Below are 70,878 nucleotides of genomic sequence, written 5' to 3' on the forward strand. Positions count from 1 at the left end.
CCTTGACCTGCTCCTTCTCATTGCCTCCCACCTGCTTTCTGCTGTCTGCTGCTTGTTGCCTAGCTGAGAGCCATGTCACCCTATGGGAACAGAACCCTGTCAGTGGTGCCTCTGCAGAAGTTTGTGCTGGACGGGTTCGGGGGTGGCCCACAGACCCAGGCACTGCTGTTTGCTCTGTTCCTGGCCCTGTACGTGGTGGCCGTCCTGGGGAACCTCACCATGATCGTGGTCATCACCCTGGATGCCCGTCTGCACTCCCCAATGTACTTCTTCCTCAAGAACCTCTCCTTCCTGGACTTGGGCTACTCATCTGTCGTTTACCCCAAGGCCCTGTTTGACTTAATGTCATCGACCAAGGTCATCACCTTTGCAGGCTGTGCCACCCAGTTCTTCTTCTTCTCCCTGCTGGTCACCACTGAGGGTTTCCTCTTGGCCATGATGGCCTATGACCGCTTCGTGGCCATCTGCAGCCCCCTGCGCTACCCCATCTCCATGCGCCCCTTGGTCTGTGCCCGCCTGGTGCTGGGCTCCTACTGCGGGGGCTGCCTCAACTCCATCCTGCAGGCCAGCTTCACATTCAGCCTCCCGTTCTGCAGCTCCAACCACATCGACCACTTCCTCTGTGATGTCCCTCCACTGCTCAAGCTTGCCTGTGCCGACACTACCATCAGTGAGCTGGTCATGTTTGGCCTCTGTGGCCTCATCATTGTGGGCACCACCCTCGTGGTCCTCACCTCCTATGGCTACATCACAGTGACCATCCTGAGGATGCGCTCAGGAGGAGGGAGGCACAAGCTCTTCTCCACCTGCGGCTCCCACATGACAGCCGTGTCCCTCTTTTATGGGACCCTTTTGGTCATGTACGCCCGGCCGGGAGCTGTGGCGTCCATGGAGCAGGGCAAGGTGGTCTCTGTGTTCTACACCCTGGTCATCCCGATGCTCAACCCCCTCATCTACAGCCTGAGAAACAAGGATGTGAAGGATGCCCTGCGGAGACTGGGGCAGAGACACATAGCCACGTGAAGGAGGGTGACTGGAGAGACTGGTTTTCCTGAGGGCAGGATAACAGGGCTTTGGAGGAGGCACTGGGTTTAGTTTGAGCAATTAATCCCTCACTCATTTAATTTACTCTTTCATCCTATATTTTATCTAATCCTTCTTGGAAGCATATCCTAGACAAAAAAGTACTGCAAGTGTGAGATACAAAATGAGTAAGGTATTTACTTGCCAACAGAAAATTAATATCCTTCAAAGGTAAGACTCCAGTCTCAAAGTCTGGGTAACAGAGTGGGCAGAGTGGTGAGCAGAGAGTCTCTGAAATAGCATATGTGTCCGAATTCAACATCCTTCACTGAAGACATGAAACTACACAAACTCTGGTGCCTCCTCCTTCACGTCACTTCACTGAATCCATATAAATATGTGCTCTGCATTCTCCCCTCATCCACCTAGAAGGGCGGCATTGGTAGGCTCAGCCTTGCCCCTTCCTAAGCGATAACATGTGGGTCAGTTACAGGGCATTAGGAAGACCATGCTTCCCCTCAATCCTGAAGCAGGCTGTTCCTCCACCTCCCCCTTCTGTGCACTGATTCTACCACCCAACAAGACAGTAGGGAGCACCTGTGCTCCTGCTTTAGGTGCTCCTAGTGCTCCCTGTCCTGGGTTTCTCCCCTCAGGAGCCCCAGGGATGCCCGACATCCATAGTCCTACTGATCCTCCACAACCCAGCCTGGCAGGTGACAGTGTCGTGGCTAGTTAAGACCGCAGAAAATGGTGCTTTCTTAGCACAGGTATCTCTGAGTAAGGAGGAAGGTCCTGGTATCTATTGCAGAGGCAGGAGTTAGAGAGGGAAGGTGCACTTTCTTGGCAGAGAGCATAGCTCCCTGCTCTCTGTCCCACTCTCCCGAGGGTAGCCTGGACCCTCAGTCCTGACTTGCCTATTCAGAACTCCATCTTCATTGCTCCTGCACTCAACACACAGCCTGGACTCAGAGCCCAATGGCCTCCTTGTCATATCTCCCTAAGTCACCCACTCCCATGGTCACTACCAGAAGGTGGTCTCCTGGACACGGTATGGTCTGCACCCTTTATGGTCAGTGGGGTGTGCGCTGCCTCTGATTACAGCTCTACATCTCCCTGCTACCCTGCTCAGAACTGTGGGCGAGGGCTAGAACATCCAAGTCATCTGAGTGTGGATCACTATTGCTGAACGGGTAGATAATCCAAGGTCTCACTGGATTCTTGATCCCATTGTCTCATCTTCGGGCTTCAAAATTAATTGTAAGTCTTCCATAGATTACTGTATTCCTCTCACATAATGCCTTCACTCTGAAGAGTGCCTAAATTTTCCATTTTCAAATGACATGCCTCCTTATCATCTCATGTTATTGAGCTACCCTGTGTCCTAGGCCAGGGACTGTGGCTGGGAGGAGCCATCCCACGCCCGAGGCCAGGGACAGTGGCCGGGAGGAGCAATCCCACGTTGAAGGTCAGGAAGGGTGGCAGTGAGGAGATACCCCTCATCCAAGGTAAGGAGCAGCGGCTGTGCTTTGCTGGAGCAGCGGTGAAGAGATACCCCCCACCCAAGGTAAGAGAAACCCAAGTAACATAGGAGGTGTTGCAAGAGGGCATCAGAGGGCAGACACACTGAAACCATACTCGCAGAAAACTAGCCAATTTAATCCCACTAGTACCACAGCGTTGTCTAACTCAAAAACTAAGCCATGCCCGTGGGGCAATCCAAGACAGGCAGGTCATGGTGGAGACTTCTGACAGAATGTGGTTCACTGGAGAAGGGAATGGCAAAGCACTTCAGTATTCTTGCCTTGAAAACCCCATGAACAGTATGAAAAGGCAAAATGATAGGATACTCCCCAGGTCAGTAGGTACCCAATATGCTACTGGAGATCAGTGGAGAAGTAACTCCAGAAAGAATGAAGGGATGGAGCCAAAGCAAAAACAATACCCAGTTGTGGATGTGACTGGTGATAGAAGCAAGGTCCAATGCTGTAAAGTGCAATATTACATAGGAACCTGGAATGTCATGTCCATGAATCAAGGCAAATTGGAAGTGGTCAAACAAAAGATGGCAAGAGTGAACATCGACATTCTAGGAATCAGTGAACTAAAGTGGACTGGAATGGGTGAATTTAACTCAGATGACCATTATATCTACTACTGCGGGCAGGAATCCCTCAGAAGAAATGGAGTAGCCATCATGGTCAACAAAAGACTCCAAAATGCAGTACTTGGATGCAATCTCAAAAACGACAGAATGATCTCTGTTCATTTCCAAGGCAAATCATCCAATATCACAGTAATCCAAGTCTATGCCCCAACCAGTAATGCTGAAGAACCTGAAGCTGAATGGCTCTATGAAGACCTACAAGACCTTTTAGAACTAACACCTTAAAAAGATGTCCTTTTCATTATAGGGGACTGGAATGCAAAAGTAGGAAATCAAGATACACCTGGAGTAACAGGCAAATTTGGCCTTGGAATGGGGAATGAAGCCGAGCAAAGACTAATAGAGTTTTGCCAAGAAAATGCACTGGTCATAGCAAACACCCTCTCCCAACAACAGAAGAGAAGACTCTACACATGGACATCACCAGATGGTCAACACTGAAATCAGATTGATTATATTCTTTGCACCCAAAGATGGAGAAGCTCTATACAGTCAACAGAAACAAGACCAGGAGCTGACTGTGGCTCAGGTCATGAACTCCTTATTACCAAATTCAGACTCAAATTGAAGAAAGTAGGGAAAACCGTTAGACCATTCAGGAATGACCTAAATTAAATCCTTTATGATTATACAGTGGAAGTGAGAAATAGATTTAAGGGCCTAGATCTGATAGATAGAGTGCCTGATGAACTATGGACTGAGGTTCATGACATTGTACAGGAGACAGGGATCAAGACCATCCCCATGGAAAAGAAATGCAAAAAAAGCAAAATGGCTGTCTGGGAATAGCGGTGAAAAGAAGAGAGGCGAAAAGAAAAGGAGAAAATGAAAGATATAAGCATCTGAATGCAGAGTTCCAAAGAATAGCAAGAAGAGATAGGAAAGCCTTCCTCAGCAATCAATGCAAAGAAATAGAGGAAAACAACAGAATGGGGAAGACTAGAGATCTCTTCAAGAAAATTAGAGATACCAAGGGAACATTTCATGCAAAGATGGGCTCAATAAAGGACAGAAATGGTATGGACCTAACAGAAGCAGAAGATATTAGGAAGAGGTGGCAAGAATACACAGAAGAACTGTACAAAAAAGATCTTCATGACCCGGATAATCACGATGGTGTGATCACTCACCTAGAGCCAGACATCTTGGAATGTGAAGTCAAGTGGGCCTTAGAAAGCATCACTACGAACAAAGCTAGTGGAGGTGATGGAATTCCAGTGGAGCTGTTTCTAATCCTGAAAGAGGATGCTGTGAACGTGCTGGACTCAATATGCCAGCAAATTTGGAAAACTCAGCAGTAGCCACAGGACTGGAAAAGGTCAGTTTTCATTCCAATCCCAAAGAAAGCCAATGCCAAAGAATGCTCAAACTACCGCACAATTACACTCATCTCACACGCTATTAAAGTAATGCTCAAAAGTCTCCAAGCCAGGCTTCAGCAATACGTGAACTGTGAAATTCCTGATGTTCAAACTTGTTTTAGAAAAGGCAGAGGAACCAGAGATCAAATTTCCAACATCTACTGGATCATGGAAAAAGCAAGAGAGTTCCAGAAAAACATCTATTTCTGCTTTATTGACTATGCCAAAGCCTTTGACTGTGTGGATCACAATCAACTGTGGAAAATTCTGAGAGATGGGAATACCAGACCACCTGACCTGCCTCTTGAGAAATCTGTATGCAGGTCAGGAAGCAACAGTTAGAACTGGACATGGAACAACAGACTGGTTCCAAATAGGAAAAGGACTACGTCAAGGCTGTATATTGTCACCCTGCTTATTTAACTTATATGCAGAGTACATCATGAGAAATGCTGGGCTGGAAGAAACACAAGCTGGAATCAAGATTGCCAGGAGAAATATCAATAGCCTCAGATATGCAGATGACACCACCCTTATGGCAGAAAGTGAAGAGGAACTCAAAAGCCTCTTGATGAAAGTGAAAGAGGAGAGTGAAAAAGTTGGCTTAAAGCTCAACATTCAGAAAACGAAGATCATGGCATCCGGTCCCATCACCTCATGGGAAATAGATGGGGAAACAGTGGAAACAGGGTCAGACTTTATTTTTTGGGCTCCAAAATCACTGCAGATGGTGACTGCAGCCAGGAAATTAAAAGACTCTTACTCCTTGGAAGAAAAGTTATGACCAACCTAGACAGCATATTCAAAAGCAGAGATATTACTTTGCCGACTATGGTCCGTCTAGTCAAGGCTATAGTTTTTCCAGTAGTCAGGTAAGGATGTGAGAGTTGGACTGTGAAGAAGGCTGAGTGCCAAAGAATTGATGCTTTTGAACTGTGGTGTTAGAGAGGACTCTTGAGACTCCCTTGGACTGCAAGGAGATCCAACCAGTGCATTCTGAAGTAGATCAGCCCTGGGATTTCTTTGGAAGGAGAATGATGCTAAAGCTGAAACTCCAGTACTTTAGCCACCTCATGCGAAGAGTTGACTCAGTGGAGAAGACTCTGATGCTGGGAGGGATTGGGGGCAGGAGGAGAAGGGAACTACCGAGGATGAGTTGGCTGGATGGCATCACCGACTCGATGGATGTGAGTCTGAGTGAACTCTGGGAGTTGGTGATGGACAGGGAGGCCTGGTGTGCTGCAATTCATGGGGTCGCAAAGAGTCGGACACGACTGAGCGGCTGAACTGAACTGACTCTCTTTCTTCCTCTTTTTTATTCTACTCACTCTCCTCCTCTTTTCCTCATCTTTCTTCTTTCCTTCTTTATCTCTCTCTCATCTATTTTATTTTTGTCATTCCATGGAATACTTCATTTAAATTTGTAAATGAAAGAAAAGCCCAATGTGTTGTATGCAACTCTAGATTTCTCATCCTTATGTCAGTTTAATGGTACTAACAAAAAGGAATCTGTGGATCTTAGAAGATCCCTAATTCTAAATTTGACTAAATCAGGAAAGCTTGTCTGATTTTAGATTGAGTAGAACCCTACAGGTTGGCTTTACCCCTGGTCGATCTTTACACTGAAGATCACTGTACAGTGTTAGAAGTGGTTTATTTGGGCTGCTGGTACACAGTCGGTTCTTAGTTCACACCTAACCTACTGCCTGATTACAATTTGAGTTCAGTGTTAACTAGTCATTGAACCCGAAAATCTGTGTGATGCTGCTCTAGTATGTTTATTGTCCTTAAGTGGAAAATAAACCCATTATATTTCAAGACCATACTGTAGTTTTGACGTTGATTCTATACTAACTTTTATGTTTCTTCCTTTTTATAAAAAAGGCAGAAAAATAGCATGTTTGTTGTAACTAATTTTGAGAGTGCAGTTCAGTAGTGTTTAGTGTATTCATCTTGTTGTGAATCAGATCTCTGAACTTTTTGTGTCTCAGATCTCCGATCTTGCAATCCTGAAACTCCATGCCCCTGAACAATAACTCCCTCTTTCCCCACTGGCAGCCACCATTCTACTTTCTGTCTCCACAAATGTGACTTTTTCAGATGCGTGAGATGAGTAAAACCTACAGCATTTGTCTTTGGGGCTTTGGTTGTTTCACTAGCATAGTGTCCTCAAGATTTAGCCATTTTGCAGCATCTGACTGTATTTCCATCCTTTTCAAGGCTGAATAGTATTCCATCGCATGTGTATATTTTGTTTACCTCTTCATCCACCAAGGAACACTTGGGTTGCCTCCACTTTTCTATGCAGAAGAGTGTTGCTATGTAAATGGGCATGGAAATATCTCTTAGAGAGACTACCTCTTTTCTTTTCTCTTTTTTTTAAGTATCTATTCAGATATTTGATTGCATCATATAGTAATTCTTTTTCAATTTGGGGAGGAATTCTATATTACTCTTCATAGCAGATGCACCATTTTTGTTCCCATCCACAGTGCAAATCATTGCAACTTCTCCACATAACAGCCAACACATGTTCTTTTCTCTTTCATGTCAGCCATTTAATGATTGTAAAGTATTATCTCTTCATTGTTTTTATTTCACTAATGATTAGTGATTTGAGCATCTTCTTCTATGTTTGTTGGCAATTTGTAGATCATCTTTAGAGAAATGCCTTCAAGTAATATGAAAATTTTAAATATCATTATTGGCTTAACTGGAGTAATTTTCATGTATTCCAAATATTATCCTCTTATTGGACATTTGCAAACATGTTCCCCACCCCACAGGTTGCCTTTCCACACTGTTATTAATATTCAAGTCTTTAATACACACATTGTTAAGTCTGACGTCATCCCTCAAGTCTATCTTCTCTTTTGTCTCATATGCTGTTAGTGTCATGTCCAAGAGACCATGCCTAAATCTAAGATTATTAAGCTTTTCTCTTATGTTTTTTCCCATGGATTTAAGAGACTCAGGTCATCCATTTAGGTTTTTATTCCATTTTAAGGTAGTTTTTGTTCATGATGCAAGGTAAGGGACCAAGTTTATACTTGTGTACATACACAGCTAGTTTTCCAATGACATTTGATGAAGAGGCTGTGTTTTCTCCATGGGACATTTGTTGAAGGTCATTTGACTAAAACCATGAAGGTTTATTTCTGAGCTCTCTATCCTGCCCCATTGTTCAACCAGTCTGTCTTTGTGCCAATACCATACTGTTTTGATTACTGTAGCTTTTATGTTAAGAAATCAAGAAGTTTGAGACCCCCAAATTTCTTTTCAAGTTGGTTTGGGGCTTCCCTGGTGGCTCAGTGGGTAAAGGGTCTGCCTACAATGCGAGAGACCCAGGTTCGATCCTTGGGTCAGGGAAGATCCCCTGGAGAAGGAAATGGCAACCCACTCCAGTACTCTTGCCTGGAAAATCCCATGGACGGAGAAGCCTGGTGGGCTACAGTCCATGGGGTCACAAAGAGTCGGACACAACTGAGCGACTTTCCGTTTCTTCTCTTGGGTCATATAGCCTCCCTGAGACTCTATATGAATTTAAAATGTATTTTCATTTTCTAGAAAAAAATAACATTGTGATTTTGATAAGGGTTTCATTGAATCACAGAACACATTGGGTAATATTGTCATCTTCCAACTCAAGCACTTGGGATATCTTTCATTTATGTTGAATACCTTTAATTCCTTTCAGCTGTGATTTCTAGTTTTATCTCCCTAAGTCTTTTGTCCCCTTGGCTAAACTTAGTCCTTAGTATTTTATTCTTTCTGATATTTTTGTAAATGGATTGGTCTTATTAATCCCTTTTTATGTAGTTCATTAATAGTGTATATTAGTGCTTCTCATTTTAATGTATTGATTTTATATATTGACACTGCTAAATTTTGTATTTCTAACAGATTTTTCATGGATATTTAGGGTTTTGTCTATATAATATCATGTCATCTGTAAATATAGATATTTTAAAATTCTTTATCAACTTGGATCTCTTTTATATCTTTTTCATGCCTACCTGTTCTAGTCAGGACCTCCAATACTATGTTAAATAGAGGTGGCAACAGGCACTCTTATTTTGTTCCCAATCTTAGAAGAAAAGCTTTTACTAGTGAGTTTGATGTTACCTGTGGGAGTTCACACGTGGATTTCATTTATTTGAACTTTTTCTTTCATTTTCTATTTGTTTTTTAATATACAATTAAAGGGAATTGAATTTTTAAAACATTCACCTGCATTAATTAGCTGATCTTGGGATTTTCCCCCAACATCCTCTTAATGTACTGAGTTACAGTCTTTGATTTCCAAAACCTCACACGTTTTCATAGTATTTACTTATATAGTAGTCAGTAATACTATTTTCTCTTTCCTCCCCCCATATTTTTATGTATCATGCACATTAATGTTTGTTGTCATCAAAGCAGTTATTTGATAGGAAACAGAATAAATATCTTGTATCACCTTGACTCAAAGTTCACACAGAAAAAAAAGAAAAAAACCCTAACACCTTCCCCATACTCTTTACCATTCATCCTGAGCCCACGCAGATGCAGGGCTTTGCCACCTCCCATCAAGCAGTGATAAGCATTGACTGAAGGGGCCGATTGCCTCCACTTGGCCCCTTGTCAACTCACCTTCACTACCATCATCAAAGAGCATTGTTCAAGAAATAATCAAAGTACACAGACAAATTTCCACCTGGAGAGACTGATTTCAGTGAGAATAGGTTTGGCATCAGTGGCTCAGATCTGAAAACTGTCTCTCGTGGAGGAGCCAGGTCAGTGGTCTGATGAGAATGTGGTGGTTCCTCTTGTGTCAGATGTTTCCAGGGTTCCTGCCCCACCACACCAAGGCCATGGGTGACATTGTCACCAGAGATGATGATCCAGACCTCTGGCCACAGCATCCGCCTTCCCAGTCTCAGAATGGAAGACATCCAGACCTCCAGCCGCAGCATCCGCCTTCCTAATCTCAGAATGGAAGACACGAACATTTATATTTATACTAACATTATACTTACTTTACGATATACTTATATTTATACTTATGAATACTTACAATTATAACACAAATTTCATATAATATATAGAATACTAAAATAAAATCCACTTTTGGAACTTTCCATCACCCAAACACAGACAAAGAAATTTTTCTAAATCCCATTTCTTGTCCTCCAAAGTTAAATACTATCTTGACTATAAAATCAATGCCATTAATTCTTGGTAGAATATATACCACAGAACAAATTGATTCTAAAATAGGATCAGTACAGTTCAGTCACTCAGTCTGTCCAAACTTTGCAACCCCATGGACCACAGCACTCCAGGCCTCCCTGCCCATCACCAACTGCTGGAACTTACACAAACTCATGTCCATTGAGTCAGTGATGCCATCAAACCACCTCATCCACTGTCATCCCCTTCTCCTCCTGCCCCCAATCCCTCCCAGCATCAGGGTCTTTTCCAGTGAGTCAACTCTTCGCATCAGGTGGCCAAAGTACTGGAGCTTCAGCTTCAACATCAGTCCTTCCAATGAACACTCAGGACTGATCTCCTTTAGGATGGGCTGGTTGGATCTCCTTGCAGTTCAAGGGACTCTCAAGAGTCTTCTCCAACACCACAATTTAAAAGCATCAATTCTTCGGTGCTCAGCTTTCTTTATAGTCCAACTCTCACATCCATACATGACTACTGGAAAAACCATAGCCTTGACTAGATGGACCTTTGTCGGCAAAGTAATATCTCTGCTTTTTAGTATGCTATCTAGGTTAGTCATAACTTTCCTTCCAAGGAGGAAGTGTCTTTTAATTTCATGGCTGCAGTCACCATCTGCAGTGATTTTAGAGCTCAAAAACTAAAGTCTGACACTGTTTCTACTGTTTCCCCATCTATTTCCCATGAGGTGATGGGACCAGATGCCATGATCACAGTTTACCGAATGTTGAGCTTTAAGCCAACTTTTTCACTCTTCTCTTCCACTTTCATCAAGAAACTCTTTAGTTCCTCTTCACTTTCTGCCATAAGGATAGTGTCATCTGCATATCTGAGGTGATTGATATTTCTCCCAGCAATCTTGATTCCAGCTTGTGCTTCTTCCAGCCCAGCGTTTCTCATGATGTACTCTGCATATAAGTTAAATAAGCAGGGTGACAATATACAGCCTTGACGTGCTCCTTTTCCTATTTGGAACCAGTCTGTTGTTCCATGTCCAGTTCTAACTGTTGCTTCCTGACCTGCATACAGATTTCTCAAGAGGCAGGTCAGGTGCTCTGGTATTCCCATCTCTTGAGGAATTTTCCACAGTTTATTGTGATCCACACAGTCAAAGGCTTTGGCATAGTCAATAAAGCAGAAATAGATGTTTTTCGGGAACTCTCTTGCTTTTTCCATGATCCAGCAGATGTTGGCAATTTGATCTCTGGTTCCTCTGCCTTTTCTAAAACCAGCTTGAACATCTGAAAGTTCACAGTTCACATATTGCTGAAGCCTGGCTTGGAGAATTTTGAGCATTACTTTACTATCGTGTGAGATGAGTGCAATTGTGAGGTAGTTTGAGCATTCTTTGGCATTGGCTTTCTTTGGGATTGGAATGAAAACTGACCTTTTCCAGTCCTGTGGCCACTGCTGAGTTTTCCAAATTTGCTAGCATATTGAGTGCAGCACTTTCACAGCATCATATTTTAGGATTTGAAATAGCTCAACTGGAATTCCATCACCACTTCCACTAGCTTTGTTCATAGTGATACTTCTTAAGGCCCACTTGACTTCACATTCCAGGATATCTAGCTCTAGATGAGTGATCACACCATCGTGATTATCTGGGTTGTTAAGATCTTTTTTGTATAGTTCTTTGTCAAAGAATATGTAGGGGACTTTTTACAAAGAGAAAGCAAGAGGGAACATTCCTGAAAAAAAGCTAGATATGTTTTAGTGCAAACAGTTGAAACTAGTTTTGTCAAATATCTAAAAATAACAATAAGAAAGGAAACTCAAATGGCCAAAATAATTCAGAAAGTTACTAGAATTCACTGTGAATTTAGGAAACTCAAATTAAAACAAAGCAACATGTATTTAACACACCCAGAAAATGAGGGAATATGGTGAAAACAAAGACTCCCACACTGCTGATTGCAGCCCATTGGTACAATCAGTTTGAGAGAAAAGTGGTCAGATAAGTGTTAATGTAAGAAATAAGTTTATGCAATGCAGTTGCTCATCACGAAGAGCAAAATGCCAGAACGATTTATAGGAAGCATAAGTCACCCTCCTTTTGCTTTGGATGTTACGGAGGTAGACAGACCATATTTCTGGAGAACTAGAGAGAAACGAGAGATTGGCAAGGGTAACCTCTCTGCTCACCTTATTAGACAACACCATGGTCATGGAACACCTTATAGACTGCTTCAGTCCCATGGAACAAGGACCCGTTGTGTAGAGTAAGGGGATGGCAAAATGAATAAGAATAGAAGAAAAGGAGTCTCGATAATGTAAAAGTAACATGAAAATTAATGAAATTGAGAAAAAATATGTCTTTATACTCAAGAATCCTTTTCTATATATACACTTTTAGAGGGAATAAAATGTCCATTGCATAATACGCACTATTGAAAAAAAAACAAATAAAAATGAAGTAACCTAATTGTCTCTTTAAAGAAGATTCTGCTTGTATATTTTTGAGATTAGTTATTTGTCAGTTGCTTCATTTGCTATTATTTTCTCCCATTCTGAAGGCTGTCTTTTCACTTTGCTTATAGTTTCCTTTGTTGTGCAGAAGTTTTAATTTTAATTAGATCCAATTTGTTTATTTTTGCTTTTATTTCCAGTATTCTGGGAGGTGGATCATAGAGCATCCTGCTGTGATTTATGTCGGAGAGTGTTTTGCCGATGTTCCCCTCTAGGAAGTTTATAGTTTTGGTCTTACATTTAGGTCTTTAATCCATTTTGAGTTTATTTTTGTGAATGGTGTTAGAAAGTGTTCTAGTTTCATTCTTTTACAAGTGGTTGACCAGTTTTCCCAGCACCACTTGTTAAAGAGATTGTCTTTTCTCCATTGTATATTCTTGCCTCCTTTGTCGAAGATAAGGTGTCCATAGGTATGTAGATTTATCTGCGGGCTTTCTATTTTGTTCCATTGATCTATATTTCTGTCTTCGTGCCAGTACCATACTGTCTTGATGACTGTGGCTTTGTAGTAGAGCCTGAGTCAGGCAGGTTGATTCCTCCAGTTCCATTCTTCTTTCTCAAGATTGCTTTGGCTATTCGAGGATTTTTGTATTCCCATACAAATTGTGAAATTATTTGTTCTAGCTCTGTGAAAAATACTGCTGGTAGCTTGATAGGCATTGCATTGAATCTGTAGATTGCTTTGGGTAGTATACTCATTTTCACTATATTGATTCTTCCAATCCATGAACACGGTATATTTCTCCATCTATTAGTGTCCTCTTTGATTTCTTCCACCAGTGTTTTATAGTTTTCTATATATAGGTCTTTAGTTTCTTTAGGTAGATATATTCCTAAGTATTTTATTCTTTTCATTGCAAAGGTGAATGGAATTGTTTCCTTAATTTCTTTTCCTACTTTCTCATTATTAGTGTATAGGAATGCAAGCGATTTCTGTGTGTTGATTTTATATCCTGCGACTTTACTATATTCATTGATTAGCTCTAGTAATTTTCTGGTGGAGTCTTTAGCGTTTTCTATGTAGAGGATCATGTTGTCTCCAAACAGTGAGAGTTTTACTTCTTCTTTTCCAGTTTGGATTCCTTTTATTTGTTTTTCTGCTCTGATTGCTGTGGCCAAAACTTCCAGAACTATATTGAATAGTAGCAGTGCATGCAGCTCAATTCCCAAAAAATAAATGACCCAATCAAAAAATGGGCCAAAGAACTAAATAGACATTTCTCCAAAGAAGACATACAGATGGCTAACAAACACATGAAAAGATGCTCAACATCACTCATTGTCAGAGAAATGCAAATCAAGACCACAATGAGATACCATTTCACACCAGTCAAAATGGCCATGATCCAAAAGTCTATAAGCAATAAATGCTGGAGAGGGTGTGGAGAAAAGGGAACCCTCTTACACTGTTGGTGGGAATACAAACTAGTACAACCACTATGGAGAACAGTGTGGCAATTCCTTAAAAAACTGGAATTTGAACTGCTTTATGACCCAGCAATCCCACTGCTGGGCATACACACCAAGGAAACCAGAATTGAAAGAGACACGTGTACCCCAATGTTCATCACAGCACTGTTTCTAATAGCCAGGACATGGAAGCAACCTAGATGTCCATCATCAGATGAATGGATAAGAAAGCTGTGGTACATATACACAATGGAGTATTACTCAGCCATTAAAAAGAATACATTTGAGTCCATTCTAATGAGGCGGATGAAACTGGAGTCGATTATACAGAGTGAAGTAAGCCAGAAAGAAAAACACCAATACAGTATACTAACACATATATATGGAATTTAGAAAGATGGTACTGATAACCCTGTATGCAAGACAGCAAAAGAGACACAGGTGTATAGAACAGACTTTTGGACTCTGTGGGAGAGGGAGAGGGAGGGATGATTTGGGACTGAAACATGTATGCTATCATGTAAGAAACGAATTGCCAGTCTAGGTTTGATATAGGATACAGGATGCTTGGGGCTGGTGCTCTGGGATGACCCAGAGAGATGATATGAGAAGAGAGGTGGGGGGGGGGGCGGGGTTCAGGATTGAGAACTCATGTACACCCGTGGTGGATTCATGTCAATGTATGGCAAAACCAACACAGTATTGTAAAGCAAAATAAAAAATACATAAATAATTTTTAAAAAGAAGATTCTGCAAGTAATTAGGGTATGTTTTCATGTTTAAAGCAATTGAAATAAGTGAACTAGAATATAGAAAGATTGGGAAAGTTGATCAAGGTCCCTGCAGACTGCATTTTGACATAGATCTGGAGAGGTGATACACCCCTGAGATAGGAGAGTGAAAGTGTATTGCTGACCTTGCCAGGTAAAAGCAAACTCCCTCACTTATCTCTTGTGTCAGTCATCAGGGCCACTGCAACTAATTAACACAAAGTTGGCAACTTAGAGCGATAGGAACCTACTCTCTCGTGGGTCAGGAGGATAGATGTCCAAAATCAAATTTTCAGCAGTTCCTGCTGACTTTTAAATTTCTTTAAAAAAATTCTTCCCTGCCTTTTCCTAGGTTCTGGAGACTCCAGGTATCCTTGGCGCTCCTTCCCCTATTGCTGTATTGCTCTAACCTCTGCTCAGTCTTTACACGCCCTTTGTCTTTATGTCTCTGTGTCTTTATGTCTCTGAGTCCTTTCCTCCTCTTATAAGGAAATCCATCACTGGATTTACCATCCACCTAATCCAGCATGACCTCATCATAACACATTCATTTTGAAAGACCCTATTTTCAAATAAGATCAATTTCTGATTTGGGGGGTGGACTTTTTTTTTGGAGGGAGACACTATTCACCTTATCATAGCGATGTTCTCTATGCTTCAGGGGAATTTACACTCTACAGTTTCTGAGTAGAGTGTTCTATCTATACCCAATAATCTCATTTATGTAACATATTGAATCAAATCTAACATATGACTACAATTTTTCTGTTTGCTTATCAGTTACTGAGACAGTGTGATAAATCACGATTTGGATGTTTGCACTTCTTTTTAATTCTGTCAGATTTTTCTTTATATACTTAATCTTTTTCATTTTCATACAAATTTAAATTTTTCACATCATCCACTTGAATATTGAGTATTAAAAATTGAATATTTCATTATGAGTCAGTCAGTGTTAGTCACTCAGTCACATACAACTCTTTGTGACTCTGTGGACTGTAGCCTGACAAGCTCCTCTGTCCATGGAATTTTCCAGGCAAGAATATTGGAGTAGGTTGCCATTTCCTTCTCCGATTTCATTATGATATGTCCTTTTAATGAAAAAGGCACATGTACCCCAATGTTCATCACAGCATTATTTACAACAACTAGGACATTTTGGGGGGCTCCAAAATCACTGCAGATGGTGACTGCAGCCAAGAAATTAAAAGACGCTTACTCCTTGAAAGAAAAGTTATTACCAACCTAGATAGCATATTGAAAAGCAGAGACATTACTTTGCTGACTAAGGTCTGTCTAGTCAAGGCTATGGTTTTTCCAGTAGTCAGGTATGGATGTGAGAGTTGGACTGTGAAGAAGGCTGAGCGCCGAAGAATTGATGCTTTTGAACTGTGGTGTTGGAGAAGACTCTTGAGAGTCCCTTGGACTGCAAGGATATCCAACTAGTCCATTCTGAAGGAGATCAGGCCTGGGATTTCTTTGGGAGGAATGATGCTAAGGCTGAAACTCCAGTACTTTGGCCACCTCATGTGAAGAGTTGACTCATTGGAAAAGACTTTCATGCTGGGAGGGATTGGGGGCAGGAGGAGAAGGGGACGACCGAGGATGAGATGGCTGGATGGCATCACGGACTCGATGGACGTGAGTCTGAGTGAACTCCGGGAGTCGGTGATGGACAGGGAGGCCAGGTGTGCCATGATTCATGGGGTCGCAAAGAGTTGGACACAACTGAGCAACTGAACTGAACTGAGGACATGGATGTAATCTAGATGTCCATTGACAGATGAATGGAGAAAGAAGCTATGGTACATATATACAACGGAATATTATTCAGTCATAAAAAGGAATGCATCTGAGTCAGGGATAATGAGATGGATGAACCTAGAGCCTATTATGCAGAGTGAAGTCAGTCAGTCAGAGAAAACCAAGGATCATATATTAGTCCATATATATATATAATCTATGAAGATGGCACTGATGAATGTATTTGCAGTGCAGCAATGAAAACGCAGATGAGGAGAACAATCTTATGGACATGGGGTGGGGGAAGGAGAGGGTAGGACAAAGGGAGATAGTAGCATGGAAACATATTCACTACCATGTGTAAAATAGACAACTAGTGGGAAGTTGCCCCGTGACTCAGGGAGCTCAAACCAGGACTCTACGACAACCCAGAGGGGTGAAATGGAGTGGGAGATAGGAGGGAGTTTTGAGAAGAAGGGGACATGTGTGTACCTATAGCAGGCTCATGTTGATGTACGGCAGAAAGCAACACAATATTGTAAAGCAATTATCTTCAATTAAGAATAAATTTAAAATGTTTAACGGATTTTAAAATGTCCTTACATGAGCAAAATTTTCCCCTGAAATCCACTTTTTCTAATAATTATTGAAATATAGCAGCCTTGGCTTTTTCAGTATATTTATGATACTACAGTTTTCAACTTTTTACTTTCACACTTCCTATATTTTAATATTAATCATACATCACCTTTATACTTTGTTTTGGGGTTTCTGTCCAGGATTAAAATATTTTGTTTTAATAGATATACTTACTCAAACTGCATTGAGGGAAGGGCCATATTATAAATGAGAAAGCGTTTTGCAGCTTCTGCAGACATGGAGTCCTGCCCATCGCTCTTTATCACACCAACATCCAAGGATGAAGCAGAGGAGGGAGGGCTGCAGGCCAGGAGGTCACACCTGCGGTCCTGAGGAAACCTTTCCCTGATGGCCACTGGTCCTTCTAAAATGACTTGCTTCTTGTCCGGTGGACCACAGTGCTCCCACAGAGTTTTCCGGCTTCCTGCCCTTCCTGGTTTGGACAGAGATGTATCAGAGGAAGTTTGGCCACAGGACTGCATCTTCCTGGGATCCAGGGAATTGGGAGTCCCAGGGCACTCCCAGGCTGTCTCACCTAATTGGCCAATTGAGGATGAGAGTCCCAGCTGTGCCCAGTGGAGAGCATCTTCCCCAGCAGAGGGACCAAAAGACGCAAGTGCCATGAATACTACCCAGCTGAGGGGGCAAGACGGAGCAACAGGTGAGCTGAGCCAGTCTTCCACTGGTGCCAAGAGCCAAGCACTTCCTGCGGCAGGCACTGGGAGCACATGGCCTGCCTGTCACTGTGACCTCAGGTACTCTCCTCTGCGCCCTCCCCACTCTCACTTCCTTGCACAGGAGGCCAGGGCTGAACACGGTGGAGGAGGGTGCTCAGCACCACGTCACTATCATCAGCACAGACCTGGGTCAGGAGTCCTCCCCAGGAGCACAGGGTCCTGGGTGGGTCATGCCCCTCCTGACATCACAGGAGCAGTGTGATCATCACTCAACAGATTGTGGTCAGCATCACTAACAGGTGAGTCCTGGGAGCCTGGACCTGGACACATCACCACCTAAAGCCCCATGGACTGGGCAGGGCCAGTCAAGGCAGAAGTTCTGGACTTTAATGACAGTAGAAATAATTAAGGGGTCTTGTATCACCATAGGTTTAAATTCAGTGGCCTGAGATCTTGCATTTCTGGCAAGCTTTAGGTGATGCTCTTGCTATCAGACCTCAGACCACACTTGGTAAGCTACGGTTTACAAGGAATAGATGCAGAACACAGTCTTTAAAAACAGAGGCTTGTAGACAACACTGGATTCTTCTGCTTCCCCCATTAAGGCATTTATCAGCCTCAACTCACAGGCAGGTTTACTGGGGCCAGCAATACAGTCACACTGAGTTATCTCAACAACCAAAGGAATGTGTGAGTTTATTTTTTTTTAAAAAAAACCAAGAGCTTGACTTCCCAGATGAAGATGTTGATCTCTGCTCTTATGCTTCCCCAGGCATCCAAAGGGTCACTGTTTTGATGACCTAGGGCCACTGAGTTGGATGAATGGTCTTGGGAAACAGAACAGAAACAGGAAGCTGGGAAAACTAGTGGACACAGGAGCAAGACAGCCACCTGGGGTGGTGGGGAGAAGACAGTCAGTCTGGTCACAGTGGCTCTGCTGTATGTATAAGCAGGGGCTGGGCAGAGACAGAAGCAAAACCTTGGCCTTAGTGAATGTGAGTGTGTGCTCAGATCAGGGCTGGTAGCATAGGGGTGGGCAGCCACAGAGTGTACAGCAGCGACCAACCTCACTTTTAGCACCAGCTCCAAACCAATATTACAGTGAACCCGCTTGGACATCCGAGGTCACACTGTCCTCTCTGCTTTCATGTGGCGGTTGGAGTCAAGTCCCCCAGGAGAGGGAAACTGGACAGCCCACACTGTAATCAACCTGTCCTTTTTTGGGGAAGTATGGACTCTCTCAGACTACCTTCTAAGAGATTACCTCCCCTGCTTAGGGGAGCTTGGGGTAATCTCTCCTCCACAGATACCACTGATCACCCAACCTCTGTCTGCATACCCCCACTCCCAGGGAACTCACTCCCTCCAAAGAGAGCCAGCTCCATGATACTGCAGATCTGACCTCTACAAAATGTGTGGTCCACTCTGAAATAGACTTCCACCCACTGAATAATCTGCTTGCCTTCCAAGGAAGCATGATGGCTCAGCATCCAACTTTCTTTTTCATTCCTCCATCTTTGGGCAGGATTCCCCTCAACCACCCTTGTGGCCATCACACAGCTGGTCCACATGTCCGATGAAAGTGTGGTAGTCAGCTCTGCTCAAGGCAGACAAGGGAGGTCTGGGCTGTGACAGGGACAGGAATCGGCACCCAGCAGGAGGGCCCAGTCATTGAGCAGATGTGACCGTGTTGGTGGCTCCCACTGCTCCAAGCAATCGCCCCACGGGGTGTGCAGAGAAGCCAGGGGCACGGAAGTAATGACGGGGGAAGAAATGCCATGTCCTGCATGTGGTGCAGCCCCTGTCCTGCTGTTCTCAGACCATGCAGCTGGGCTCTCCCCTGCCCATGAGCTGCCTAACATCTGGGTTGTGCAAGAAAGAACACTTAGATTCTCAAGGATGTGGAGAACTCTGCTGTTGGTTGCCATCACGGTCTTATCAGAGAAGAAGATGCTGAGATAGGTCTCAGGCTCTGCAGGAGAGACAGACATAGCTCCACTTCAGCCTGGTGAGGGCTGGTCCCTGATCTGCTCCCAGACTGCCCTGGAGTTAGAACCATCACTGGGTCAGTTCCTGATAGTATCAGCTGCTTAATGACTTCTGAAATTAAAAATGAGTAAAATGGGGGTGGAAGATGCAGGATTAGATATTTGAGCAGGTGCGGGAATGGCACAGCTCAGGACCATCCCCGTGGGAAGGGAGAGCATGTCCTGCGAAACAAAGGCAAGGAGATGGAAGCCGTCCTTACGCTGGAGACTCTCAGCTCAGCAGGACCCCTGGGGCCATCTCATAGAGTGACTGTTTCAAGCATACTCAGGATTAGTAAATCAGAGGAAATGTTTACATTTCAGGTCGATCTGGGCTCATCTGGAGAACTGTGTAGCTGGTGGTCTCTTCGTCAGTGAACAGTAAGGTGCTGAAGGGCCCCTGTTATCCAAGAGAAAATGACCTGGTGACCTAGACTGACTTCCCCTTGCTGTCTCCACTTGCTCTCTGCTGTCCAACCCTTGTTGCCCAGCGCAGGGCCATGCAACCCCCCCAAAATGGAAACCTCTCAGAGATGCCTCTGCAGGAGTTTGTGCTGGAGGGCTTTGAGGGAGGTCTGCAGACCCAGACCCTGCTCTTTGCTCTGTTCCTGGCCCTGTACGTGGTGGCTGTCCTGGGGAACTTCACCATGATGGTGATCATCACCCTAGATGCCCGTCTGCACTCCCCGATGTACTTCTTCCTCAAGAACCTCTCCTTTGTGGACCTGTGTTACTCATCTGTCATCGCCCCCAAGGCCCTGGCCACCTTCCTGTCCTCCTCCAAGCTCATCACCTTTGCAGGCTGTGCCACCCAGTTCTTCTTCTTCTCCATGATGGGCACCACTGAGGCATTCCTCCTGGCCGTGATGGCCTATGACCGCTTCGTGGCCATCTGCAGCCCCCTGCGCTACCCCATCTCCATGTGCCCCTCGGTCTGTGCCCGCCTGGTGCTGGGCTCCTACTGCGGGGGCTGCCTCAACTCCATCCTGCAGACCAGCTTCACATTCAGCCTCCCGTTCTGCAGCTCCAACCACATCGACCACTTCTTCTGTGATGTGATCCCCCTGCTCCAGCTCACTTGTGCCAACACAGCCATCAACAAGCTAGTCATGTTTGGCCTCTGTGGCCTCATCATCGTGGGCACCACCCTTGTGGTCCTCACCTCCTATGGCTACATCACAGTGACCATCCTGAGGATGCGCTCAAGAGGAGGGAGGCACAAGCTCTTCTCCACCTGCGGCTCCCACATGACAGCCGTGTCCCTCTTTTACGGGACTGTCTTTGTCATGTATGCCCAGCCGGGAGCTGTGGCATCCATGGAGCAGGGCAAGGTGGTCTCTGTCTTCTACACCCTGGTCATCCCGATGCTCAACCCCCTCATCTACAGCCTGAGAAACAAGGATGTGAAGGATGCCTTGCGGAGACTGGGGCAGAGACACACAGCCACGTGACGGAGGGGGACCAGAGAGACAGTGTCCTGAGGGCAGGACATGAGGGCTCTGGGGGAGACAGAGGTTTGGTTGGAAGTATTTGTTCTTCATTCATCCAAGTGATTCTTTCATTCATTTCATTCAACGCTGTGGCATGGACCCCACATGCAAATGTGAGGTGAAAAGATCAGATAAGGAACCAGAAAAATGATGGTGAATGATGGGGCAAGACCCTAATCTTAAAGTTTGAATAACACAACTGTCAGAGCAGTGAACAGAATATTGAAACAGAAGTTCTGTCCCAAGTTCAGCAACTTCCAGTGAAGGTATGTAAGTAGATAAAACTCTCAGGCCATTCCTATCCCTCCTTCCCTAAATCTACTGTAAATATGAGGTTGGTAATCTCCCCTGAACCACCTAGAAGGGGAACCTGAGGACACTCAGCCTGGCCCCTTTCTTGGTGATAGCCTGAGTCACCACAGCCAATTAGGGGGGGTTAGGAAGACCGTGCTTCCCCTCAATCCTGCAGCGGGCTGTTCCTCCCCTCCCCTCCCCCTTCTGTTCACTGATGCCACCCAACAGGGCAGCAGGGAGCACCTGTGCTCCTGCTTCAGATGCGCCTAGTGCTCCCTGCCCTGGGTTTCTCCCCTCAGACAGCAGCAGGGAGTCAACGTGGATGTCTCATACCCAAGGATCCAGTGACCTTCTGCCACACAGCCAGACTACTTCTGACCACAGAAAATGGTGCTTTGTCAGCTCAAACATCTCTGAAGGTCCTGATGGGTGCCCTAGAGACAGGAGATGGACAGAGAACATGCCCTTTCTTGGCAGAGAGCACAGCTCCCTGCTCTCTGTCCCACACTCCCTGGGAGATCCTGGACCCTCTGTCTTGACCTGCCCAGTCAGAGCTCCACCGTCATGCTCCATGGACACAACACGCTGCCTGGATTCAGAGCCCAGTGGCCTCATTACGCCTCCCTTTGGTGGGGTCATCCACCCCCCTGGTCACCATGAGGAGGCGGCCCCATGGACACAGGGGTGCTCTCTACCCTGGATGGTCAGTAGGGATGTGTCCTGCCTCTCTAACCACAACTCTCCATCTCCTTCTCTGCCTGCTCGGGAGGACTGTGGGGAGAGGCTGACAGCTGACTTATCTGATTGCTGCTCACAGGTGCTCAGTCAAAAGCTACTCCAAGGTGTCTGCTTGATTCTTGTCCCATTTGTCTCATCCCTGAGCACGCTGACATATATTACTCTGTTCCTCTGATATAATGCATTTCTTTCCTTGAGAAGTTCCCACAGTGTTCTGCTCCGTGTCTGGCATGCCTTGGCATCTTCTCATGCTACACGACTGTTCCTTCTTCCAAATTCTGCCCCCCGCTCTCCGCTAGTCGCCCTCCTCCTCTTCCTCCCAGCCTTTCCCCTCCTCCTCCTCCTTTCTCTTCTTACATTTCTCTTCCTCCTCCTCCTTTTTTTCTCTTTCTCCTTCTCCTCCTTCTTCTCCCTTCTCCTCTCTCTTATTCTTCCTTCATTCTGTGGATTTTCAAAAGGATGTTCCTGGATTTATAATATCTTAATCTTAATTCCTGGACTTCTAATATCTTAGGGCCTTCCCTGGTGACTCAGCTGGGAAAGAATCTGCCTGCAATGCAGGAGACCCCAGTTCAATTCCTGGGTCAGGAACATCCCCTGGAGAAGAGATAAGTTACCAACTTTGATATTCTTGGGCTTCCCTTGGGCCTCAGACGGTAAAGGATCTGCCTGCAACGAGGGAGACCTGGATTTGATCCCTGGGTTGAGAAGATTCCCTGGAGGAGGGCATGGCAACCCACTCCAGTATTCTTGCCCGGGAAATCCCAAGGACAGAGAAGCCTGGTGGGCTACAGTCCATGGGGTCACAAAGATTCAGACATGACTAAGTGACTAAGAGCAGCACATAGAATCTGAATCCAAAATGAGAAAAGGAAACACATTTTTTCTCTTACAGAATAGTACAATTATCATTGATATGTAAATTTAATTATACATATGATAAGGGATTAGTGGTTCTAGTAGAAGAGCATTAATTCTGACTTTGGAATAAATTTAGGAAGTTCATCAGATAGTCCATGGAGTAGAAATTCTCCAGTAGTCTGGGAAACATGACTTCTAAAAGCCCTGCACATCCCCACTTGTCTGTGTCACCCAGATTTCAGATTGTAGTGAACATCTCTTTACAATTTTACCAGCAGTTTATTTGGTTTGTTTATCCTATACATGCATTGCATCCTGTGCCACATTGCAGGTTCTCAGCACATATCTCCTGGCTGATTATAACTTGAGTTCAGTGCTAACTAGCCATTGTACTCTGAAATACACCTGACATAGCTCTAGTTATCTTAAGTGTAGAGTAAACATCTTAAATTTGAAGACCATGTTGTAGTTTTAATTCTGTTTCCTTACTTTTTTAGAAGATTCACAATTTTTATTGTGTTTAAAATAACATTTCTGTTGTAACCAATTATAAGTGTACAGCTTGTTGGTGATGTTCAGTTGCTAAGTCACATCCAACTCTTCGTGACCCTGTGAACTGCAGCACACCAGACTTCAGACTTCCCTGTCCTTCACTATCTCCCTGAGTTGGCCCACACTCATGTCCATTGAGCTGCTGATGCCAACCATCCAACCATCATAGGTGTACAGTTTAGTATTGCTCAATGTATTCACCTTGTTGTGTAACAGATCTCCAGAAATTTTTCATCCTGCAAAACTGAACTGCATGCCCCTTCAGCAACAACTCCTTATTTCCCCCTTACCTCCACCACTGAGAGCCAACGTTTACTTTCTGTCTCTAGGAAAGTGCCTACTTTAAATTCCACAGGCAAGTAAAACACAGAATATGCCTTTTTCTCTCTGGTTATCTCACTTGGCATAATTTTTTCAAGGTTCATTCATATTGCTGTAAATGAATATATTTTCATATTTTAAAGGTTGAATAACATTCCATCATGTATATACACCACATTTTGCTTATCTATTCATCTATCATTTTGTTTAACTATTCAACACCTAGGTTACTTCTACCTTTCACCTATTGTCAAGAAGGCTGCTATTGTTGTCCAAATATCTCTTATAGCTACTGCTTTCTAAGTTCATACATGCAGTTACTGGATCATATAGTAAATGTTTTTTAATCTGGGAGATAATCTCCAAAGTACTTTCCATAGTAGTTGTATCAATTTACAGTCCCATGAACAGTGCAAAAATCTTCCAATTTCTCCACTTCCTAGTCAGCCTATCTTCTCTTTGTTTCTTTTTAAAAGTAGCCATTCTAATACTTGTGAAGTAGTTATCACATTGCTGTTTTTTATTTTAATGTCACAGAAAATCAGTAAGGAAACAGTGCTTTTAAATGACTTATTATACCAGATAGAATGAATTGCTATCTACAGAATATTTTATCCCCAAACAGCAGAATACACATTCTTCAAAGTGCATGTGGAATATCCTCTAAGGCAGATCACATGCAAGGCCACTGGATAAGTCTCAAGAACTTCAAGAATATTGAAACCATAACACGCCTTTTTTCTGACCACAAAGGTATGAAACTAGAAACCAACTATAAGAGAATAAAACTGCCAAACACCCCACAAACACAGAGGCTTAAACAATACGTTCCTAAACCACCTATAGGTCAGTGAATTAATCAGAAGAAATTTTTAAAATACCTGGAGTCAAAGGAAAAGGAAAACACATCCATAAAAAATATATGTGATGCCCCTAACACAGTTCTAAGAGTGAAGTTTGTAGCAATACAATCTGATTCATAAAATAAGAAAGATATCCAACAACAATCTAATCTTACACCAAAAGAGAATAAAAAAAGAGAGTAAGCAAAATCCAAATTTACCAGAAGAAACAAAATAATAAAAGTCAGACCAGGGACTTCCTTGGAAGTGCAGTGGTCAAGACTTCATCTTCCAATGCTTAGGGTGCAAGTTTGATTCCTAGTTGGGGAGCTAAGATCCCACATGCCTTGGGGCCAAAAAAAAAAAAACCCATAAAACAGAAGCAATGTTGTAACAAATTCAATGCAGACTTTACAAGTGGTCCACATCAAAAAAATATTTTTAAAATATCAAGCCACAAATAAATAAATCAGACTTTAAAAAAATAGAAAAGATCAATGAAACCATAATTGATTCTTTGAAAAGATAAACTAAGTTGATAAGCCTTTAGCCAGATACATTAAGAAAACAGAGAAGGCTCAAATAAATAAGCTCAAGTATGAAACATGGAGAAGGCAATGGCACCCCACTCCAGTACTCTCACCTGGCAAATCCCATGGACGGAGGAGCCTGGTGGGCTGCAGTCCACGGGGTTGGTAAGAGTCCGACACGACTGAGCGACTTCACTTTCACTTTCCACTTTCATGCGTTGGAGAAGGGAATGACAACCCACTCCAGTGTTCTTGCCTGGAGAATCCCAGGGACTGGGGAGCCTGGTGGGCTGCCATCTATGGGGTCGCACAGAGTCAGACACGACTGAAGCGACTTAGCAGCAGCAGCAGCATGAAACAGGAGAAGCTACAACCAACACGACAGAAATGCAAAACATTTTAAGAGATTACTATGACCTGTTATAAGGCAATAAAACTGGCAGCCTGAAAGAACTGGGCAAGTTCACAATCGTGTGGCTTCCAAAGACTGAATTAGGAAAAAACAGAAAATCTAAAAAGGTCCAAAATGAATAAGAAGATTGAATCAGTAATGAAAAACCTAAGAAAAAAAAGGCACAGGCCAGATGGTTTCATGGCGAATTCTACCAAACACTAAAGAATTATCAATGCCTATACTTCTCAAACAATTTCAAAGTACTGAAGAAGAGGGAACACTCTCAAACTCGTTAAGTCCAGCATTACCCTGATACAAAAGCCAGATAAGGTCACAACACGAAAATGAAACTACCAACTACTATCTCTAATGAGCATAGATGCCAAAATTCTCAACAAATTACTATAAAACTGAATTAAGCAATTAAAATTATCAGTCATATACCATATTCAAATTGGATTTATTCCTGGGGTACACACAAATAAAACAAAGTGATACAAGACACTAACAAGTTGAAGAATACAAACTGGATGATCATCTCAGGCCCTCAGCTAGAACAGTGAAGGTATTTTGCCGACTGAGCGACTGAACTGAACTGACTGAACTGCCAGGTGAAAGCAGACTGCTTCACCGCCCTCCTGTGTCAGACCCACCATAACAAATTAACACGAAGAGTGACTAAGCACGGCCGAGAGGAGCTACCCAACGTCTGAGGTCAGGGGCAGCGGCCTAGAGTGCCAGGCTGCGATGGCACAGGAATGGCCAAGAGGAGCTACCCTGCTTCTGAGGTCATGGCGGCCAGGAGGAGCTATCCCGCGTCCGACATTAGGGGCGGTGGCTGGGAGGAGACACCCCACGTCCAAAGTCAGGGGCGGCGGCCGAGAGGAGCTACCCCGCATCCGAGGTCAGGGGCGGCCGGGAGAAGCCACCTCGCGCCCGAGGCCAGGGGCGGTGACCCTGAGGAGCCACCCACGCCCGGAGCCAGGGCCAGCGGCCGGGAAGAGCAACCCCAGGAGCGGTGGCTGAGGAAGGCCTAGAGGAGCTATCCCACGTTGAAGGTCAGGAACGGTGGTGGTAAGGAGATACCCCTCGTCCAAGGTAAGGAGCAGCAGCTGTGCTTTGCTGGAGCAGCTGTGAAGAGATACCCCACGCCCAAGGTAAGAGAAACCCAAGTAAGATGGTAGGTGTTGCAAGAGGGCATCAGAGGGCAGACACACTGAAACCATACTCACAGAAAACTAGTCAATCTAATCACACTAGGACCATGGCCTTGTCTAACTCAATGAAACCAAGCCATGCCCACGGGGCAACCCAAGATGGGCGGGTCATGGTGGAGAGGTCTGACAGAATGTGGTCCACTGGAGAAGGGGATGGCAAGCCACTTCAGTATTCTTGCCTCGAGAACCCCATGAACAGCATGAAAAGGCAAAATGATAGGATACTGAAAGAGGAACTCCCCAGGTCAGTAGGTGCCCAATATGCTACTGGAGATCAGTGGAGAAGTAACTCCAGAAAGAATGAAGGGATGGAGCCAAAGCAAAAACAATACCCAGTTGTGGATGTTACTTGTGATAGAAGCAAGATCTGCAATATTGCATAGGAACCTGGAATGTCAGGTCCATGAATCAAAGCAAATTGGGAGTGGTCAGACAAGAGATGGCAAGAGTGAACGTCGATGTTTTAGGAATCAGTGAACAAAAATGGACTGGAATGGGTGAATTTAACTCAGATGACCATTATATCTACTACTGCGGGCAGGAATCCCTCAGAAGAAATGGAGTAGCCATCATGGTCAACAAAAGAGTCTGAAATTCAGTACCTGGATGCAATCTCAAAAACAAAAGAATGATCTCTGTTCATCTACAAGGCAAACCATTCAATATCAGAGTTATCCAAGTCTATGCCCCAACCAGTAACGCTGAAGAAACTGAAGTTGAACTGTTTTATGAAGACCTACAAGACCTTTTAGAACGAACACCCCAAAAAGATGTCCTTTTCATTATAGGGGACTGGAATGCAAAAGTAGGAAGTCAAGAAACACCTGGAGTAACAGGCAAATTTGGCCTTGGAATGTGGAATGAAGCAGGGCAAAGACTAAAGAGTTTTGCCAAGAAAATGCACTGGTCATAGCAAACACCCTGTTCCAACAACACAAGAGAAGACTCTACACATGGACATCACCAGATGGTCAACACTGAAATCAGATTGATTATATTCTTTGCAGCCAAAGATGGAGAAGCTCTATACAGTCAACAAAAACAAGACCAGGAGCTGACTGTGGCTCAGATCATGAACTCCTTATTACCAAATTCAGACTCAAATTGAAGAAGGTGGGGAAAACTGCTAGAACATTCAGGAATGACCTAAATCAAATCCCTTATGATTATACAGTGGAAGTGAGAAATAGATTTAAGGGCCTAGATCTGATAGATAGAGTGCCTGGTGAACTATGGAATGAGGTTCGTGACATTGTGCAGGAGACAGGGATCAAGACATCCCCATGGAAAAGAAATGCAAAAAAGCAAAATGGCTGTCTGGGGAGGCCTTACAAATAGCTGTGAAAAGAAGAGAGGCGAAAAGCAAAGGAGGAAAGGAAAGATATAAGCGTCTGAATGCAGAGTTCCAAAAAATAGCAAGAAGAGATAAGAAAGCCTTCTTCAGCGATCAATGCAAAGAAATAGAGGAAAACAACAGAATGGGAAAGACTAGAGATCCCTTCAAGAAAATTAGAGATATCAAGGGAACATTTCATGCAAAGATGGGCTCAATAAAGGACAGAAATGGTCTGGACCTAACAGAAGCAGAAGATATTAAGAAGAGGTGGCAGAATAAACAGAAGAACTGTACAAAAAAGATCTTCACGACCCAGATAATCATGATGATGTGATCACTAATCTAGAGCCAGACATCTTGGAATGTGAAGTCAAGTGGGCCTTAGAAAGCATCACTACGAACAAAGCTAGTGGAGGTGATGGAATTCCAGTTGAGGTGTTTCAAATCCTGAAAGATGATGCTGTGAAAGTGCTGCACTCAATATGCTAGCAAATTTGGAAAACTCAGCAGTGGCCACAGGATTGGAAAAGGTCAGTTTTCATTCCAATCCCAAAGAAAGCCAATGCCAAAGAATGCTCAAACTACTGCACAATTGCACTCATCTCACATGCTAGTAAAGTAATGCTCAAAATTCTCCAAGCCAAGCTTCAGCAATACATGAACCGTGAACTCCCTGATGTTCAAGCTTGTTTTAGAAAAGGCAGAGGAACCAGAGATCAAATTGCAAACAGCCGCTGGATCATGGAAAAAGCAAGAGAGTTCCAGAAAAACATCTATTTCTGCTTTATTGACTATGCCAAAGTCTTTGACTGTGTGGATCACAATGAACTGTGGAAAATTCTGAAAAAGATGGGAATACCAGACCACCTAACCTGCGTCTTGAGAAATCTGTATGCAGGTCAGGAAGCAACAGTTAGAACTGGACATGGAACAACAGACTGGTTCCAAATAGGAAAAGGTGTACGTCAAGGCTGTATATTGTCACCCTGATTATTTAACTTATATGCAGAGTACATCATGAGAAATACTGGACTGGGAGAAACACAAGCTGGAATCAAGATTGCTGGGAGAAATATCAATAACCTCATATATGCAGATGACACCACCCTTATGGCAGAAAGTGTAGAGGAGCTGAAAGGCCTCTTGATGAAAGTGAAAGAGGAGAGTGAAAAAGTTGGCTTAAAGCTCAACATTCAGAAAACGAAGATCATGGCATCCAGTCCCATCACTTCATGGGAAATAGATGGGGAAACAGTAGAAACAGTGTCAGACTTTATTTTTTTGGGTTCCAAAGTCACTGCAGATGGTGGCTGCAGCCATGAAATTAAAAGACGCTTACTCCTTGGAAGAAAAGTATGACCAACCTAGATAGCATATTCAAAAGAGACATTACTTTGCCGACTAAGGTCCGTCTAGTCAAGGCTATGGTTTTTCCTGTGGTCATGTATGGATGTGAGAGTTGGACTGTGAAGAAGGCTGAGTGCCGAAGAATTGATGCGTTTGAACTGTGGTGTTGGAGAAGACTCTTGAGAGTCCCTTGGACTGCAAGGAGATCCAACCAGTCCATTCCGAAGGAGATCAGCCCTGGGATTTCTTTGGAAGGAATGATGCTAAAGCTGAAGCTCCAATACTTTGGCCACTTCATGCAAAGAGTTGACTCACTGGAAAAGACTCTGATGCTGGGAGGGATTGGGGGCAGGAGGAGAAGGGGACGACAGAGGATGAGATGGCTGGATGGCATCATGGACTCAATGGACGTGAGTCTGAGTGAACTCCGGGAGTTGGTGATGGACAGGGAGGCCTGGCTTGCTGCGATTCATGGGGTCACAAACAGTCGGACACGACTGTGCAACTGGACTGAACTGAACTGAACTGTGACTTATAACAGGCATCCATTCTCTAACAGACCAGCAGGGATGCTGCCCTTGAAAGCTATAGGAAAATGATAACATCCTTGGCATTCTCTTCCCTGTCCCTGCATCACCCCAGTCTCAGCCCAGTCTTCACGTGCCCTTTGTCCTTGTGTCTTTGTGTCTGTGTGTCCTTTTCTCTTCATATAAAAACACCAGTCTTTGGATTTCTGTTAGTCACTTGGTGGCGTCTGGCTTTTTGTGACCCCGTGGACTGTAGCCTGCCAGGCTCCTCTGTCCATGGGATTCTCCAGGCAAGAATCCCAGAGTGGGTAGCCATTCCCTTCTCCAGGTGATGTTCCTGACCCAGGGAACAAACCTGGGTCTCCTGCATTGCAGGAAGATTCTTTACAGTCTGAGCCACCAGGGAAGTCTTTTTGATTTAGGGTCCTTCTAATCCTAACTAATTCATTTGGAAAGACCCTATTTCCCAAGAGGGTAATAGTCCGAGTTACCAGGACTTCTCAGGTGGCGAAGAATCCACCTGCAAAGCAGGGGACCCCAGTTCAATTCCTGGGTCAGGAAGATCCCCTGGAGAAGGGATAGGCTACCCACTCCAGTGTTCATGGGCTTCCCTGCTGGCTCAAATGGTAAAGAACCCACCTGCAATGCAGGAGACCTGGGCTCGATCTCTGGGTTGGGAAGATCCCCTGGAGAAGGGAAAAGCTACCAACTCCAATATTCTGGTCTGGAGAATTCCATGGACTGTATAGTTCATGGGGTCACAAACAGTCAGACACAACTGAGCGACCTTGCCATCCTCTTAGTGTAGTGGTTGAGTATCCCTGCTTGTCATGTGGCAGACTGTGGTTTAATTCCCTGATGGGGAAACAGCATGCCCTTTGGGCTTCCCTGGTAGCTCAGCTTGTAAAGAATATGCCTACAAGGCAGGAGACTCTAGTTCAGTTCCTGGGCTTGGAAGATCCCCTGGAGAAGAAAATGGCAACCCACTCCAGTATTCTTGCCTGGAGAATCCTATGGACAGAAGAGCCTGGTGGTCTGCCATCCATGGGGTCGCACAGAGTCAGACACGAGTAGTGACCAGCATGTTCAGAGGCTCTACCTGCCTGCTAAGTGTGCACATGTCAGGGTGGATGACGATGAGCCGTGGTGAGGGGAAGGAAATTCAAATCTTTGTGAGCCACTGGAAGAAAATAAGTTGTACATTTCTGGAGGAAATAGACTGTATTAATAAAAAAAAATAATAATAAAGACAAAGCAAGCTGTCTACACCATAATAACCCGTGATGTGGTTGTAGGACCCTAGCCCACAGAAATGTTAGCAGGAGCCCAGAATGAATGTAGGTTGAGTCGTGCTTTGGGAGAGGAAGGAGAGTGAGGGAGCAGCCATCAGGACAGGAAACCCGTGACGCTGGCTGCACCCACACAGGGGAACACCGCAGAGAAGTTCAGAACCGACCCGGGAAGACCCCCTTGCTAGGCTGTCTGTTAAGTGAAGGCCCCAACTGCAAGCTAAGGACAGCATGACCTGATTCACACAAAGACCCTAAAAGAAAGGCTTCATGCATGCAGACACACACCCAACTGCTAAGAGAGGCAAGGCTTTACTGGGGCCAAAAAAAAAACTCACTTCCATTTTACCTCTGTGCGCTCAGCTGCTCAGTCATGTCTGACTCTTTGCGGCCCCATGGACTGTAGCCGCCAGGCTCCTCTGTCTGTGGGATTTTCCAGACAAGAATAGTGGAATGGGTTGCCATGTCTTTCTCCAGGGAATGCTCCTGACCCAGGGATGGAACTCGCATGTCCTACACTGACAGGTGGGTTCTTTACCACTAGCGCCACCCAGGAAGCCCCCATTGTCCTGTAGCGCATCTTAATTTTTGAATTTCATCAAGCATGTGTTTATTCTGAAATTTCACACACAGACACACACACACACACACACAGGGAGAATTTTAGACACGCCAGCAACAACAAAAACAAAGAACAGAGGGGATTCGGAGTCCATTTCCACGTCCCATTTTTCAAGGGGGAAAGGATGTGCTCACATTTCAGGCCTGTGAAGGCAGTCTCTGTGTCTGGAGTAGAGAGGGCCGTGTGCTGGCCTGGGCACAGACTGCCCACCTGCCCCCTTCCTCACACTGACGACCTCCAAGGATGGGCAGGAGTGAGGACTGAGGGCCAGGAGGTCACACCTGCCCCCTGGGGAGACCCATCCAAGGAGGGGCACTGGGTCCCTCTAACTTGTCTGTGTTCCTCTACTGTTGGCACCCCACTGCTTGCTGAAGACTTCAGGCTTCCTGTCTGTCCTGCCTTGGGTTGAGAGGGGTCAGGGGAAGATTGGCCTCGGGACTGCAGCTCCTGTGACCTGGGGGTTGGGAGCCCCAGTGCACTCAGAGCCCAAGCCTCACCTAATTGGCCATCAGAGGCCTTGAGTCCCAGCCCTGCAGGTAGAGAATGCCTTGCCCCACCGAGTGGCCCAGAGGTGTGGGCATTGCATGGACGGGCAGGTGAGCTTCCTCCAGTATCCAGTAGTTCCCACTCCAGAATCCGGGGCACCAGTCCAACACTCCCTGAGACCCCAGGTACCCCCTAGGAACCCCTCATTCTCCCTTCACCACACAGGAAGGCAGAGCTGACAGGGCAGTAGACAGGGGTCCTGGTGCCGACTGATTATCATCAGCGCAGACCTGGGTCAAGAGCTCAGGAGCCCCTGGGAGAGCAGTTCCTGGTTGTGTGGGGCTGGGCAGTCACAGCCCTCACCTGGACAAGGTAAGGTCAGGGCAGCCACCCTCAGGGCGCAGGAGTGGGGGAGACCATGTGGGTAAGGGGGGCAGGGCTGTGTATACAGTAAGCACTCAGGTCTGCTCTCGGCAGGGCAAGTGCCTGGCCAGCCCTGGACTCATCTCACGGATAACGCCCCAGTCCAGGCTCAGAGGCAGTGATGCTGAGATGGGAACCCTGGCGTGCAGGGGAGAGAAACAGGAAGCACCCTCATTAGCCCAGGGAGACCCGGCCCCTGCGCTGCTCCCGGCCTGTCCAAGACCTGGTGGGAAGAGGCACCCAGGACACATTTCTGAGATTCATGAAGAGTACACGAAGGGGCAGAGAGTGCAGGATTAGATACGTGAGAAAAAGCGGAAAGCTGGCAGCGTCGCTGAAAAGACAGGCGGCTGCAGTGCCATTTCTGCACTCCAGACTCAGCTCTGCAACTGTCCTGGCACCCCACCAACTCCACGGTGACTAGTGAGAGTCCCCACAGGCTGAGTGCCCCCTGCATATTTGTGAATTAGCGAGTCAGAGAAAATGTTGCCTTTTCAAGTCAGTCTGAGCTTGTCTGGAGGACTGGGCACTGAGGGGTCCCTGTGCTTCAAGAGAGTATGACCTTGTAACCCTCACCTCCTCCCTCTCCCTGCCTCCCGCCTGCTCTCTGCCCACGTCCCCCAGCTCAGGGCCATGGTACTCCACAGAAATGGAAACCTCTCAGAGATGCCTCTGCAGGAGTTTGTGCTGGAGGGCTTTGAAGGTGGTCTGCAGACCCAGGCCCTGCTCTTTGCTCTGTTCCTGGCCCTGTACGTGGTGGCCGTCCTGGGGAACCTCACCATGATGGTGATCATCACGCTGGATGCCCGTCTGCACTCCCCGATGTACTTCTTCCTCAAGAACCTCTCCTTTGTGGACCTGTGCTACTCGTCTGTCATCGCCCCCAAGGCCCTGGCCACCTTCCTGTCCTCCTCCAAGCTCATCACCTTCACAGGCTGTGCCACCCAGTTCTTCTTCTTCTCCATGATGGGCACCACTGAGACTCTCCTCCTGGCCGTGATGGCCTATGACCGCTTCGTGGCCATCTGCAGCCCCCTGCGCTACCCCATCTCCATGCGCCCCTCGGTCTGTGCCCGCCTGGTGCTGGGCTGCTACTGTGGGGGCTGCTTCAACTCTGGGGTGCAGACCAGCCTCACATTCAGCCTCCCGTTCTGCAGCTCCAGCCACATCGACCACTTCTTCTGTGATGTGATCCCCCTGCTCCAGCTCACTTGTGCCAGCACGGCCGTCAATGAGCTGGCCTTGTTTGGCCTGTGTGGCCTCATCATCATGGGCACCACCCTCGTGGTCCTCACCTCCTATGGCTACATCACAGTGACCATCCTGAGGATGCGCTCAGGAGGAGCAAGGCACAAGCTCTTCTCCACCTGCGGCTCCCACATGACAGCCGTGTCCCTCTTTTACAGGACCCTTTTTGTCATGTATGCCCAGCCGGGAGCTGTGGCGTCCATGGAGCAGGGCAAGGTGGTCTCCGTCTTCTACACCCTGGTCATCCCGATGCTCAACCCCCTCATCTACAGCCTGAGAAACAAGGACGTGAAGGAAGCCCTGCGGAGACTGGGGCAGAGACACACAGCTACGTGACGGAGGGGGACCAGAGAGACCCAGTGTCCTGAGGAGAGGACAAGAGGACTTGAGGGGAGGCACTGGGTGTGGTTTGAGGAATTCATTCTTTATTCATCTAAATCATTCTTTCATCCAGCATTTTATCCAGCCCATCTTTGAAGCACATCATGGACCACACACTATGAGTGTGAGATGCAGAGATGAATAAGGAATCGTGTTTGCCACAAAAGATCTAAGGGCCCTCAGTGGGGCAAGACGCTAACTTGAAGTTTGTGTAACACGGTGGGCAGAGCCATGACCTGGGGGTCTTTGGAGCACAGTATGGGTCCCAGTTCCACATCAGTTGGTGAAGGTATGTGGGCTAGACAAACTCTCTGACTTTATCCCTCACTCCTTTATTGAATCTAGTGGAAATATGTACCCAGAAATCTACCCTGGGACAACTAGCAGGGGGCGTCAGGACACTCAGCCCGGCCCCTTCCTTGGTGATAGGCTGGGCATCACCACAGCCAATTAGGGGAGTTAGGAAGCCCATGCTTCCCCTCAATCCTGAGTGGGGCTGTTCCTCCCCTCCTCCTTCTGTTCACTGATGCCACCACCCAACAGGGCAGCAGGGAGCACCTGCGCTCCTGCTTCAGACGCTCCTAGTGCTCCCTGCCCTGGGTTTCTCCCCTCAGACAGCAGCTGGGAGCCCCAGGGAGCCAACGTGGATGCCTGACACCCAAAGTTCACCATCCAACCTGACAGGTGACACTGTCCTGACTACTTGTGACCCTAAGAAATGGGGCCTTGTCAGCACAGACATCTCTGAATAAGGATGGAGGTCCTGGTGCTGCTGCAGAGAGCAGGGGGTGGAGAGGGAGGGGGCACTTTCTTGGCAGAGGCACAGCTCCCTGGCCCTCTGTCCCGCACTCCCTGGGGCAGCTGGGAGTCCCATTCAGAGCTCCAGGCCCCTGCTCCTGCAGCCAACACACAGCCTGGACCCGGGGCCTATCGTGTCTCCCTGTGGGAGCGTCGCCCACTCCCGTGGTCACTCCTAGGAGGTGGTCCTCTGGACAGGAGGGGGGTCCGTTCCCTGTAGGGACCGGGGGATGTGCCCTGCCCCTCTGATGACAGCTCTCCACCCCCTCTCTCCCTGCGCCGGGGGGCAGGGGAGGGGCTGACAGCTAAGTTATCAGACTGCTGCCCCCCATTACTCAAGTGGAACCTCCTCCAGGCTTCCTGCTGGGTTCCTATTCACATTGTCTTTGGGCTCCAAAACTAGTTCTGCGTCTGCCATAGATTATTGCATTCATCTGATAACAAAAGTTTACTTGAGGGTTCCCCAAGCATCCTGCTCCGCAGCGACAGCCCTTTGCTGGCGTCTCATGCTCCAGCTCTTCCCTCTCACACGCACTATCCTCTGCCTGCCTGCTGTGACTTCTTTTGTCATTCCATGGAACGTTAGAGGAATGTTCTTGGGTCTTCTGTTTGATACAAATTTGGGATATGCATACATATAATATATATTCATTCCATGCACAAGTGTAGAGTTATCTTAATTCTGTAGAATTTAAAGTTATACACAGTAAGAAATCACTTAAGGGTTCATAGTAAAACAGCATCTATCCTGAATTAGGAATAAATAAAAGGTCTGACTTTAGATGGAACAAAAACTTGACAATAGTCTGCAGGAGAAATGTAAAATAAAAAAATTTAAAAAAAAAACAGAAAATCGTAGATTCTTTCTTCCTAAATTGCCTGCACTTCAGATTGTGGTGATGAACACAGTCCAATTTCAGAGGCAATTCATTTCGCTTTGTTCATCTTATGCAATGTTTTGTATGCCAGCTCCACAGAGTAGATTCTCAGTGGCACATATCTACTGGATGATTATAATTTGAGTTCTTTGTTAACTAGTCATTGAACTCCAAAATATACTTGGCATAGCACGACAGTTGTGAGCTGGGATTTGGCAGTGATTTCTTGGATATAATTGAAAAGCACAGGAAACAAAAGTGCAAATAGACACAAGGGACTGCATCAAACCTGAATATCTGTGCATTAAAGACTTAGATAACAGCGTGAAAAGGCAACCTGTGGGACAGGAGAGAATGACTGCAACTCATGTCTGATATGGGGTAACATCCAGAGTATGTGAAGAATTCCTACAACTTAAGACAAATAATCCTGTTAAAAGTGAGCAGAGGATTTGAATAGCCATTTCACCAAAGATGATCTACAGGTGGGCAACAAACATATGAGAAGATGCTCATCATCACTAATCCCTGAGGAAATGGAAATCAAAATCGCAAGGACATACCGCTTACATCCATGAGAATGGCTAGTATTAGAAGCAAAAAAAGAAAAACAGGGGAAAATATAACCAGTGCTGTAAAGAGTGCAGATCAGTTGGAGCCCTTCTGCACTGTCGGTAGACAGTAAAGTGATGCAACCATTATGGGCAGAATTTCCCCAAAAACCTAAAAAGAGAATCACCACATGATCCACGTTTGAGTATGTATCCAAAATAACTAGAGACAGCTCTCTAAGAAGTATCCGCACACCCAAGTACATAGCAGCTTTATTGGTGGTGGCCAAACGGTGGAAGCAAGCCACGTGTTTGTTGTGGATGAGATGATAAACAAAAGGATGCACATACCTATGAAGGAAAGGCACCCGCCTTAAAAGGTGTGGAGACCCTGTCACCAGACGCAACGCAGACGAAGCTTAGGACACTGTGCTAGTGAAATCAGCCGGACACAAAAAGACAAACGCTGCATGATTCTCACATGAAGTCACATTCACAGAGACAGAAGGGAGAAAGGTGGTTCTCAGTGGTGAGGTAAGGTGGGGAGGGGGCCGCATAGAGAATTGTTTTTAAGGGGGATGAGTCCAAGATTGGAGAAGGCAATGGCACCCCACTCCAGTACTCTCCCCTAGAAAATCCCATGGGCGGAGGAGCCTGGTAGGCTGCAGTCCATGGAGTCGCTGAGTCAGACACGACTGAGCAACTTCACTTTCACTTTTCACTTTCATGCACTGGAGAAGGAAATGGCAACACACTCCAGTGTTCTTGCCTGGAGAATCCCAGGGACTGGGGAGCCTGGTGGGCTGCTGTCTATGGGGTCGCACAGAGTCGGACACAACTGGAGTGACTTAGCAGAGTCCAAGATAAAACATTCTGGAGACTTGTTGTGCAGAAATGTGGATATACAAAACACTACTGAGCTAAGTGGGTTTCTCCAGTGGTGCTAGCAGTAAGGAGCCCGCCTGCCAGTGCAGGAGACATGAGGCGCAGGTTTGAGCCCTAAGTCAGGGAGATCCCCTGAAGGAGGGCATGGCAATCCACCCCAGTACCCTTGCCTGGAGAATCAGTCCATGGGATCGCAAAGAGTTGGACACAACTGAAGTGAGTGAGTAGGCACTGAACTGTACACTGAAAATTATGTACAATTTTCAAGATTTCTTTGTGGTCAAAAAATATACAACATGAAATTAACCATTGCAGTCTTGCCTCGCTGCTCTTATTAGGACTTCCAGTACCGTGTTGAATAGACATGGTGAGCGTGGACATGCTGTCTTGTTTCTGATCTCAGTGGGAAAGCTTTTGGGCTTTCATCAAGTATGAAGTTAGCTGTGGGCTTTTCATATATGGCTTTCATTATGTTTAGGGATGTTTCTCCTATTACTACTTCATTGAGTTCTTTTTTTTTTTTATGTCAGGGTGTTGAATGTTGTCAAATGCTTTTTTGAATCAGTTGAATCATCGTGTGGGGGTGGGGATTGGGGGGTAGTTATCCTTCATTCTGTTAATGGGGTATAGACAGTGATTGATTTTCTAAAAACACCTCTTATCATGGCATCCGGTCCCATCACTTCATGGCAAATAGATGGGGAAACAGTGGAAACAGTGTCAGACTTTATTTACTTGGGCTCCAAAATCACTGCAGATGGTGATTGCAGCCATGAAATTAAAAGACACTTACTCCTTGGAAGGAAAGTTATGACCAACCTAGATAGCATATTCAAAAGCAGAGACATTACTTTGCCGACTAAGGTCCGTCTAGTCAAGGCTATGGTTTTTCCTGTGGTCGTGTATGGGTGTGAGAGTTGGACTGTGAAGAAGGCTGAGCACTAAAGAATTGATGCGTTTGAGCTGTGGTGTTGGAGAGGACTCTTGAGAGTCCCTTGGACTGCAAGGAGATCCAACCAGTCCATTCTGAAGGAGATCAGCCCTGGGATTTCTTTGCAAGGAATGATGCTAAAGCTGAAACTCCTGTACTTTGGCCACCTCATGTGAAGAGTTGACTCATTGGAAAAGACTCTGATGCTGGGAGGGATTGAGGGCAGGAGGAGAAGGGGCCGACAGAGGATGAGATGGCTGGATGGCATCACCGACTCGATGGACGTGAGTTTGAGTGAACTCCAGGAGGTGGTGATGGACAGGGAGGCCTGGCGTGCTGCGATTCATGGGGTCGCAAAGGGTCGGACACGACTGAGCGACTGAACTGAACTGAACTTACATTCTAGCTCTGAAGTGACCTTCTATCCTGCCTCTTTTCGCCTCTTCCCCATCCCTCTCTCTCTCTCTCTCTCAGTGGAGAAAGAGACAGATAGATAGATGATAGATAGAATGTTTTGTCATTCAAGTGTGTTTCTGTAGAAAATGTGGAATTGGGCATGTTGTATCACATGTTGTATCACTGACACAAATTTAAAAAGGAAAATCCATAATAATTTTCAAACACAATGTACCTCCATGCCCCCGACCCCACCAGGATACAGGGCTTTGCCATCTCCTCTTGGCTACTCATCAGCCTTGACCGATGGGCCCCTTACCTCCACTTTGATTCTTTTCAGCCCATTTTCAATGCCATTGGCAAAGAAATATGATAGAAAAAGAAGGAAAGTCAAATGAAAATACTTTGATAAATTACTGGAACCCATTTGCTGTTAGGAAATCAAAGTAAAAGAGAAGAGAGTAACCGATCCACCAGGAGGCAAAAGGACGAGGAAAACAGGGACTCCCACACTGCTGGATGCTCTTCAGTGGTGCGATCATTTTGAGATGAGTGGCCGGATGAGTGGATAAAGAAGGAAGAATTTCATACGATGCCATTGCTCACCAAGAACAGAGAAAGGACAGGATGATTTACAGCAAGAACAATTCACACGCCTGTCCTTGTGAAAGTTGTGGACAGTCCAGACACAGGCTTGGTGAAGAAACTGCAACAGAGGAGAGGGCTTGTCATGGGTAACCTCCCTGCTGGCCCTCAGCCAATCCTGTGTCACTAGGGCACTGATAGGTGCTTCAGTCCCACGGAACCAGAGCCCGTTGAAAGGGAAGGCCTCCATCCTTTGAGTAGAGTAACTGGTTAACAAAAAGAAAGATGCAAGAAAAAGAACCTCCATAACGTAAGATTAATATGAAAGTTAACGAGGTTGAGAAACAGTATGCCTTTCTACTCAGGAATCCACTTCCAGATATATACACTTTGGAGGGGGAAAATGTCCATTACATAATTTTCATTATTGAAAAACCAAATTAAAAAAAGGAAATGGAAGTAACCTAAAAGTCTCTGTAAAGAAGACCCCGCAAGTAGTTGGGGGCATAATTTCACTTTTAAAACAATTGAAATAAGTGAACTAGAACATGGAAGGATTGGGAAGTGTGACCAACGTCCCTGCAGAGTGCCTTTGGACATAGAGCTGGAGAGGTGACCTAGCCCTGGGACGGGAGAGTGAAGGTGTATTGCTGACCTTGCCGGGGGAAAGCAGACTGCCTCACCTCCCTCCTGTGTCAGTCACCAGGACCACCACAACTAGGTAACACGAACTTGGTGACTTACAGCAACAAGAATTGACTCTCTCACAGGCCTGGAGGATGGATGTTCAAAATCAAGCTGTCAGCAGTGTCTGCTGCCCATGAAAGTTCTAGGGAAACATACGCCTCTTCCTGGAGGCTCCTGGTATCCTTGACATCCCTTCCTTCCCCTCTGCTGCACCATTCCAACCTCTGCCCAGGCTTCACATGCCCTTAGTCCCTGTGTCTTTGTGTCTCTGTATCATTTCCTCTTCCTAAAGGACACCAGTCATTGGATTTAAGGACCTTTTAATCCAGCATGATCTCATGCTAACTTATTTGGAAGGACCTTATTTCCAAATGAGGTCACATTCTGCATTCCAAAGTAGATGATTTGGGTGGAGGAGATATTACTCGCCTTCGTACGTGATCTTCCATGCGCTTCCGTACACTCTGCAGTTGCTGAGGGTGCTGCTCTGTCTCTGTCAAGTAGGTCCATATGGCTGATATTTTAATTCAGTTCAAACATCAACATTCAGAAAAGGAAGATCACAGCATCTGGTCCCATCACTTCATGGGAAATAGATGGGGAAACAGTAGAAACAGTGTCAGACTTTATTATGGGGGGCTCCAAAATCACTGCAGATGGTGATTGCAGCCATGAAATTAAAAGACACTTACTCCTTGGAAGAAAAGTTATGACCAACCTAGACAGCATATTCAAAAGCAGAGACATTGCTTTGCCAACAAATGTCCATCTAGTCAAGGCTATGGTTTTTCCTGTGGTCATGTATGGATGTGAGAGTTGGACTATGAAGAAGGCTGAGCGCCAAAGAATTGATGCTTTTGAACTGTGGTGTTAGAGAAGACTCCTGAGAGTCCCTTGGACTGCAAGGAGATCCAACCAGTCCATTCTAAAGGAGATCAGCCCTGGGTGTTCTTTGAAAGGAATGATGCTAAAGCTGAAACTCCAGTACTTTGGCCACTTCATGAGAAGAGTTGACTCATTGGAAAAGCCTCTGATGCTGGGAGGGATTGGGGACAGGAGGAGAAGGGGACGACCGAGGATGAGATGGCTGGATGGCATCACCGACTCGATGGATGTGAGTTTGAGTGAACCCCGGGAGATGGTGATGGACAGGGAGGCCTGGCATGCTGCGATTCATGGGATCACAAAGAGTCAGACATGACTGAGCAACTGAACTGAACTGAACATGCTATTTATTAGCTGCTTATTATTTGATAATTGTTTTATCAATTACTAAGAGAGGTATACAAAATATCAACTATGATTTGGATATACGCATTTGTTTTTAATTCCATCAGTTTTTGTTTTATACATTTAAAGTTTCTATTAAGTTCAGTTCAGTTCAGTCGCTCAGTCGTGTCCAACTCTTTGCGACCCCATGAATCGCAGCACGCCAGGCGTCCCTGTCCATCACCAATTCCCGGAGTTCACTCAGACTCACGTCCATTGAGTCCGTGATGCCATCCAGCCATCTCACCCTCTGTCATCCCCTTCTCCTCCTGCCCCCAATCCCTCCCAGCATCAGAGTCTTTTCCAATGAGTCAACTCTTCGCATGAGGTGGTGAAAGTATTGGAGATTCAGCTTTAGCATCATTCCTTCCAAAGAAATCCCAGGGCTGATCTCCTTCAGAATGGACTGGTTGGATCTCCCTGCAGTCCAAGGGACTCTCAAGAGTCTTCTCCAAACCACAGTTCTAAAGCATCCATTCTTCCTATTAGTCATATGCAAATTTTTTAATTTTCACATTATCCAGTTGAATTTAACTTTGTGAAATGCCTCTTTATAAACTTTTTTCCTGAACCCTACTTTGTGTAATAATTATTGAGCCACATCAGCATTCTTTTTCTTAGAATGTTTGTAATACAACTTTTTCAGGCTTTTATTTATATACTGTCTTTACCTTTGTCCTTTGGTTTTTATTTCTATTCCAAATTAAAATATGTTTTAAACAGATTCCTTTACTCGTTATGAACTGAGTGCATGACCCCATGAAGCATAGAGATAGCTGTGCTGCTGCCCCAGGGAAGTATTTCCTGCATGCCACCCTCCTCATCACTATACAAGGGTGGAGGTGGAGGAGAGCAGGGGCCGTGGGCCCGGAGATCACACCGGCTGCCTGGGGAGACTTTTCAGAGGAGGGGCACTGGGTCCCTCTAACTTGTGTTCCTCCCCTGCTGGCCCCCCACTGCTTTCTGAGGCCCTCAGGCTTCCCGCCTCCCCTGCCTTGGGCCGAGGGGGGTCAGGGGGCGATTGGCCTCAGGACTGCAGCTTCCTGGGACCCAGGGAGTTGTGAGGCCCAGTGCACTCAGAGCCCAAGTCTCACCTAATTGGCCATTTGTGGCCTCAAGTCCCAGGTGTGACAGGTGGAAGAGGATCTTCCCCAGCAGGCACCCCCAGGGTGCAGGCACCTCACGGACGATGGGACAAGATGTAGAGGGGCAGGTGAGCTGAGTTCACCCCCTTCTCTGCTTGCACCAAGCCCCAGGGACCTCCTGCAGCCAGACTCTTGGTGGGACCCCAAGTGCCCCCTCCCACCCTTGGTTCACTGCACAGGAAGCCAGAGGCAGGAGAGGCAGGAGTCCTCAGTGTCCACTGGTCTTCATCAGCACAGACCCGGATCAGGAGCTTGGGAGACCCTGGGAAACCAGATCCTGGCTGTATGCACTTGGGTGTATCATGACCCTCACCTGGAAAAGGTAAGGCCAAGGCAGCCACCCACCAGGGCTGCAGGAGGGTAAGGGTGGCAGGGTTCTGTCTCCACTAAGCAGCCAGGGCTTGTCCTCAGCAGCTGGAGTGGCGTCCACTCCCCTGCCTCCCTACCCCGACCTCAGCTTCAAGGTTGTGAAAGTAGCGCCTCTTTAGCCAGTGAATGAGTCCTCTGAGCAACTTGTTCAGGAGCACATTCTGATTCAACAGGTGTGTTTGACTGGAGCGTCTGCATTTCTAACCATCTCGCAGGTGGTGGTGATGCTCCTGGTCCCTGGACCACACTTTCAGTTAGGAGGGTTAGCACCGAATGTTAGCACAAGCTATGTTCCACTGCAGAGAAGTGTCCAGCTGCTTTGACCTCATTAAGTGCATCCCTTAGGCTTGGATTAAAGGCTTCTTCATGTCACCGATGCCCATGGATGACCCTGGGTGACCTCAGCAGGCTGGAGCCCCCTGCTTGTTTGTTGTTCAAAAACACAAACAAAGAGCCTGGCTTTGGAAATGGAAATTTCTCTTTGTTTTCAGCTTACCAGAAGGAGTCACTATTTTATCATGCTAAGGGCTTGTCAAGAGAAATGGTCAAGTAATACTGAGCACAAAACCATGAACTCAGAATCTTTGAGTTCACCGCAGAAACACCTGCTTCTTGGGGTGTGGGGGTGAACAGGTGTGCCACACTAGCCACCTGTCCCCACTACGTGTGACGATCCCTGGGGGTGGGCAGCAGGGATCCATCAACTTAGTGCCAGCAGGATACAGGGCAGGCCCCCTTCCACCCCTCCACCCATGCCCCTGTCAGCACAGCAGCTCCGTTAATCAACACGGTGGCCAACTGATATCTGTTGCACAGCCCTCCTCTGACTTTCTGAATGGTCTGTGCTGTGACAAAGGCAGGGAGCAGAAAGACCCCAGAGAATTCCAGAGAACAGACAGAAGCCCAGATCTCCATAGTTCCAAATGGAAAAGGCTGTCCTGAAGTGATTTGCTGAGCAAGGAGTGTGAGTCGCCAGTGATACTGATAAGGAGGACATGCCCATCTCTTGAAAGTTGGACTGTTCCTCTTCCATGATTTGGCAAACATCTGCACATGGGCAGAAAGCCCCATGAGAACCTCAAGGGTGCAGAGAGCTCTGCGGATGAAATGCCACTGTGGTCCAGGCTCAGAGGCCATGATGCTGAGATGGGGCTCAGAATCTGCAGGAGAGACAGACACAAAACACCCTCATTAGCCCGGTGATGGCAGGTCTTTGCTCTCCTTCCAGTTTGGCCTGGAGATGAAACCATCACTAGGTCAAGTCCTGGTGGGCCGGGGGTCCGCAGTAAACGTTTCTGAAATCAGTGAATGAGTTTATAAGGAACAGAAAGTATAGGATTAGCTGTGGGAGCCTAGAGTGGAAATGGCAAAATTCAGGAGCGTCCCTGAGGGGAGGAGAGCATCTACTTCAAAGGAGGAGACAGGGGGCTGCAACTCCATTCTTGCCCTGGATGCTCTCAGCTCTGTAACCCTCCTGGCACTCACCCCACCCCTGTGGTAACAGCTCAGAGGACTCCACAGAGTGAGTGCTCCTTACATATTTATGAATTTGTGAGTCGCAGGCAACACTGCCCTTTCAGGTCAGCCTGAGCTCATCCGGAAGGAGGCCTGGGCAGCTGGTGACCTCTTGGTCAGTGGGCAGTGAGACATCAAAGGGTCAAGACCATGTCACCCCACAGAAATGGAAACCTCTCAGTGAAGCCTCTGCAGGAGTTTGTGCTGGATGGATTTGGGGGTGGCCCACAGACCCAGGCCCTGCTCTTTGCTCTGTTCCTGGCCCTGTACGTGGTGGCCGTCCTGGGGAACCTCACCATGATGGTGATCATCAAGCTGGATGCCCGTCTGCACTCCCCAATGTACTTCTTCCTCAAGAACCTCTCTTTTGTGGACCTGTGCTACTCATCTGTCATCGCCCCCAAGGCCCTGGCCGCCTTCCTGTCCTCCTCCAAGGTCATCACCTTCGCAGGCTGTGCCACCCAGTTCTTCTTCTTCTCCCTGCTGGTCACCACAGAAGGTTTCCTCCTGGCCGTGATGGCCTATGACCGCTTCGTGGCCATCTGCAGCCCCCTGCGCTACCCCATCTCCATGTGCCCCTCGGTCTGTGCCCGCCTGGTGCTGGGCTCCTACTGTGGGGGCTTCTTCAACTCCATCCTGCAGACCAGCTTCACATTCAGCCTCCCGTTCTGCAGCTCCAACCACATCGACCACTTCTTCTGTGATGTGCCACCTCTGCTCAAGCTTGCCTGTGCTGACACTACCGTCAATGAGCTGGTCATGTTTGGCCTCTGTGGCCTCATCATCGTGGGCACCACCCTCGTGGTCCTCACCTCCTATGGCTACATCACAGTGACCATCCTGAGGATGCGCTCAGGAGGAGGGAGGCACAAGCTCTTCTCCACCTGCGGCTCCCACATGACAGCCGTGTCCCTCTTTTACGGGACTGTCTTTGTCATGTATGCCCAGCCGGGAGCTGTGGCGTCCATGGAGCAGGGCAAGGTGGTCTCTGTGTTCTACACCCTGGTCATCCCGATGCTCAACCCCCTCATCTACAGCCTGAGAAACAAGGACGTGAAGGATGCCCTGCGGAGACTGGGCCAGAAGCACACAGCCACGTGACGGAGGGTGGACAGAGAGACAGTGTCCTGAGGGCTGGATGGAGAATTCAGAGACAGTGAACCATGAGGAGCCCCTCAAACCTCTTCCACTTCTGAATGGAATGGGATGTCTTGAGGACTCTGATCCATGTATTCAATCACATTGCTTGAAGGCATTTATGAAGCAGACATTCACTATGTGTGAGATGCAGAGATGGACAAGGACCCAGAACTCTCCATGGTGCAAGAAGGAGCAGTGAGTCAAGTCACATGAAGACTGAACGAACAGGGCAGGAGGCGGGGGCGGGTCTCATCCCCTTTGTGTATCATGGTTCTCTGGGTCATTCCATGGGTTTTGGTAGGAAAGAAGTCAGATATTCGTGCATTGATCAAACGTGGAAGAAAAGGTGTTTGCACGCAACATAGCTCCATCTCCCAACCCCACCTGGGATGCAGGACTTCACCATCACCTGTTGGCAGGACACGACCGTCCACCGAGGGCCCTCTGCCTCCAGTTGGCCTTTTTCAGCCCACTTTCGGCACCACCACCAAAGAGATCTGTTTAAGATGATAATGGCCAAGGCGTTCCCCACGGTCAGTAGGGATGAGTAGGAATAGGCTTGGCTTCAGTGGCTCAGGGCTGACAAGCTGGGCCTCTCGGGGAGGAGCCAGGTCAGTGGTCTGGTGAATGTGGTGGTTCCACTTGGGGACAGAAGCTCCCCTGGGCTCCTGCTCCATCACACCAAGGGCGCGGATGACACTGTCGTTAGGGATGACGACCCCGGCCACAGCACCACCCTCCAAGTCACAGGATGGAAGACAGGAAGCAGAAGCACAGGTACAATTTTGATATATCTTCAGAAAAAATACTCAGATCATATCCACTCAGGGAGTTCACCGCCACCCAGGTTGAGAATGAGAAATTCACCCAATTTTTACAAGATCTTCTCCCGTCATTTCACTCGTCAGCTCCCAGGGTTAACGTGAATCCTGCTTCTAACACACAGATTAGTTTTGCCTACTGTGAACATTCAGTGAATAGCATCGTAGAATCATCCAGTTTATCTTCTGTGCTTTTTTTTTTTTTTTTGGTTAACATATTTATGAGATTAACCCATGTGACTGCCCGTAATGGTAGTTCTAATTTTTCATTACTACATAAGATTCTACCATATGAAAATATCATAATTTATCCATTCTACCATTGATGGCCATTCGAGTTTATTCAGTTCAGTTCAGTTGCTCAGTCGTGTCTGACTCTTTGCAACCCCATGGACTGCAGCACGCCAGGCCTCCCTGTCCATCACCAACTCCCGGAGTTTACTCAAACTCATGTCCATGGAGTTGGTGATGCCATCCAACCATCTTATCTTCTGTCATTCCCTTCTCCTCCCACCTTCAATCTTTCCCAGCATCAGAGTCTTTTCAAAGGAGCCAGTTCTTCACATCAAGAGGCCAAAGGATTGGAGTTTCAGCTTCAGCATCAGTCCTTCCAATGAATATTCAGGACTGATTCCCTTTAGGATGGATTGGTTGGATCTCCTTGCTTCTACAAAATTTTTTGCACGTCTTTTGCTGTGAGTGAGTTACTGTTGGCATTCTTAGGAGCTGAATGCTCTTGCTTTTGATTAACTCTAAAGTTTTACCAAAATGGAAAAGCAATTTTCATCCCACAAATAGTGCAGGAGAGTCCCTGTTGCTGTGCACCATCATGGACAAGCCATTTGTTGTTGTTCAGCCATTAAGTCGTGTCCAGCTTTTTGAGGCCCCAGGGACTGCAGCATGCCACCCTTCCCTGTCCTTCACTATCTCCTGGAGTTTGCTCAAATTCATGCCCAATGAGTCAGTGATGCTGTCTAACATGGACAAGCTTTATTGTCTATACAGTCCATGGAATTCTCCAGACCAGAATACTGGAGTGGATAGCCGTTCCCTTCTCCAGATCTTCCCAACCCAGGGAATCAAACCCAGGGCTCCCTCATTGCAGACAGTTTCTTACCAGCTGAGCCCACAGGGAAGCCCATTGTCTAATAGGGACAAGCCATATTGTCTGCTTTATCAATTTTAGCCTTTCTGCTGGGTGTGTGGTCATATACCATTCCAACTTTCATTTTTATTTTTTAAATAAACAATTTTGAACATTAAAAAAAAAAAACAGAAATAGACTCTCAGACATATGCAGGGGTTAATAGTCAGCCCCCTATTGCTCTGGCTAAGCCATGAGAAAATCACCATGGGAAAAGAATAAAAGCAAAATATAGCAATAAGCATAACCCAAATAAGAGTACATCAGGTTGATCAGTGGGGGTTGTCATGCCCTGCTAAGCTAAGGAAAAACACACAGTGTGGACCTTGGAACGCCTGGTCAGGGCAAGTTCAGCACGCTGCTCGCGCACACACCAAGCTCTCCCAGGCTCATGCGGGTCTATGACCTCCAGCGAGGCAACAGCCCCTGCACAAGAAAATAACAAGGACAGTTTAGAGCAATCGATACAGTGGGAGACGTGACCGGGGACACAGGCGGCCGGCTTCACCACAACACAGCACCTCCTTTCTGTTGCCAAGGCACTAAATGACAGCGATGTGGCTCCAAGGAACAGGGCTCTGGACCCAAGAGGTCTTGGGTCCCCCGGTCCCATCTTTAAAACTTTAATTCTGTCTCTAGTTGCTTTTTCCCAAGCTGTGTGTCAACCACTTTCGATCCCCACGTGCTGTGCTGGTCACAACAGACACAGAAAGGCTCATGGTTACCAGGGGGTAAGGGGTGAGGGACAAACTGGAAGACTGGGATCGATGTCTTTGCACTACTGTATGTAACTAGCAAGGAGCTGCTGTACGGCCCAGGGGACTACACTGCACACAGTGACCAGTGCAGGTAAAGGATGACACCAGAGTGAGTATATGAACACGTGTAGCAGAACCCTCTTGCTGTTCGCCCGAAAGGAACACAACGCAGCTGAAACTAACACTGCAGACGTAAACCAACTATACGCCAGTAAAATTTATATAGCAAATTCTAGGCATTTGTGGCCGAAATATATTTCATAGGTACTTATACCTAATATATTTCATAGGTACTTATACCTAACTTATATATTTTTGACAAAATTCAAAGTCTAAAACAATTGAACACTGTTTTTTGTAATACAAGTCTACCAATGAGAAAAGTTGCAATTCTTTTTAAGGAGGAAGTTTTCCCCTTCTCTAGTGGCTAATGAGCTGGACTCTATTTTCACATATTTAGCAGCAAACTGAATGCTCTTTTTGAGGAAGCATATATGTTTTGCCAGTTTTTTTCTTTTTCACAAAGATCATAGAAATTCTTATTTTGGTATGAGCCCTTCATTGGTTACATGGTCCCTGAATATCTCCTCTTACTTTGTGGTTTCCATATTTATACCTGTACTGGCCTTTAAACCTGTTTTTGATGAACAGAGGGTCTTGAATTTCACGACTAGCAGGCGCTTCTTCCATGACTGCTCCCTCCTGCGGCACGTTTAAAGAAACATTGTCCGTGCGAGCTCCGAAAGCATCTCTTTTATGTTTCCAGTAGAACCTTTTGTCTGCTTAGTCCTTCATGTTGGAACTGACAACTCGCACGGCATTAAAATGGGGTTTTATGTAGAATGGCCTTATTTCTTCGCACGGTTGCCCCACGGACCACGTTTTAAATGCCCTTCCCCCGCTGCTGTACAGGGTCATCTTTATCGTAAACCCAGCGCCTCTGTACACGTGGGTCTGTCTCTAGGGCTTATTCTGGTACTGTTTATTCTTATGCTATTTTATATTGTCTTATTAAATATTTAAAAAGTAAACTATAAATCCCTCGGCATGTATGAATAAACATAACAAATGATAGACACTACCTTTAGAAATAAAAGTTTAACCGTTACTGAAAGACGTAAAAGGAGTCCTGAGTAAATGCCGAGATGCACCATGAGCTCGCTATATGGTGCCCAAGTGTCCTGACAGTATGGAAGCTGGCTCACCGCGGGGGGAAGGACGAGAGAGACAGAGGGGAGGGAGAGGCAAAAAGGCCAAAGGAGAAGCTACAGCCTTTACATAACTAAGCTGTTCTTGGGAGAATCACAGCATCACTTCTGCCGTGTTCTACTCCTTAGAAGGAAGTGACAGAGTCCTCGAGGGAGAGACCCAAACAGCAGCATGAGACAGGAGGCAGAGGCCTCAGGCCGCCCTGGCAGCCACCAGCCCACCACACAAATCATGGACTCGAAGGGAAACTAGAGATATCAAACATTGCTCTTGTCATTTAGTCACTAAGGCTAAGTCGTATCTGACTCTTTTGTGACCCCATAGACTGTAGCCCATCAGGCTCCTCTGTCCATGGGATCCTCCAGGCAAGAGTACCGGAGTGGGCTGCCACTCCTTTCTCTGGGGATCTTCCTGACCCAGGCATCAAATGCACACCTCTGGTGTCTCCTGCATTGCCAGGTGGCTTCTTTACTGCTGCGCCACTGTGGAAGCTAAGAAAAGCAGAAAAAAAGAAAAAGGACAAAAATTACTAATGTCAGAAATTAGAAAAAGAATGTAGCTGCAGACACCATGGACAACGAAAGGATAATAAAATCTATCTGGACCATTTTTCTAGATTCCACAAGCATGTTAATATACGCTTGTTTCTCTCTTTATGACTTGCTTTACTCTGCATAACAGATTCTAGGTCCATCCACATCTCATAAATCACCCTATCTTGTTCCTTTTAGTGGCTGCATAATATTCCATTGTATATTTGTACCACATGCAAACAGTGAGAGACTTTATTTCCTTGGGCTCCAAAATCACGGCAGATGGTGACTGAAGCCTTGAAATTAAAAGACCTTTGATCCTTGGAAAAGCTATAAGCAACCTAGACAGCATATTCAAAAGGAGAGACGTTACTTTGCCAACAAGCGTCCATCTAGTCAAACCATGATTTTTCCAGTAGTCATATATGGATGTGAGAGTTGGACCATAAAGAAAGCTGAGCGTCAAAGAACTGATGCTTTTGAACTGTGGTATTGTAGAAGACTCTTGAGAGTCCCTTGGACCGCATGGAGATCAAACCAGTCAATCCTAAAGGAAATCAGTCCTGAATATTCACTGGAAGGACTGATGCTGAAGCTCCAATCCTTTGGCCACCTGATGGAAAGAACTGACTCATTGGAAAAGACCCTGATGCTGGGAAAGATTGAAGGCAGGAGGAGAAGGGGACGACAGAGGGTGAGATGGTTGGACGGCATCACCAACTTGATGGACATGAGTTTAAAAGCAAGCTCTGGGAGTTGGTGATGGACAGGGAAGCCTGGCGTGCTGCAGTCCATGGGGTCACAAAGAGTCAGACACGACTGAGTGACTGAACTCACTGACCACATCTTCTTTATCCATTCATCTGCACGAACAGACACAGATGTGGAGAGTGGACAAGTGGGTACCAGTGGGGGAAGAGAGGGTGGGATGAATCGGGAGATTAGGATTGGCATACATACGCTACTATGTCTACAACAGATGGCTAACAGGAGCCCGCAATAGAGCGCTGGGGGCCCCACTCAGCGCTCTTGTGTTGACCTGGAGGGGTGGGATGGGGCAGGGAGGAAGGGAGGCCCAAGAGGGAGGAGACATGTGCATGGACAAGTGATTCACTTCACTATTACCAGAAACTAACGCGGCATTGTAAAGCAACTGTATTCCAATAAAAAAAAAGTTTAAAAAAAAAAAGGATAATGAAATAATACTAACACTCTATGCCCAATAACTTGATAACTTAGATGAAATGGACTAATTCTTGAAAGACACAATCTGTCAAAATTCACACAAGAAGGAACTGACCATCTTGTCATGGCTGCATCTTTTCAAGAAACTGAAGACAGTGAACTGCCTTGCAAAACAGCCGCACCAAGCCCAAACGGGGAAACGGGCGGGTCCTGCCAGATGCTGGAGAAAGAAGTTACACCCGTTCTCCACCACGTCTTTCAGAGGGCAGAAGCAGTGAACTGCCTTGCAAAACAGACGCACCAAGCCCAGACGGGGAAACGGGCGGGTCCTGCCAGATGCTGGAGAAAGAAGTTATAGCAGTTCTCCACCACGTCTTTCAGAGGGCAGACACAGAGGGAATAACTCCAAGCTCATTCTACCAGGCCAGTGTTCTCCTAATACCGAAACCAGACGCAGACATCACCTATGAATGGGGGGCAAATTTCAGGGCCTAACACAGAGAGTCTTAAAAAAAGAAAAAATAATAAGACCTACCTTGTAGAGTGGTTGTGGGATGAGTGATAAAATGAGGTAAAGATCTGAGCAGGGAGCCCCCTACCCCGCAATCCACAGTGAAGAACAGCCAGTCCCGATCCATGCTCACAGCCTGCTCTGCAAGGCGGGCGTGTTGGCTACACACTTTGGGACTATTCACCATGACGCGTGAAGAACACAGTTCACACTGCGACGAAGTCACCCGGGCGTGGAGGCGGGCCAGGGCAGGGGCGGGGGGCACTCGATCGATCGACGCGTGAGTTTCACTCTAGTCAGTGGGAAAGGACCGTTGCTCTGTCACCTCCCTGAGTGTCAAGCATCAGCTCAGATGCTCAGGGGCCAAGCGCAAGTCTCTGTGTGCAAACCTCCCCTTCCCGTCTCCTGCCCACACTTGCTTAGGTTGTCTGGGTCTTACTGTTGGTTTCTAGGAGTTCTCCATACACTCTGAGTGAGCCCCTTGTTAGCACCTGCACTGCAGGGCTCCCCCATCTGCAGCGTGGCTGTCCCTCGATGCCATCTTGTGCTGAGAAGAAATTTTTCACTTTGTCTTGCATGGGGTGTCTTTATATCCTTCATTTGTGTAGATGAGAAACACGCAGGCAGGGGCATTAACCAGTTTCCTCCAGCTCCCATGTCTTAGAGGGCAGAACCAGGGCCCCTGTCTAATGTCTAAGGTAGGGACTCTCCACGGCTCTGGGGCGAAGCCCACTCCACCCCACTTGGAGGGCCAGCCTGGGGAGGGCCTGTCGTCTCCATGATCCTTGGTGTACTGACTGGCAACTGAATACATGGCCCTCCTCTCTGGAGCATTCAGAGGACTTGGTGGAATATAAGTGCTATGCTCAAAGCCGACTTTCAGTGAAAGGCATCCTGGGGCACTATTATGAGGATCAGCAAGACGCCAAGTAAAGAGAACAATCCAGCAACTGCGTCAAATGCCCTTTCATGGCAGGTTGGCGGTTTTCCTGTCTCAGCAAGGACTCCAGCAGGCTCCTTCAACATTTACTTAACTGCTCTGGACACAGCTGGAGACAGAACTGAGCCCTCCAAGTGACAGGATAAACTAGGTCTCAGCAAAATAAATGCTAAAGTTGAGTCAAAGGAAATTAAAAAAAAAACAAAACAAGCAAAACCAACAGCAGTGGCCAAGGGCTGCCGGCTGCGCCACCTCCTGGCCCCACACAGGCCCCTTCCTGCAGGAAGCCTCCACCTGCCTGCCGACCCCAGGTGCCCTTGAGGGTACAGAGTCAGCTCTGTGCTGTCAGGACGCAAGCCAGTTCTCAGCGGAGCAGAAAATACTGCGGGGCAGGGCAGACTCCTGCTGAACACACGCCCCAGCGCTGTGTCTCTCCAGGCTCCAGGCTCAGGGACCCAGCCACGAAATCAGTCCCTCCTGTACAGCAAGTGGTCCTTGACGACGAAGGCCAGGCCTTCCTGCTCCACCTCAGCTGCAGACCGGGAACCAGCCTGGGGCAGACGCAGGACACGGGAGGAAAAGCCTCCTGAGCACTGGCCTCCGCCCCCGCGCCCCTCATGGCTCAGGGCCCCCTCTCCTTCCCTGATGGCCACCCACTGTCCCACCTCGAGGCCCTGCACACACCTGGGCCGCTCTCCTGCCCTCTCCTAAGGCCCCTTCTCCCACTCACCTCAAGGTCTGGGTTCCCCACAAGGGCCTCCTCCAGAGAGGGAGGCCCCTGACTGCCTGACCTCACACCTGCCCCCAAACCCCCCACCTGTCCCACACCTGTACACTGTGTTTTCACAGGCTCTTCATTTATCATCATTCCCCTCGGGGCTGGGAGCACCGTCTTTTCTGAAACATTCACACACACGTATGATCATATATGTACACGCGTGTCATCACAGCCTGTGGGCCGAGGTGGGTGCGGAGGAGGAGGTGTCCCCACACGTGTGCATTTGCTGTTGTTTAGTCACTAAGTCGCATCTGGTTCTTTTCTGACCCCATGGACCATTGCCCCCCAGGCTCCCCTGTCCATGGGATTTCCCAGGCAAGAACACTGGAGTGGGTTGCCATTTACTTCTCCAGGGGATCTTCCAAATCCATGTCTCTTGAATTGGCAGGTGGATTCTTTACCACTGAGCCATCAGGGAAGCCCCCTGCACACGTGCATGGAAGTGTTAGTTGCTCAGTCATGTCTCTTTGTGACACCATGGACTGTAGCCTCTGTTCATGAGACTCTCCAGGCAAGAACACTGTGAGTGCGTAGCTGTTCCCTTCTCCAGGGGATCTTCCCAACCCTGGGATCGAACCCTGGTCTCCTGCACTACAGGCAGATTCTTTACCGTCTGAGCCACAGGGACACCCTGCACACATGCATCAGTTCAGTTCAGTCGCTCAGTCATGTCCGACTCTTTGCGACCCCATGAATCGCAGCACGCCAGGCCTCCCTGTCCATCACCAACTCCCGGAGTTCACTCAGACTCACGTCCATCAAGTCGGTGATGCCTTCAAGCCAACTCATCCTCTGTCGTCCCCTTCTCCTCCTGCCCTCAATCCCTCCCAGCATCAGAATCTTTTCCAATGAGTCAGCTCTTCGCATCAGGTGGCCAAAGTATTGGAGTTTCAGCTTCAACATCAGTCCTTCCAATGAACACCCAGGACTGATCTCCTTTAGGATGGACTGGTTGGATCTCGTTGCAGTCCAAGGGACTCTCAAGAGTCTTCTCCAACACCACAGTTCAAGAGCATCAATTCTTTGGCGCTCAGCTTTCTTCACAGTCTAACTCTCACATCCATACACGACCACTGGAAAAGCCAAAGCCTTGACTAGACGGACCTTTGTTGGCAAAGTAATGTCTCTGCTTTTCAATATGCTGTCTAGGTTGGTCGTAACTTTCCTGCCAAGGAGTAAGCATCTCTTAATTTCCTGCCTGCAGTCACCATCTGCAGTGACTTTGGAACCCAAAAAAATAGTCTGTATGTCAGATGAACAGGTATAAAGTGCCAGGTAACAGCCCCTCTCCTGCCTCTCAGCTTCCCCACCCACAGGGGCCTGTGTAACCCCCCCAGGCCCAAGGCCACTCTAGGGGACGCGGGGCTCCCCGAGGTGTGCCTGCCCCACCACTAACTCACCCATGACCACTCGTTCTGTTTCCATATTGTTTCCCCGAGGAAAAGTACAAGAGCCAGCATCGTGTCTGGGTTCTGCCGGGCCTCCAGTCTTCATCACCGTCACCGCATCTCTTCCACAGAGACCACGATTCCCCCTAGTCCCACCCCATCCCCGCCGGCATGGGCATCCCTCATCACTCAAGGCCTCTGCCCTCCAGCGAGGAAAGTGGCGTCCTGCTGCCTCAATGGACGTTTCGCCGACTTCCTGTGACCCTGAGCCCCTCTAAGGGCTCCCTGGCCGTCTGAGTTGGTTCTTCTGTAAACTGGTGTCTCGGTGCCCATCAGTCTCCGGTGCACGCCTCCTTCATGCCAGTCTGTAAAAGTTCTCTGCATCAGCAAATGTTAACAATCCAGCCCTTTGGGACCAGGCTTCCTGTCTTCCTTCCTAATCTGCTGAGTGTCTCCTGGCTTTGTTTTTGGTCTCGGTGAGACAATGCAGCCCTTGACCAACGGCTGACACCCTGCAGCCCCCCAAATGCCGGGTGACCTGGGCAAGTGTGCAACAAGAAGACAGCATTTCCACAGGACAGGAACTCCAAGGGGAGGAGCCTTGGCCTCTGGCCTCTCGAGGGACAAAGGGGCTCTTCATTTCAGCACCTTTTTCTCATCTTGACATCTCACAGCGCTCAATTTTCTAGTCAGTAATGCTGCTTCCTCACAGTGTCACTTGCTTTGGAAGCGTCCCTAACCCAGCTGCTCACGTGTGTGGAGGCCAGACTCCTCTCCCGGCAGTCTCCTAAGCCCTGATAAAGCACGTAAGCCTCTCTCCACTCAAGCGGCCAAGGCAGAGACTGAGGGACAAATGTTTTCCCTCTGCCCAGGAAGACTGAGAACTGTAAGGGCAGGGAGAGCAGATGGTTCCTCCGAAGGCCTCCACTAGTCTTCACAGCTCAGAGCATCAAAACAGCTCTTTCTGCAACTTCCTCCCCAAACCCAAATTCCCCAGAGCTCAACCCCAATAACCCACGCGCTTGTTCACGTGGTTTCGACAGGCTCCCTGCATTAGGAGCTCTCACTTCCAAGAACCTGCAATTCAACAAGGATCCAGACACTCCACTTTAGCAGACAATTCTCTACAAGTACAATCCCGCCACGGCCACGAGTGGGGGTCCTCCTCCCAGCACCTCCCCTCGTCCGCAAGGGCTTTCGCAATCCTGAGGTCTGAACGTGCACGGCCCTCACAGCTCACAGTCCAAAGCGCGGCCACTGCTGATGGCCAAATGCCCCGTCCTTCCCCACAGAGCCTTCTGGGCCTGCAAGGACCCCACTGAGGAAACCGGACTGCCCGGTACATGACCTCAAGAACAGGCCCTGAGACGCTCCTCCCTGGAGTCAGGCTGCACGGCTCCTGCTGGAGGCCCTGCCGTTGAGTCTGACGTGGAAGCAGCCTGGGGTCCCAGGGCAGGGCCTCCCGTGATGGGACCCCAAGATCCTCCTAACTTGGCATTTCCCGGGATGCTGCCCTTGTGTCGGCCCCTTGAGCTGCCCTGGACAATTGGTCCTCCCTGCCGGGGGCCAAGTTCCACCAGGAGGGGCATGCGAAGAGCAGAAGCCCACTTGGCACTCACGAGCTGACGGTTCTCAGTGAACACAGCTCTTTCACAGCCAGGCCGTCAGGCTGCTCCATGTGGCGGTTCTCCCAGTGAGAGGGGACAGCCTGACTCATCCACTAAGCAACTCTGCTCTGCTCGGAGCTGTGGGAACCACCAAGTCCTGTGCCCTGGGTCGTTCCTGATCGAAGACACATTCCTCGAGACCGATGTGAGATCTGAGTGTTCACAGCCATTATCAGCTGCTGAGCTGGACCAGTAAGAAACTGCCCCCAGAGACGCCAGGCTCTCCTCTGAAATGGACCGAGGCACACATTTCTCAGGTGGGAGGCATCTCCTTCAGTTATCACCAAGCTGCCTGTTTCCTCAAGCCTCGGGTCTGGGGGTAGCAGCTGCTCTGATGTCAGAGCCGAACACGAGGCCCACCAGGCGAGCCCATGGGCCAGGAGCAGGGTCTCACAGGGTCTCACACAAGCGCCACCTCAGCAACTGTGAGCTGTCAGAGTCACTCAAGGTCCCAATGCAAAAAGCACAGTGTGTGTTTCTATGAGGAGACCTGCTTCTCTCAGCATGGAACACACACGGGGGCATACACACGCAGATGTCCAGGGATTGCAACATTCACTCAAAATGCAAGAATCAAAGTCACGCTGCAAGAAATAACATCACTTTATTTTAACTGAAGTTAAGGACAAAAGCTGGCCACATTCAAGAGTTTAACAGGCCTCCTCCAGATGGCTAAAACCTTCTTCTCTTTCTTGGCTAATCATCTCCTAAATTTTAGCAATTACCACAAGTTCTCTGGAACCACCTGAAACTGTCCTTTAAGGAGCCCCACCACACCACCACGTGGCGAAGCTCGGCCAGACGCACCGCTGGACACACCTCACTGGATATCATCATCGTCAAAGAGATCTTCAAAATCTACAAAATGAATAAAACCACAAGTTGATGGTCACACAAGGTCAATAACGGAGGACAAAACATAAAGGGCTCATGCGGTCGTTCAAAACCAGAGAGAAAACAGAGGGCAATCTGATCAATGAGCTCCCCGTGACGGGCTCCCAACTTCACCCAACTAGGGCTGACGCAGCCCAAGAGGACAGCGGTCCAGCAGGCACCTTGGTCCGGTTTCCGTTTAGACAACCTCGAGAAAACACGCAGTGTGCTCTGGACCCTGTGGGCGACCCTCACAGCCAAGACCGTGAGGGCAGCGCCCGCACCTGTGAGCACAGCCGGGATCCACTCGTGTGGATGCTGCGTGGAGGTGAAGGGGTGGCTGACGGAAGCCCCCCAGAGGCTCGCAGCCTGAGAGTGGAAACACGGGGAGGGGTGGGAGGAAGGTGGTGGAGGGACGAGCGCTGTGAGAACTCAGAGCCCGTGACACTCCCCTTAAAAGAGTCGGACCTATACTTAGCTTCAAAATCACAGCCCGCCCCCGTTCCCACCAGAATAAACGCCACAAAATCAGGGTGCACCGCATCTGCAAGGGGGAAGACCTAGTTCAGGGCTATTTTGTCCTTCTGTGTAAATTTTCTAAACTTCCACCACAGGTGTTACTTTCACAATGAGGGAAAAACACACTACAATCCCACTCACGTGTGGCGTGCACTGAGGATGCGCAGAGTAAACGAACCAGAAAGAGGGCCACCAGTCCCCACGCAGCTGCTTTCCAGGGACGGTGGCACCAGGCACCCCCAGCCCTTGCAGGTGCCGCCTCCTGAGACCCGGCCTGGAGGCGCCCCGGAGGCACTGTGCCCACCCACCAGGCTCCCTTGGCGGAGCTGCCCCAGCCCGCCCCCTCTTGAAGGCGCTCCTGTCTTGTAAGACGTGAGGACAGCCGGCCCGGTTCAGGGCTGCAACTCACTGCCTCAGGGAAAAGAGACCATCAAAACCGCCTGTTCAGTGAGTGAAAAGGGCTCAGGACAAGCCCCTCCACAGGCCACTGGGCTTCCTGGCAGGGAAGCGCCTCCCACAGGCCAGGACCGTCACAACCTGCCAGGTGGCGTGCCCGAGCCTAAGCCCGAGCTCCTTCCCTTTTCTGCCAGGATCGGCCTTTGGGGGAGAAAGGCCCTCATCCGCTCCTGTGCTCATCAGGCAGGGCAGCCTGGGTCCCTCCCTCAGAAGCTTCTGTCAGAACTAAAGGGCTGCTGTCGAAAATCCATGAACATGAACCCTAGATACAGCCAACTGCCTCTAAGCCCACAGGCTGGCAGAGGAGTGGGGTTGGGTCATGCCGGGTTGGCGAGCACACACTCCTGCCCGGGTGAGGCTCACGGGCGGCTCCGGAGAACGCTGTGACCTCTGCACCCCGTGCCCCCACACCTGCTCCCCTAAAGAACTTAAATGCTACTCAGTTCCAACTGTCACCTCCTGTCCTCATGAAGCAGCCTGGCTTTTCTGTTCAGCCAACGAAGCCTGAACAGAACAGAGAATATGGGCTCGGGCGTGAGAGGGGTCTGGGGCCAGCCAAAACCAACACGGCAAGATCACAGCCTGGCTGCCACTGGCCAGCGACCAAAGTTCTGTGTAGCCACAGGCGGCCTGCATGAAAGAAGGATGACAAGAGAGGAAACACCACTGAACTCCCTGAGAGAGCGGCCTTGTGTTTCTACTTACGATTTAACCCTCGGTAAGGATTAATAAATCTGTAGGAACAACACCCTAAGAAATCAGAAGGGAACAAGAGAAATACCCCCTCAAACGTGGATGAAGACTTCCTATAAAGTTCGTTTTTCACTGTTATTTCATAAAATTCCACCCATGCTCCTCAACTAACACTGAACTCGAACACGAACAGCTGCTGGTCTCAGAAAAGAGGCACGGGGGGAGCAGGAGGGCGGCTGTCGCTCCGCACAGGCACCGCGGAAGAGCACCCGGGTGAACGGAGGAGCCCAGAGCACAGCTGTCAGGAGCGCAGAGCCCGCCCAGCGGGCAGACACTGCCAGTCTCGGGCTCAGACTCCACACCTGGCACACGAGATGGGAGCTCCTCTCCCTCCTGAAAAACGGGGGAGCCTATTTCCCACAGCTGCACCGCAGTCTAAGAACGAGAGAGGACCTGGCCACAACCCACGTCACTCATCTCGAGAAGCTGCTCCACCCCATAACCTGCAGAAGAAACACAGGCTGAAACTGGCAAGCCAACCCCGGCGTCCTCACCATTAAAAAAGTCTGCGTGAACTGCCTTTTCATTGGCTGCCAAGTCCATCAGGAGCCCGGTGCTGCCTCCTGCCTGGTTGGAGGAAGGAAAGGTTATGTCAGCGGGGTTTTCAGAGAGAATGAAGGATAAGTGCCTTGCGGGCTCCATACCACTGCTGGGCAAAAAGTGTGCAGGTCAGGACCAAATTCAGTCCAGGGAAGGAAGTGGCTGGAGCAGGGGTGAGGCAGGCAGCATTTGGAGGAATGACGGGAAGGTCCCCTCAGGTCTTGGGTTCCTAGGCTCCTCTGTGCCTTTTACAGAGAATCCTGCCTGGAGGGCAGCTCTCCTGCACACACCACGGGAGGGAACTCCTATCCCCACTGGCCTGGCCACCGAGGCCCCCACTGAGCCCACCGATCCCTCTGCTCTCGATACCCCCTGCTTCTTCGGGGAATTAAGCCATTTCCCCTGAGAAACTGACCTGCTCACCTGGGGCTCTTCTGGTGGAGGTGTCATCACTGGCCACCCCTCAACACGGGCAGTAAAACAATGTCAGGACCAAAGCTGGGCGGCGTCATGAGGACTCTGAGTCTCTCAGGTCACATGGGGACACTAGAGCAGAGGCCTCTGGGGGCGGCACCCTGGCCAGCCAGCCCCCAGGCCCCTCTGCACCCCGACTCCCAGCAGCCCCCAGGCTGTCTGTCCACCTCTTCCGGCTCAGACAGCTGAGCACCTCCTGAGTTCCCCACAGAGCTGCGGGTGGCTGCTCTCAGCAGCCAGGGTTCTCAGAGGCCTCCTCTCTCTTCAGTTAGCTAGCGCCCCCCACCCCTCACCCCACTGGAAGCCCTGCAGTGACACTGGTGTGGACTTGGTCCCTGGAGGCCTGGCCTTCATTCAGACCCTCTTCCGGCTTCCTGTTCTCGGTTCACACCACCCCACGCTACCCTCTCTGCCCATCTACGGAGCCCAACCCCCACCCCACAGTAGAACCTTCCAGGGACCCCACACCTGCCTAAGGCGGCGCCTACAGTGAGGGCTGAGAATCAGGGTTAGCGGAGGGACAACAGCCTCCTGCAGTGGGGTATGGAGAGCCCACCCATCCCAGGACAGCGGGAAGCAACTCAAGATCCGCTGCCCTCCGCCCGCGCCCCCACCTCCCGGCTCCATCCCCCGCGCTCTCTCTCAGGCACCTAAAGGTCGGGCCCGCACGTTAAACCGTATGACCGTGCCTTCCCTTAGACGCCCTCCCCCGTCGCCATCCCACCCAGCACGGCCTCCGGCATCTGGCTACAGTCAGCTGCACTCCTAAGGCTTTGCCAGGCCACCCCTAAGCCCTGGCAGGGCTTCTAACAACCTACACCGCCAACCTCCCCATACACTTGGGGCTGGCAATGGCTCTCTCCGTAGCTGTAGCTATCTCCTGGGGCTGTCCCCCCGCCCCGGGCTGTAAGAAAGAGAAACGGAGGCCGTGCCCCTGGGGGGCTGGCCTGACACTTGGAGACCGCGGAGCACCAGCACCACAGGAGCCTCCTGTAACCCCCAGGAGCGCGGGAGGCAGAAACGCCGGGCCGGGCACGGCGCTGCGCACGGCCCCCACGGGCGGCCCGCTCCCCGCTCCCCGGCGGGCGCCCGCTTCCCTCCCGAGCCCCGCCGTCAGCCGGGCCCGCGCCTCCCCGCCTCCCAGACGGGCGCTCGCCCCCGCCGCCCGGCAGCACGGCCTCCAGAGCGGGGCCCACACCCAGGGGTGCCCTCCAGGCGGCGCGCACCGACGCTCACCTCAGCCCCGGCCGCCGCCCACAGGCTTCCCAGGGGCCGGGCGCTAAGGCAGGCACCGCGGGGAGGGCGAGCGCGGGGCCCTGCAGGCCGCTGCCTTCTCTGGGCCCAGCCCCGAAGCGCGCCCGAGAGCTGGCCGTGAAGCCGCTCCGGCCCGGCCCGGCGCGGCCCGCCTCACCTCGTCCAGGTCCACATACGGCCCCGCGCCCTCGGGAAACATCTCGTCCACCGCCGGCTTCATCTCCTCACGCAGTCCCGGCGTCCCCGGCTCACTTCCGGCCCGCTGACTGCCTCTTCCGGTGCGTGCCCCGTCGTGGCAAGTCTAGACGCTGGAGGGCGGCCGACTCTATGGTTCCCCCCCCCCCCCCCCCCCATCACTACCAACACCATTTGGCGAGTCTAGACTCCGGAGGACCTTCAACTCTATGGTCCCCGCCTACATTCGTCCTGATTAGGGCCGGTCGGGGGAGGACAGTCCTGGTCTGGCCTGGGGTGGGCACGGTCTTGGCTGCCTGTTAGCACGTAAGAGAAGCTCCTTGATGACTTCACGGTGGCCCGCCACCACAGACAGTTTGGCCCTAATGGGCTGGCACAGATAGGTGCCCAAGAAATTACCCATTAAAGAATGGGAGTGGTGAGCAGAGCGAAGGGCATCCAGAGAATGGAGAAAATATTTGCAAACTGTGTATCTGATAAAAGGTTACTATCCAGAATGTACAGACCTCCTAAAACGCAACAACAAAAAACAAAGTGGCTCGTTAAAAAATCAGCAAAGGTCTCAAATAAACATTTCTCCAAAGCAGGTTTATAATTGACCAATAAACCCTTGAAAAGATGCTCGGCATCACTGTTCCTCAGCAAAGGGCAAACCAAATAAGAGATACCACCTCACACCCATCGAGATGGCTACTATCAGCAGCCCAGAAAATAACAAGTGTTGGGGGAATGTGGGGAAATGGGAACACTTGCGCACTGCTGGTTGCGATGTAAAATGGTGCAGCTGTTCTTGAAAACAGTATGGAGGTTCCTCAAAGATTAAACAGATTTGCCAAGCATTAGCCCACCAGGCTCTGCAGTCAGTCCATGGGATTCTCCAGGCAAAAATTCTGGAGTAGGTTGCCATGCCCTCCTCCAGGGGATCTTCCCAACCCGGGGATCGAACCCGAATGTCTTACGTCTCTGGTGTTGGCAGGCGGGTTCTTGACCACTAGCACCACCTGGGAAGCCAGATTTGCCGTATGGTCCAGCTATTCCACTTCCGGGCATATATCCGGAAGAACTGAAGGCAGGGTCTCGAAGAAATAGTATTTGTACATCCATGTTCACAGCAACATTCATCACGACGGCTAAAATGCGGTTCTTCACGATGACTAAAACGTGCAAGCAACTCAAATAGGTATGAGTCAACATTTGAATGGTTGAGCGAAATGTGGTGCATCCATGCAATGGACTATTATTCCGCCTTTAAAAGGAAGGAAATTCTGACTGCTTCTGCAATGCGGAAGAACCTTGAGGACACCATGCTCAGTGAAATCACCAAGAATCAAATATATGATTCCACTTATATAAGGTTTGTAGAGTAATCAAATTAATAGAGACAGAAAATAAGACAGGGCAGATCAGGAAGCAACAGTTAGAACTGGACATGGAACAGCAGACTGGTTCCAAATAGGAAAAGGAGTACGTCAAGGCTGTATATTGTCATCCTGCTTATTTAACTTATATGCAGAGTACATCATGAGAAACACTGGACTGGAAGAAACACAAGCTGGAATCAAGATTGCCGGGAGAAATATCAATCACCTCAGATATGCAAATGACACCACCCTTATGGCAGAAAGTGAAGAGGAGCTAAAAAGCCTCTTGATGAAAGTGAAAGAGGAGAGTGAAAAAGTTGGCTTAAAGCTCAACATTCAGAAAACGAAGATCATGGCATCTGGTCCCATCACTTCATGGGAAATAGATGGGGAAACAGTGGAAACAGTGTCAGACTTTTTTTTTGGGGGGGGGGCTCCAAAATCACTGCAGATGGCGACTGCAGCCATGAAATTAAAAGACACTTACTCCTTGGAAGAAAAGTTATGACCAAGCTAGATATTATATTCAAAAGCAGAGACATTACTTTGCCGACTAAGGTCCGTCTAGTCAAGGCTATGGTTTTTCCTGTGGTCATGTATGGATGTGAGAGTTGGACTGTGAAGAAGGCTGAGCGCCGAAGAATTGGTGCTTTTGAACTGTGGTGTTGGAGAAGACTCCTGAGAGTCCCTTGGACTGCAAGGAGATCCAACCAGTCCATTCTGAAGGAGATCAACCCTGGGATTTCTTTGGAAGGAATGATGCTAAAGCTGAAGCTCCAGTACTTTGGCCACCTCATGCAAAAAGTTGACTCATTGGAAAAGACCCTGATGCTGGGAGGGATTGGGGGCAGGAGGAGAAGGGGACGACAGAGGATGAGTTGGTTGGATGGCGTCACTGACTCGATGGACGTGAGTCTGAGTGAACTCCGGGAGATGGTGATGGACAGGGAGGCCTGGCGTGCTGCGATTCATGGGATCGCAGAGTCGGACACGACTGAGCAACTGAACTGAACTGAGCTGAAGGGGAAGAGGAGTTAGTTTTTGTTGGGGACACAGTCTCAGTTTGGGAAGAGGAGCTAGTCTGGGGGTGGAGGGTGAGGACCGTTGCATATCAGTGCGAATGCGCGTGACGCCTTTCAAAAATAGCTAAGATAATGAATCTTATGTTCTCTTTATTTTGTCATAAGTTTTTTTTAAAAAGAATGTGAATGAGAAGGGAGGGCAAGAGGGAGGGGGAAGAGGGTAGGGAGGAGAGCCGGAGATGTTTGAGTGACAGGTTTAGAAGTGGGTGGGCCTGGGGGGCTGGGCTGTGGGAGCAGTAGGGGTCGGGGAGGGGAGGGTGGCTCCAGGGAGACAGGGATTGAACAGGGACTGAGCTGGGACTGTTGCCTGGTCGGGCGTGGGTGGACCAGGGAGAAGCGAGAAGCGACTGGACCTGTGGGTGAGCCTCCAGTGTCGCTGCGACACGAGTCACCTCAGGTGCCCGAGTGAAAGTCAGACCAGGGGCGCTGGGGTCCGCGGCGCCAACAGGCTCCCCTCCTGAGCGGTTTCAAAGCGTGGAGCCGCCATTCCCGTGCAGGGGAGAGGTCTCCAGGAGAGCTGGGCACAGGGAAGCTAGTGTTTACAGAGGGGCAGAACCAGCACGGTGATGCCGCAGAGGTGGGGCAAGGACAGGGCGGACTGGGGGACCCCAAGGGCACGCGGGCTGCGGGCTGTTGCCGGTGATCACTTCCAGCCCACGTCCTCTGAGAGTCCAAGGGCCCTATTCGTGAATGCTCCAGGCCAGAGGTGTGGACGAAGAATGCGGCGTCATATCGTAAATAAACAACGTGAGGCCATCAGCCTCTGCAGCTGCCCCGACCCTGCACCCAGAGGGGGTTCAGAAGGAAGAACGGCAGGATGCTGGCCCCAGATAGCTGAGGTGCACATCAGGGCAGTGGATTCAGTAAGCCCAGATTCTCGTATCTTCCCAAACATAGACAAGCACCAAATCCACTAACTTTTTATGTCCGGTTTTCTCTAATTAGCAGTGCTCTTTTTCATGTTCCAACTGCCTCGTCTTTTTTGGCAAAAACTCTTATACACTCTGGCTCCTCTCTTACCTCTTCAGGACAGCCCGTCAAGGTGACCTGGGAGGCTGTCTCCCCAGCTTAAGGCCGCGGAATGTCTGCCCTTCTAAGATCGTGGCCCCCAGTCCCAGCCCTTTGTTCACACAGACGGGGAAAAAGTGGAAGCACTTTTGGGTTACAAAATCACTATCGAATATGACTGCAGCCATGAAATTAAAAGACGCTTGCTTCTTGGAAGGAAAGCTATGACAAACCTAGACAGCGTATTAAAAAGCAGAGACATGACTTTGTCGATAAAGGTCCATCTAGTCAAAGCTATGTTTTTTCCAGTAGTCATGTATGGATGTGAGAGTTGGACCATAAAGAAGGCTGAACACCCAAGAAATGCTGCTTTCGAACTGTAGTGTTGGAGACGACTCCTGAGAGTCCCTTGGACAGCAAGAAGATCCCCCACCAGTCAATCCTAAAGGAAATTGACCCTGGATATTCGCCAGGACTGATGAGGAAGCTTAAGTTCCAATATTTTGGCCACCTAATGCGAAGAACTGACACACTGGATAAGACCCTGACGCTGGGAAAGATTGGGGGCAAAAGGAGAAGGAAGTGGCAGAGGATGAGATGGTTAGATAGCATCACTGACTTAATGGACACGAATCTGAGCAAACTCTGGGAGATAGTGAAGGACAGGGGAGCCTGGTGTGCTGCAGTCCATGGGGTCGCAAAGGGTCAGACACAACTGAGCGACTGAACAACAGCAACACGTCTGCCAAATAAAACACAGTTCTGGACTTTTAGGTAATGCCTGTTTCGCAGTCAACATGGGCCCCGACTGCTCGGCACAGTGGGCGGTAGTCCCCCAGCCACCATCACCCGAGGCAGGGGCGAGAAGACGGGCGTGGGCGGTGCTTGCGGTGAAGCGGGCTGTGGGGCGGGAAGTGGGGGCTCCGACTGTGGGGGAGACTGGAGGGGCGCACAGAGGAGAGAGGAAGCTGTGTGCGCTCAGGTGAGCGGGGAGGGACACAGCCAAGTCTGAGTCCCAAGCGGGGAGCGAGCTGCTCCCGGGGCCACGGGCAGGCGGGCAGGGTGTCTGCTGAGGGTGGCTTGGGGATGGGGGTTTCTGCTGAGAACAGGAGGAGGGCAGCTAGGCCTTGAAGACGTGGAATGCAGCCGTGTGTCCTGAGCAGCTGTGGGTGTGTCCAAGAGGGGACACAGCTCCAGCCAGGGCACCCCGGGACCTTCCTTTGGAGGCACGTGGGGTGGGGTCCTCGGAGCGGCCTGCGGAGGCACGTGGGACCTTCACTCTCCAATGCTCGGCGTAACTGGGAGCACGAACATCCGAGTGGCATGTAAATGACGCGGGTGGTCCCCAGGGGGGAGTGTGTGTGCGCGCACACAGAAACACACACACACACACACACACACTCATGAATTAACACACAGGTCAATGCCAAGGGAAGCCTGCTGTCCAGAGGGGCGAAGGTGCCTTTTGTCTGGTGTGTTTGGTTGAGGCCCAGTTGCCACAGGTGGGCTATCACAGGAGCCAGGAATTTTTGTGTGTCTGCAGTTAATTTACAGAAACCAATTTCAAACTAGCTTGAGGGGAGAAAAAACAAAGCATGTATTGGTTTCTCCCAAATGGACTGGCTAGGCCAATAGACGCTTTCTCTTGAGAATTTAAGCTGGGGCACTGGAAAGGAAGCTGCCCGTGACCACAAGAGGTGGAGCAGAGCGGAGGGCAAGAAGCCTTGCTGGACACCTGGAGCCAGGAGGTGGCTCTCGAGGCCGCCGCCTGGGCGCCGTCGCCACCCCCACCCCCCACCTCACCCTTCCGGGGCCCTTCCCCACCTGGCCTGGTGTCTGTGCCAGAGGTGGGGAGACAGCTCTCAGAGTGACCTTCCTGCTTCATACGCTAAAGGGCAGGCCTTGAAACTGCACAAGGCAGTCTGCAGACCTTGAAACTGCACAAGGATAAATTCATTTCCATCACATATTTCCCCCGAACATAGCACGCAGCACACAAGCTTCCCGAGGCCTTACACAATTCTTATCACGTGTGCTAGTCTCTGTGGTTAAATGCTAGCACAAAAACTGGTGTCTAAAGTTAAATGAGCTTCCCAGGTGGCTCCAGGTAAAGAATCCAGCTGCAAACGCAGGAGATTCAGGTTTGATCCCTGGGTCTGGAAGATCCCCTGGAGAAGGAAATGGCATCCCACTCCAGTATTCCTGCCCGGGAAATCCCGTGAGCAGAGGACCCTGGCGGGCTGCAGTTCATGGAGTCACAGAAGAGTCAGACACGACTTAGCAGCTGAACAACAGCGAAAGGCGATAGTAAGCACTTTCTGTTGTTTCACTGTGAAACAAAAGCTGGCTGCAGCCCAGGAAACCAACTGCTTCACCATCTGACCAAGTGTGACCTGCAGCTCTTGCACCTGGGTGGTGGGGTCCCCACCATAGAGCAGCTGTCCCAGGGCAGGAGCACAGTCCCTGACACCCTGTCCGTGCTGTCTGTGTGGCCTTCCACTCCTCGGTGCCCAGGATGGGCAGCCCACTCCCCCCACCCCCGAGTCCCTGAGCCTGCAGCGCCGGCGGTCACAGTCTGGGGGCCTTCTGCTTGCAGACCCAGCGCCCAAGCCCCTGGAGATCCTCAAAGACCAGCTGCCCTAGGGTGAGCTCAGCATGACGGGTGGTGCCTGGGCAAGTCCTCCAGCCCAGGGTGGCCACTGCAGGTCTGCTCGCTGCCCGGCTCGGTGGCCAAAGGCGGGGGCCCTAGGGCAAGCCTGCCTGGACAGGATCTGGGTTCTGTCAACAAGCCAGGCAGTTACCTGGTGTCTGTGTGCCTCAGTTTCCCCACCTGCATTCCAGGGCCCCTCCTAGGTTCAGCGGAAGGATGGGGGAGAATCACAGCTGGTGTTCCGTGGACAGAGCCTATTGTCTGAGCTCCCTGCCGGTAAAGACAGGCCAGGCTGGTTCATCAAGCAAGAGGAAGAGGGGCTGAGTGGAGCCACTTCTCCAAAGAAAACCAAGACCCACCGGGGGTATGGTGCACTCAAGTCAGGAGTTTATTGAGGACGAGGCCGCCCAGCTCCCATGGGGCGGGGGGCCCCTGGCCCGGATGCTCACTCCTCCCTGTAGGGGACGTGGAAGCCCAGGGTGGTCCCCAGGGGGAAGTGGGCAAAGAAGGTACGGGCCATGTCCTCCAGCTGGGGGTAGGCCCCCAGGGCCTGGAAGTGCTGCACGTAGTTCCAGAAGTCAGACGTGGAGAAAGGCCAGTAGGGCATGGCTGGCAGCTCGGCATAGGGGTCTGGAGGGAGGCACCCGGCTCAGGGGCTGGGCCAGCCCACAGTGCCCAGGGGCGCAGAGCCTGATCATCCCAGGAGTGGGCTGAGTCGACCCTGCCCCTCTGAGCCCCTGGCTGGGGGCAGAGGAGGGGAGCACGGCCAGGGGATTGGGTGTCTGGCCCCGTCATCCTGGAGACACTGAGCAGGTGGAAACACCGTGGTGGGATGTGGGGGCGTCCGAGGGAGGACCCAGAGGAGACCCTGGCCCCCAGGCCTGGACGCTCTGTCCCGAGATGAGGAGTCTGAGGTGGGCAGCCTGGTCCTGGGGGGTGCAGGGGGTCCCTCCTGCCCGGTGTGTCCCCAGGGAAGAGGCTCCAGTCCCTCTCCCTCTGGGGCTCAACCTCCAGCTGACCCAGGGCTTCCGCTTCACCAGCTTGGGCCAGAGGCCGACTGCCACCCGGCCCCCCCTTTTGCCAGGACTGGGCACCCAAGACCAGAAACAGGACCCACACCACCCCCGAGGCCAGAGACGAGAGCAGCACGGTACCTTCCTCCTCCTGCACCGGCTTGGCCCCTGTGAGGGAAGGGAGAGCAGTCACCCCGAGGTGCCCAGGCAGGACCCCACCACCCACCGGGACAGCACAGGACGGCAGGCGGCCCCCACCTGCCAGAGGCGCCAGCAGGAGGCACAGCGCCAGCCCGGGCAGCAGGCAGGCCGGCATCTTCCCCAGGGTGATCGATGGGCGCAGGCCCACCTGCAGCCAGAGGAAGCCAGATGGGTGAGACCACCCGTGCCCCGGGCCCCGGGCCCCGGGCCCCCACCTCCCCCCCAACCCTGCCCCTCCGCTGCCCCGGGACCCCCACCTCCCCACCCCACCACCACCCCCGGGTCCCTGCCGCCCCTCCCCCCCACCACCACCACCTCCCCCCTGCCCCTAGGCGGGCACCTCCCTGGAAAACAGCTCCAGTAAAAAGACAAGTTCTCAGTGTCCTCAAGGCAGCGGCCTTGAGTTCTTGATGGCAGCGGCCTCGTCCTTCTGGGGCTAAGCCCAGGCTTCAGAAGCGGTGGCCTATCTCTCTGAACTACTTAGGGACGGACCCGGGTGTTTGCCCTCCTGGTTACCTTGCAGCTGCTCTCGCCCGGCCCTGCAGCCTGAGGGGCGCCTGCCGCACGCACTCAGGCTCCTCTTTATAAAGGGCCGGGGATGAGACGTCACCTCCGTGAACCGTCAAACTATTTCATCCCCGCCCAGAGGACTGAGGGCTCCTGTGTCCCTGGCAGACTGCCAGGAGTCCGTCCACTTCTGGGAGTCTGATCCAGAGATCAAATGGGAGAAAGTTGCCTTTGCACAGAACGAAGATGTTTAGGACCGAATTCAACATTGTTTCCCAAAATAAACCACTTCCTTTCTACCAGGAGGAAAACAACCTAAGTCTGATGGGGTTTCAGAAAAAGGGCAATCACAGGGCTGTGTCAGGGACATGCAGGCAGGACGGGACCCTTGGGGAGCCACCAGCAGCCTCTGCCCACAGGTCATTCTTGAACCCAGAGACGACAGGAAGGGAGGGTGTCTCCAGACCGGCGCCTTCCAGATTCCCTGCAGTGATGAGGTGTCTCCAGGCAAGACAGCTACTTAGGGGGTGACCATCACGGTTCCCCAGGTGTGGGGTACTGATCCCCCGACAAGGAAAAAGGATTGTTACCAAGGCCACCCTCGCTCTGCTCGCTGAGAGATGAGGGGTTAAGGCAAGGAAAATGACTTTATTTGGAAAGCCAGCTGACCAAGAAGACAGCAGCCTGTCCCCTCAAAATAACCATCTTTTCAGGGTCTGGATGCCAGGTTCTTTTATAGATCAGAGATGGGAGGAGGGGAGAAGCAAAGTAAAAAGGCCATTAACCTTGCAAACTTCTCCTAGAATGGCAAGCCTCAGGCAGGGGGCGTGTTGACTTCTTCCTTCCTGCGGACTGCGGGAGGACCGGGCTCTGAACGAAGGCACTTTGGTTTAGTCAGGTGGAGCGGCAGGATTCTCCGAGGCAGCCTGTTCTGTATGATCCTACTAACAAAAGCGACGGGAAGCAAGTCAGACAGTTCCACCGTGGAGTCAGAATTGGCCTCTTCCCTGCAACAGGGTGTCTTCTTGCAAAGAAGACCTGGCAGAGTTTAGGGGTTCCGGTCCCAGCTTCACCAGCAGAGGTGGTCTGCTCAACCTTCCTGCCACGCGGCCACACTCCAGACCAGACCCTGGGCTTTGTTCTTAGAAACCCGGGTTCTGTTGTGCCTACAGGAGAGGAATTCTCTTAGGGCAGCTGTGCTGGGGTCTTCAGCCGGGCACTCTTTGACTGTATCAGGGTCCCCAGGACCACCCTCACGTTGGCTGGGGGGACCCCCAGGACTCAGCTGAAATTCAGGACAGAGAAAGGATGCAAAGCGACGTCCGTGAGAGGAAGAGGCAGGCGGGGACAGGTCGGGGACCAGGCGTGAGCTTCCAGAGCCCCGCCCCACGCCCACACACCCCGTCCCCGCCGCCAGCCAGCCAGCAGGTGCTGTCTTCCCGGGAGCCCATAGACACGTGGCACCGGGGCTTTCAATGGGGGTGGGGGTGGGGGTAACAGGCAGCTGTGCCTAGGAA

At 49.1% G+C, this 70,878-nt stretch overlaps 5 protein-coding genes across 5 annotated transcripts; 4 read left to right on the plus strand and 1 right to left on the minus strand.

Annotated features, from left to right (window-relative positions):
- Nucleotides 1–72: 72 nt before the first annotated feature.
- Nucleotides 73–1,023, plus strand: LOC138073432 (olfactory receptor 9S13-like). The gene has a single exon (XM_068965167.1). It carries the CDS (start codon nt 73–75, stop codon nt 1,021–1,023), a length of 951 nt encoding a protein of 316 aa, XP_068821268.1.
- Nucleotides 1,024–19,994: 18,971 nt separating this feature from the next.
- LOC138073386 (olfactory receptor 9S13-like) lies at nt 19,995–20,945 on the plus strand. Its single transcript, XM_068965062.1, has one exon. The coding sequence runs from the start codon at nt 19,995–19,997 to the stop codon at nt 20,943–20,945; it is 951 nt and encodes a 316-aa protein (XP_068821163.1).
- Nucleotides 20,946–33,396: 12,451 nt separating this feature from the next.
- LOC138073471 (olfactory receptor 9S13-like) lies at nt 33,397–34,347 on the plus strand. The gene has a single exon (XM_068965225.1). The coding sequence runs from the start codon at nt 33,397–33,399 to the stop codon at nt 34,345–34,347; it is 951 nt and encodes a 316-aa protein (XP_068821326.1).
- A 10,204-nt stretch (nt 34,348–44,551) lies between these two features.
- LOC138073365 (olfactory receptor 9S13-like) lies at nt 44,552–45,502 on the plus strand. The gene has a single exon (XM_068965031.1). The coding sequence runs from the start codon at nt 44,552–44,554 to the stop codon at nt 45,500–45,502; it is 951 nt and encodes a 316-aa protein (XP_068821132.1).
- A 22,583-nt stretch (nt 45,503–68,085) lies between these two features.
- Nucleotides 68,086–68,969, minus strand: OTOS (otospiralin). The gene is made up of 3 exons (XM_068961182.1): nt 68,912–68,969; nt 68,795–68,821; nt 68,086–68,270 (listed from the first exon to the last, which is right to left on the minus strand). The coding sequence occupies exons 1-3, from the start codon at nt 68,967–68,969 to the stop codon at nt 68,086–68,088; spliced, it is 270 nt and encodes an 89-aa protein (XP_068817283.1).
- Nucleotides 68,970–70,878: the final 1,909 nt, after the last annotated feature.

The sequence above is a fragment of the Capricornis sumatraensis genome, chromosome 2 (assembly GCF_032405125.1).
Source record: "Capricornis sumatraensis isolate serow.1 chromosome 2, serow.2, whole genome shotgun sequence".
NCBI lineage: Eukaryota > Metazoa > Chordata > Mammalia > Artiodactyla > Bovidae > Capricornis > Capricornis sumatraensis.

Coding starts and splice junctions, on each gene's coding strand:
- LOC138073386 (XM_068965062.1), top strand. CDS start 19,995: ATGCAACCCCCCCAAAATGGAAACCTCTCAGAGATGCCTCTGCAGGAG.
- LOC138073432 (XM_068965167.1), top strand. CDS start 73: ATGTCACCCTATGGGAACAGAACCCTGTCAGTGGTGCCTCTGCAGAAG.
- LOC138073365 (XM_068965031.1), top strand. CDS start 44,552: ATGTCACCCCACAGAAATGGAAACCTCTCAGTGAAGCCTCTGCAGGAG.
- LOC138073471 (XM_068965225.1), top strand. CDS start 33,397: ATGGTACTCCACAGAAATGGAAACCTCTCAGAGATGCCTCTGCAGGAG.
- OTOS (XM_068961182.1), bottom strand. CDS start 68,969: ATGCCGGCCTGCCTGCTGCCCGGGCTGGCGCTGTGCCTCCTGCTGGCG. Junction 68,822..68,911: donor CCTGCTGGCGCCTCTGGCAG/GTGGGGGCCGCC, acceptor CTTCCCTCACAG/GGGCCAAGCCGGTGCAGGAG. Junction 68,271..68,794: donor GCCGGTGCAGGAGGAGGAAG/GTACCGTGCTGC, acceptor GCCTCCCTCCAG/ACCCCTATGCCGAGCTGCCA.